The sequence below is a fragment of the Strigops habroptila genome, chromosome 4 (genome assembly GCF_004027225.2).
Source record: "Strigops habroptila isolate Jane chromosome 4, bStrHab1.2.pri, whole genome shotgun sequence".
NCBI lineage: Eukaryota > Metazoa > Chordata > Aves > Psittaciformes > Psittacidae > Strigops > Strigops habroptila.
In genome coordinates this window covers 69,160,698-69,230,107 of record NC_046358.1, presented here as the reverse complement: position 1 = coordinate 69,230,107, position 69,410 = coordinate 69,160,698, and the positions used below count along the sequence as shown (strand labels likewise).

The window sequence follows — 69,410 nt, the reverse complement described above, 5'->3', positions numbered from 1 at the left end:
GGGAGCAGTGGGGAGCAGTGGAGAGCAGGGAGGGTCCACAGCTGCCCTCCCCAGGGTGCAGAGGGGCTTTGGGGCTCCTCAGTCATCTCTGAGTTGATCCATGTGTGCAGAGCTGGGTCTGAGGTGATCCCAGGAAGCCAGTGGATCCATGGGCTTGTCCTGCCTGGCCCCCCAGGACTGAAGAGCTCAGATGATGGTTTGGTATTTCCTAGAATTAGGAGCAAAACTGCAGGGTTTGAGCAAAGGGCAATTTTCAGGATGAATCCTCTTTTTCTGTCTCTTGTCTGGGAGGGTTATTGCCTTTTTGCCCCCCGTTTTTTGGGGGCACTAGTAAGACTCAGGAGCATCCCATAGCCCGTGCTTTGCCAGTGTTCCTGTCACTGGAGCCAGCCCAGCCTGTGCAGGGATGCTGAGAGCCCCTGGCAGCCCCTGCATGTGTATGCTGAAGGACTGATCCCATGGCACTTCTCGGGGTCCCCTCATTCCCATGTTCCCCTATCACCCTACACCAGGCACGGACTGCTTCATCCCCATCACCTTGGGAGCACGTCTGTGCCTGTGACATCTGGAGCAAGACCCCTCTCTCGCAGAGGAGACTCCAGCAACATCACGCACACTGTCTGAATCCTAAAATTCCGATTATTTCCCGGCGCTGGGGCTGAAGGTGACAGCACTGATCTCTCATCACCCTGCAGCAGTTGTCCTGGTCCATAAGGATCCCGGCCAGCGTGGGCAGCTGGACAGCATCTCCCTGAAGCATTCCCACGCACAGCCGGGACCGAGGGTCAGGGATGCGGCTGCAGCGAGATGCTGTGTCCGGGTCCAGCTTCCCAGCTCTGATGGCGAAAGGGCACAGGCCAGGAATAGAAGTGGGGAGGAGGACACGGTGACCTTTCCAGTGACAAACAGAACTTTCTGGCTACCTGCAGGAAGGCTCAGGGCAGGCTTCCCGATTGAGCAGGGCAGCAACTGCTGCAGTGCCTGTGGGGATCCCTGGAATGAACCTGCCGGTGCCTGGCTCTAGCGGCTGTACAGCTCCAGCTCCAGACGCATGGTGGCTTCTGGCTGTAGCCGGGAGCTCTCCGGATGCTCCCGGAGCTGAGCAGGGAGGGAAGAGGGGATGGTGCTGCCACCAGCACGGCAGGTCAGAGCCACCTCCAGCCCCATCACCCCTTGGGACACGCCTCCAATACAAAGATGCTCCTCAGCTACGGGCCACCTTTGTCCAAGGGGACATCAGAGAAGCAGGGAGTGTGGCACTGCAGCTGTCCGGGGGGACTGGGGTGCACCCACCAAAGGGGACCCCAGGATTAACCAGTGTGGGAGCTGCCCCCATCCCCTCTTCTTCCTCCTGCTGAGTGCCAGCACCCTCAATGGAGCGAGGCAGCCATGCTCCTTCCCCCTCACTGTCCCCTGCTTGGTGGGCGGGTGGGGGACAGCAGCCACCTCCCCCTGGCAGATGGCATGGGCAGCCAGCACACGTGGCCCTGCGCCACGGCAGATTGGGCCCGGCTGCCTGCAAAGCGTCTGCGAAGGGAGGGATGTGTTCCCAACACAGCTTGAGGACAAGAGCAAAGCCAGGCCCCGCACCCCCCCCCCACCCCCCCGTGGTGCAGAGCCACCTAAGGGGGGACACCCCCCCCCGTGGTGCAGAACCACGTAAGGGGGGACACTGGGGACAGGTCCCTGCGCTGACGTGCCCAGGGCTGGATCCAGCTCTTCAGCACTGGCACCAGAACCCTGTGAAATACCAAACTCAGGATGCATCCAGGCAACAGGGACATGTCAGGAGTGAAGGGGGGTCACAGGGTCCCCTTGCTTGGCCCCAAAGGGATGAGCCAGGCCAGAGCATCAGGCAGTTGGGGAGGGTCTGATTTTAGGGGATTCCATGAAATGATGCCATGCAGGTCAGCCCAATGCGGGTGTCTGGAATGGATCCAGCATCTTGCAAGGCGTTTCTCAGGCTACAGCTGCCCCTGGTCTTTCCAGCCAGGGCCAACACTTAGGTAGGTACCAGACACCAAAACTGTGTGTCCTGGGGATCACTGTTGTAGGAGAAGGGGACCTGCAAGGGGAGAAAGGGGCACCCAAAGTCTGAATCACTCCCCTGGGATGGGCTTCTATCTCTCTCCATGGTGCTCAGTCCCACAAAGGGATCCCAGGGCACGAGCTCCACAGTGGGCACAGGGCAGGGATGATGGTGGAGCTGTCCCAGCTTGAGCGGCCCCATTACATCGTGCAAAGAGGGGGTGCACCTTGTGCTGGAGATGTGGTGCAGGAGCTGTCAGGGCAAGGGCTGGAGCAGGTAAATGATTAATGCTGGAGAAAACCAGGCTGGCATCCTGCCCGTCACCCGTCCAGAGCAAAAGCTGACAGTGGGAGCGGAGTTTTCACGTCCAACCTTCCCCTCCCTGCCAGGGGGCTGAGGGCTGGAGCAAGGAGCCAGCCCCGAGCCACGCACACACCCCCCCAGCCCCAAACCAGCCTCTTGCCAAGCACATTCTCCCCCAGCCCAGCTGGTTTCGCTCCCAGCCTGCTCTGTCTGTGCACATTAAAGCTTTTTCTAGGTCTGAACTGCTTTTGGCAAGCCGGGCTCGTGTTGGCCTGTCCCTCTCCCCACCACCCTCCCCATGGCTGGCTCCCCCCACCCGCTCCCGTCTGGCTCCCGCTCCCCCTCCCTGGTCGAAGCCCTGCCAGGGCCATGGCAAATCAGCGAGAAGCCTGCGGGGCAAATCGGTACAAATGAGACCAAGCAAGAGGGTGGGGAGGGACGGCGCGGGGGGGGATAGCTCCTGGGTTGGCGCTTCTGTTCCCGAGTTTGATGTTTCCTACAAACAACCCTGTAAATGCTCAAGAGCGGCTTCAGACGTCACCGGCCCCCAGCCTCGGCGGGGCTTGGGTCACAGCCTGGAGGAAACCCCTCGCCCCACAGTCCCCTGGCCCGGAGCAGGGATCCAACCGGGACAGGAAAGGGGGACAAGCTGTAAGTCCTGACATTTCAATGTGGTTTGGGGCTGGAATGGGGTGGGAACCGGGTGGAAGGTGCTGGCGGCTGCCGAAGGTCTCAACACAGGTCCAGGGGAATAGAAACCCACCAAGGACCTGGAGGGGGAACATTCCCCCTGCTCAAAGCTGCCTTCTGCCATTGGTTTTGCACTCTCACCATTCATTCCATGGTGCCGGGGGACACTGTACTGCAGACAGGGGGGCAGGAGCTGGTACCCGGTCATGGGATGTGCAGACTGTGGGAAAGGGCTGAGACATCACCCTGTGCAGTGGCATGATCATTTCCAAGGGATGCTTCTTACTCCAACTCAGGAGCCAGCCTGGGCAGGCACAGAGCATGGGTTAATTTTAGTGTATTTACCTCTCCATGTTGGTATAAGAATCATAGAATCATAGAATGGTTAGGGTCGGAAAGGATCTTAAGATCATAATCACGAAGAGCAATGGAGACGTTATAAGTATTTGCCATTGTGAAAAAGAATACAAAAGGAGGGGAAGGGTGAAACTTAGCAGTAAGACAATATTATCCATATTTTTTTTCCTCTAAACCCTTCTTAATGGAAGTGAAAAATAAACTGAGCTGCTGAATTAATTGTTGGAGGTTAGTTACTGAAATGCTTAATCCTGCCAACCAGGAATACAACTCCTCACACCAGAGAACGCGTGTTACAGTTATTTGGGTAATCAAATCAAGAGGTCATGTAATGAGGAGTAGCTCATAGCAGTCAGAGCCTTCTTAATAACAAAAAGGCAAGGAAATGGGGTCAGAAAGTCCCAGATATGCATCGTGGTGGTAGCAAATCCTTGGACAGAGATGGGGAGAGGTTTTGTGCATCTGTTGGGTGCTGCCTTCACCCCGCTCTCATCCCGTCCTGCTTTCCCACCTCCACGTGGAGGATTTGCTTCCCTTCTGTCAAATCTGGGATGGGAGGTTGTGAATGCATCACACCCCCCATCCCCTTGGGTCTTCTCACCCTTTCCTGGAGCTCCCCGGGCATTCCAGAGCCTCACCGGACCTGGAGGTAATGAGGGGACTCCGATTTGAAGGAGGAAGCAGACAGAAAGTCACCCCCTTCCTGCGCAGGCATCCCAGGGACTTCCACAGCAGCTGCCCCCAACATCCCTGGTCTGGCACATTCCAGCGCTGCCGACTGCGGTGCCAGGCAGCCAGGGACTTGCAGGACCCACAGCACAGCACAGGTTAATGAGCTGCATTCCCGCTTTATCCACCAGCTAATAGCATCCCTGCCTAAAGTCCCGGTGGCTTTGCCTCAGGCCATTCTTACTCCTCCTGGTCATTCCTTGGCCAGTACAGACCTCGCTGGGTGATTTTGTGTCCAAGTGTTCCCTGCTCTGCTCAGCCTCCGTGACATCCCTCGGCTCCCATCACCATCCTGCAGCCCAAATGCTGCCCATGGTGCAGGACCAGGGACTGAGATGCTCTCCCATTTTTGGGGGGGGTGAAGGAGCTGGAAATACAGGGAGCAAGACCAGTGGGCAGCATCACCCTGGGAGCCACCTTGATCTGCATTAAGAAAAAACAACCAAACACCCTCATCAAGCACCAGGCAGAAGGCAGAGAGGTATCTGCTCTCTGCAGGGGAGCCTGCAGCATCACAAATGTTCCTGCCTGAGACTAAATACATCTTTCAGGGGGGAAATCTGCCTGCAAAAGGGATGCAAAGAGGAGCACTGGTCCCTGTGGGCCAGCCGCCTCCCAGGGCCATGTCCCTCCTGCTTCCCTCCTCTGCTGGGAGCATGTTATCACAGAATCATAGAATCCCAGACTGGTTTGGGTTGGAAGGGACATTAAGGCTCATCCAGTTCCAACCCCCTGCCACGGGCAGGGACTCCTTCCACTAGACCAGGTTGGGTTGCTCCAAGCCCCTGTGTCCAACCTGACCTTGAACACTGCCAGGGATGGGGCATCCTTAATCCCCCAGGAATAACCAGCGTTTCTCTCCCTGCCTGCTGGCCAGAACCAGGGTGGTCCCATCCCTGCGAGAGGGCTTCTGGCTGGTTCAGCTCCTGCACCTTCACTGGAGTCAATCCCAACCACATCTTCTGCTCTGCAATTCTCCCGTTGTTCCCCAGCTATCCCAAGCAGCAGCAAACCATTTCCCCTTGAGGTTTTTATTTAGCAAGTGGAGTTGCTCGTGCCCACCTAAGGATGGGAAGGGAGAGATTCCTAATTGGGGCCATTTCGGAATGCATTTTACAATGGGCTGGATTTCCTGGATGTGGTCACCAAATGATGCTGGATTGGTGCACCAAGCTCCCCCCCAGTTTAGTTTATTGGCTTGTACCTTAAATATACCCCATCCTTTGCAGGTGGCAGTTCCTTGGTGGCTCGTGTTTGCCATGATTTAAACATCTCCCTCATGGCTGCATCCTAAAATCTCTGGCTGGAGCCAGTGCCTGGAGCTGGCAGGTGGGAGCAGGGATGAGCCTGCATCCTCCCGGGTATGGGCACAGCACTGCAACAGTCCCCCTTTTCCAGGGGTGGTTGAAATCCTGCTGTATCTCGGCCATGTTTTGGCTAAAGAGAGACTTATCCTTTAACTTATGGGAGGGGGATCTTTTGGTGATTGCCCTGGGAGAGCCAGGATCCCAGCCAAGAAGGAAGGGTGTGTTCTGTGTGTCCCCCACAACCTGCAATCCCTTTCTCTGCCCACCCCTGCCCACCCTTGTCCTTCTGGGCAGGCAGGAAGGAGGGAGTGATGAGGAGTGTGTCTGCTCGTGGGTCTGTGTCTTGAGGATGCACTGAGGAAGGCTCTTGGGCTGCACGGGGCAATCTCAAAGGAGGGCTGGGCAGCTGCCACTCTGCTTGGGAAGCCCCTGGGGACACTGATCCATTTCAGAAAGTCCCAAGAGGCTCAGCACTGGGATCAGCCAAGTCATCCCCCTGGCACTGCTTGCTGCATCCCACAATCTACTGGGATGCACAGAGGTCCCTGCAGGAATGCAACGGCTGCTGGCTTCATGTGCCCTGTGGCACAAGCAGCTCAGACCCATCAGGGAGCACCTGGGGTGGGCCAGGCCCATCGAAGTCTCTGGAAGACTGTGAAGCAAGTCCTCACAATCCTTTCCAGCCTCATGGATGATGAGAAGGTGCCAGGGTGAATTTACCAGGGGCAAATCGTGCTGGAGCAGCGTGACTGCCTTCTGTGAGGAGATGACTGACTGGCTGCCTGGATAAGGGGGAAGAAAGGGATGTTGTTTATGTGACGTTAGCAGGGCCCTTGACATGTTTTCCTGCAGTATCCTCATGGCCAATTTGGGTAAATAAGGACAAGGTGGGTCAAAAAGTGGCTGGACTGCCAGGCTCGATGGGTTGTGCAGGTCCTGGGGGGAGAAATGGGCTGACAGTGACCTGTAGGAGCTCAGCAATGGGAAGTGCAAAGTCTTGCATCTGGGATGGAGTCACCCCATGCAGCAGGAGACATCTGGGGCTAATGGAATAAAAATCAGCCTTGCAGGAAAGGAGCCACATCCACCACGCAAGCAGAGACAGAATGTAGTCTGCCAGGAGCTGGAGCAAGAGAGGAGAGGATGGGAAAGACCCTGAAGAAAGCAGGAAGGATTGAATGGGGATGTGAAGATGTGGACGGGGAAGGCATTTAAGGAGTGTGTGAAGTGTCCAAGGATAAATGGAAAGCGAAAAGGAGGAGAATGTTTCTAAGTATTGGTACTGTGGAATCTGGCTGCATTGGTTTAGGAAGGTCTTGGAGCCTTCTGGTGGGACAGGGGGTGACAAAATGCACCTTGTTGTGTGACAGACCAGGTTGCTTTGCAGGGGAGGTGGGAGGGTGCATTGTGTCCATAGCCAGCCTGGGGACTGGTGTTGTGACAGGGCAGAAGAGGTGACTAACGTCTGTGCCCTACTGAAGATCTTCCCATGGCTTAGTCTGTGGTGGGAGGAAGAGGTGGATGTTGGGAATCGTCACAGAGCTGAGCCCCATATTGCCCTGCTTGGCTGCTGCCTGTTGCCACAGCACATGGGAGGGGACAGGCTGGGGTGACCAGGAGGAAGGGAGATATGCCACCGTCCCCAAAGGTGTGCCAGGTGGAAGGCTGGGAGGGGATCATAGAATCATAGTTCCAGACTGGTTTGAGTGGGAAGGAACCTTAAAGCTCGCGCAGTTCCAACCCCCTGCCGTGGGGAACCTTCCACTAGACCAGGTTGCTCCAAGTGCCGTCCAGCCTGGCCTTGAACACTGCCAGGGGTGGGGCAGCCGCAGCTTCTCTGGGATGCCCCATCCCGATGTCCCAGGATCTCCCATCCCTGGATCTCCCAGGGCAGGTGGCCACAGACAGTGAGATGCCATTCTGGGCTGTCAGACCAGCAAGAGCAGGAGAAACCTCTGAAGGATGGGAAGAAACTTCAGAGGTCAAGGAAACTAGAAGAGGGTATGGAAACTTTTCATGTGCAGCATATCATGTCCAGCATGAAGGTGAAACCACCAAGCACCTTCCAGCTCCTGGAACAGGAAAGATGACACTTTGGACTTCCAGGAACCCTGCACATTATAGGCATGGCACAGACTTTATCATGTGGGAGAGCTGGGCCATGCCTTCCTATTCCAACTGCATGCACTTCTTAAGCCTCTCCAGTTGTGTCCAGAAGTTCCTTCTCTTCCCCTGCTCACCATGCCAGCCTTGGACACCATCTCCTCTGCATACCTTTGGGTGCCAGCCATGCTGCTGACCCTCCTGGCTTGCACACAGCCACTTTCTCCTCTATCCAGATGCACATTTCATTTGGAGATTGACGTTGTCTTCACAGATATAGAGGTCTGTTTGCCTGTGAGCCACCGATGCCAAGGCTGCGAGCCTCTGGTCTACTGGGGCTCCATTAGCAGGTAGAAATGGAGGTGGAGGAAGACATAGGAAATTCCTGTAGTGAAGCCTAGGCACGAGCTTGTGCGGGTGGTTGGTATAATGTGGAGAGACAGTCTTACATTTCCTCACCAGGACCTGCCTCTGCCCCTGAAGGGCTTGCGGCAGGAAAGGATGTGGGAGGAAAGTCTTCTGCAGTGGAAGACCCTGGTGTCTCTGGAGAGTAGCCTGGAGGCTGTGAAGGCCTGATCTCATCTCTCAAGGAGCCTGTGAGTTGTGCTGTGTGTGTCACAGGCAGAAGACAATGACTCCAACCCATTGACACTTGGTTGAATGCTTGCCACCATGCGTGCTCCTCATAGGATGCTGGAGTTGCCCCAGGGAGTCTTCAGGCTAACTGGGATTCAGGGACAGAGAGCTGCTTTCTGGGGGTGGAGGCTGGAGGCAGAGGAACTCAGAAGAGGTCAGAGACACCTCTTGAACAAGTGCACAAAAGGGTGAAGATTTTGACCCAAAATTAGGGAAGACTTGTACGCATGAAGGTGCTCTGGGTCCAGCACGAGTGAGTTCAGCATGTGGCCTGAAGGACACCCCAAGGCTGGGCAGGGATCCCAGGCAGCACTGCACTTCGAAAGGCAGCAGTGCTCATGAAGATGGAGCCACCTCACTTCTGGACTGGTGTTTGGAAAGGGCTACAGAGTGGCTTTGGGTCTGCAGGTGGCCCTCACCGAAAGCTCTCTGTGAAGGGAATGTAAGCTTTCCCAAACTGAAACACCATTCCAAATGCCGGAAAACTTAAGGATGGGAATCCAAATGCTATCAGATTTGTAGATCATGACTCTAACTTAGTCTTGCCCCCGGGATGTAAAGCACGTGGTTTGGTGACCCCACACATGGAGACATGCAACTTGTGATGAAGAACCCCCTGAGCAGCTGAGCCATGCTGAACTGTGGGTGCTGGGTGTGCAGAGGTGGAAGGATTGGCAGTGTGGGGCAGATGGGAAGCCCCAGGCCTTTCTGGAGATATTACGTGGCTCTGGGAGAACAGGTTTTGGTGCAACTATTGAGACTGAACCAGAGGAAGGCACATCTTGAGGTGGGAATAGCTTCAAAGCCACTGATGTAGAGACGCCCAGAGGCAGAGGGAGCTGGGTGGCCTCACACAGTCACTTTACAAGAGCGGTTCAGCACAGTGCTGTGCTGTGGGGTGAGGTTCAGGAGAGCTCCCAGATCCACCAGCCAGACCTCCCTCCCCTTGCCCAGTGCCTGCTGCTTTGCCGTGGCCAATTGCCCTCATCCCAGCCTCCCATAAACGCTTAAAAGCTCAAATCACAGCACTCCAGGCTATGAAATCAAAAAGGGACCCGATAGCTGCTAATAGCCGAGCGGCCCCTGCGGCAAAGCATGTAAAGTGGGAAAGTGGTTTGCATTGATCAGCGGCTCCCTGCGATGCCTCTCTGCCTGTTTCAGCAGGGATAAACGCCATGGGAAGCACCAGAATGGAAAAGTCCGGGTAATTGCAGGAAAGGGATGGCTTTGTGTGAGATCCCATGGAAAAGGCACCCTCCTCCTGCTCCCCACTGGACCATCCTGGCTAGCTGGGTCATGGGGGCAGTGCGCTCCCTGCGATGGCAAGGCCAGGACCACACAGCCTGGTGTGATGCGGAGCCCCAAAGCAACCTTGACAGTCCAGAAGGAAGTAGCTGGATGGACATAGGTACAGGGAAGAGTTGTCCCTGCAGTTGGTGCTGCGTGTGCAGGAGACTGAAAATGAATTCCCACCCATGCAGGGTAGGACCAGCTCATAAGAGACCAGAGGAGCTCTCTGTGGCAGGACAAGGTGTGAGGCAGGAGGTTCATCCCAGCACCACTGAGTGGAGAACTTCAGCGCCTTTCTTGAGCCCCTTCCTCCATGCCATGTCCTACAGCCATCTGGGAAAGGTTGAGGGCAGCCAATTTCCATGGGAGCATTGCAGCTTCCTGGCAGCCTACAGGCAGCACTGGAGGACTCAGAGGACAGCAGCAAAGAAAGGAAATCAGTTTGAGAGATGGGGTCTTTGTTGCAGACAGAAAAGCTCTTGGGGGTTTGCGAAAGCAGACCAGGGCAAGTTCACAGTGGCAGAGCTGCTCTGATGGACACACATGCTGCAGGAGACCTGTCTTTGAACCAGACTGCTGCACTTCAGAGTGTTTTTGTCTCTCCTCCCCTCAGCGGTGGGCACAGGCATGCCTACCTATGGGCTGCAGGGATGGTTGGTGTTGACACAGGAACCCACCAGACCAAGCCCCTTCCTGCAAACGGCTGCTGCAGACCAGGAAGAGGCTCAGGGAAGGGGAAGAGGTCTGTAAGTGTTTGGCCCTATGTCCAGCTCCAGCCTGGAAAGGAAAGGGTGAAGCAGGGGTGTGATGGTGAACCATGTGGTGGGAGGGTGGACATGGACTGTGGTTGCTGCTTCCTCCAAAGACTGGGGACCAGCAAGCTCGGGAAGCTGGAGGATGAAGCTCTGTGGTGTGGTGGGAGGATGCTTTGGGGGCTGAACATCTCCACAGCTTCAACTGACACGAGCTGTATGCAGCGGCACCCATCCTACTGTAGGGATGTGCTGTGATGGATATCATGTTAGGAAAACTGGAGCAGCACCATAGATGCTTGCCGTACATCCTGGGAATCTGCTTTTGACTATTATTAGAGATATGAGCTAGATTGTTCAGCCTGGAGAAGAGAAGGCTCTGGGAACACCTTAGAGCAGCTTCCAGTGCCTAAAGGGGCTACAAGAAAGCTGGAGAAGGGCTTTGGACAAGGGCCTGTAGGGACAGGCCAAGGGGGAATGGCTTTAACCTGCCAGAGGGGAGATTGAGATGAGCTCTGAGGCAGAAGTTCTTCCCTGTGAGGGTGCTGAGGTGCTGGCACAAGGTGCCCAGAGAAGCTGTGGCTGCCCCATCCCTGGAAGTGTTCAAGGCCAGGTTGGATGGGGCTTGGAGCAACCTGGTCCAGTGGAAGGTGTCCCTGCCCGTGGCCGGGGGTTGGGACTGGATGAGCCTTAAGGTCCCTTCCAGCCCAAACCAGTCTGAGATTCTGTGATTCTAAAACTGAAGCAGCACCATAGATGCTTTCCACACATCCTGGGAATCTGCTTTTGACTGTTATTAGAGACATGAATGGACATTTGATGCGTTGCAGTTCAGTTGCCTCACTGGTTGTGTGCACTTCCCTGCATCCCTGCGGCTGGAGCTGGGATTTAAGTACTGGAGCACTGGGGAGTGCAGATCTCTTTCCTGGGCATCTCTCCCTTCTTCCTTCCCTTTGTCTCTCTCTCTCTTTCTTCTCCTCTTGTCCGCTCTCTCCATCTGACCATGCCCTCTCCCTGCAGCATTCCCGGGTTGGAGAGCAGGGATGCTGCAATTCCCAGGCACAGGTGCTGTGTCCCTGGCACGCGCTGCCCGCGGGCACGGCCCCACCGCCGTGGCTGACAGCCCACTGGAAATAATGTGTTGTGGCAGAGAGAGACTCAGCAGACCACGAAGATCTGCTGGTGCGGGAACTGCTCAGCAACCAGGAGCCGCAGCGCCTGGCTCCCGGCTCTGGGGGTGCCTCCGCTCCGACACAGCTTGCCTGGCTCACGCTTCGCACTCGCTCCCTTTCCTTTTCTTTGCTTTTTCCTATTCTCCTTCCTTTCTGTTCCTTTCTGCAGCGTTAGGGATGTGGGGGTCGGTCTCTTCTCCCAAGTGCCAAGTGATAGGACAAGAGGAAACAGCCTCAAGCTGCACCAGGGGAGGTTTAGACTGGATATTAGGAACAGTTTCTTCCCCAGACGGTGGTCAGGCATTGGAACAGGCTGCCCAGGGCAGTGGTGGAGTCACCGTCCCTGGAAGTGTTCACAAACTGTGTAGAGAAGGCCCTTAGTGACATGGTTTAGTGGTGGCCTTGGCAGTGCTGGGGAATGGTTGGACTTGATGATCTTAGAGGTCTTTTCCAACCTGGTTGATCCTATGATTCTGTGAAGCAGCCAAGCTGCCTCTCCCCACGTGGGACATCTCAATGGTACCATTGGGCACAGGAGGGGAACAAACACCTTTCGCAGCGGCCCTGGAGGAGGAGGATCAGGTGTGCAGGAACGGAACAACCAGTTCCAGTCTCCCAGCAAAGATTTAATCTGCCTCTGGCATATAAACAGCAAATGATGTTTGTTCAACTGACCTGCAAACAGGTGCCATGCATCGCAGCGGGGCCAAGGCGCCCAGCTCCCGGCTCAGCCCCAATTTGTTTCTTGTCCTTTAGCAGGAAGGAGAGGTGGGGCAGGAGACCAGAGCACAGGGCAGGATGCTCGGGGCACCCCGGGCTCAGTGGCTGGAGCTAGGGAGCGATGCTCACAGGGATCCCATCCCACTGCATCCCTTCTGCTGCCCTGAGCACTGCAGCGTGTGTGCAGAGTGCTCCCGGCTCACAGGCCTGATGCATGCAGAAGTGTCTGAGGGCTCAAGGACAAGCATGTCCCTCCAGGCAGGCTGTCACTCACTGGGGAGAACCTGCAGGCAGGAGGCCCCAAGCCAAGGGAGAGATTAGCCCTGGCTGGTGCAGGTCAGGTCTGAATCCCTGGAGCTCCTGCAGCATCCCGGGGGGCACGGGTTCATTACAAGGGGATGTTTTTGACTATTTTCTGCAAGACCAGATCTTAGCAGCAGGGTCAGATTCCAGTTCAAGTGACATGTGGGCATGTAGGGGGCTGTCCCCAAACCCTGCCTGCAGCTCAGCCTGCCCTGCAGGCTCCTGTGCTGCACTGGGGAAGCCACAGCACAGCTTGTTCCCTGTCTCCATCGCAGGCAGGAGATGGTCTCTGCTGTTTGATGACAAACAAGACCTCAGGAAGAAAGTGAAAAAGGTCCTATACAGGTAATTCCCTCTCCCGCTGCACAAATGCTCTCACCACGCTCCCAGAGGAAGGTGATGCTCCTTGGCGCTAGTGGCGAGGAGGGTGGGTAGCAGAGCATGGAGCATCCTTCAGCCCAGCACAGCCACCTCCTGGGCATGGGGCTGGTGGGACTGTCTCCAGGGCTACTGCTCCTTCAGGGCACATGGTATTCCAGGCTGTGGCCAGAGCATCCATGTGTACCCAGAGTGGGATGCTCAGGGGAGAAAATCTGGGGCTATCGGGCTGTAGCCAGCCCCAAGGACATGGGGTCATGGCAGGGAGCTGCCTACAGCAGGCATGCACCCAGCCTTGGGAAGTGGGGAGCATCACGGGGCTGCATGGCAACAGTCCCTTCTCTGCCCGTCCCACTCTGATCCCAGCTTTTCAGCCCTGCTGTGCCTGTCCCTGCTGGGAGCTGCATGTGCCTCCCAGGTTACATGCGTCAGGATGCAGGCTATGGCTGGGCTGGGCACACTCCACTCTGGTGGGGAGCAATGACCATTGTCAGGTCCTTGAGCCACTGCCTGGAGCCATCCCTGGGCAGCTCCTGGTCCTGGTGCCCAAAGCCACAGAGTGTCCCAGTATGTGCCCTTCTCATCCTGCACGGTTTGTCTCCTTCTCCCCAAAAGCTGGGAAGTCAAATGGATCCACCTGGAGATGGAGATGTTACTGCTCTCTTCTACTTCCTGGCTGCAGCCTGGCTGCAGGGTCTCCTGCGGTAGAGCTCTGCCCTGGGACCTGCCACATGGGGGAAGGATTTAGTCTGTGAGAAATGAGCCCCATCACACAGAATGAGCCTTCAAATCCGCTGCCCTCCCCAGGAGGAATGCAGGTTTTGTTCTAATGGGGAAGAAGCCGGCAGGTCCCTCCAGGGCAGAGCGGCTTCTGGAGGGGTGACGCAGGCGTGTGCATCCGTGTCGGTGCTCTGTGACTCCAGGAGATGCTGCTTGGCTATCTGTGGAGAAGCCCAGTTCTATGAGTGTGGATCCTACACAGACTTGGCTGCTCTGGGAGGCGAGGAGCTGGGGTGCCGTGTTCCCCTGCCTGCTCCAGTGGGCTGCCAAGACCAGCACAACCCAGTGCCCCAGGGAGGCTGCAGCGGGAAGCATACAAGGACCAACACTGTCAGAGGGCCATACTCCAGACATTTCAGTCCTGGGGAAGACTGAAATTGGAATTGGGAACCTGGAATTGAGAGGGATGTTTTATCCCAGAATGGATTTCCAGGCTGGATTATCCCTGTCCTACCACAAGACAGGGCCAGCCCTGTGCTGCCAGGAAGGCAGGACTGCCCTTCCAGCATCAATACCAGGTTAAAGGCAGTCAGTCAGTCAGTCAGCAGCCTCTCCCCACCCAGTCTGTCCATCTGACTGTCCTCTTTGCACCACGACTGCACATTGAGGGTTTCAGGCATCCTCATTGAGCCCAGCTCTGCACCACCTTTGGTGGCTGAGCTGTGGAACATCTTTGTTGGTTCCAGCACTGCAGCACCCCAGCGGATGCCAAAGCTGCAGAGGTCGGTGCCCAACGCAGTGTCCAGGGCTGCTGGTGGGTTTCTCTGTAGTTCCCTATCCTCAGCAGGGAAGTGGTCTCTCGGCTGGGGCAGGTCCCTGGGTGCTTCAGTGTCAGCTCGAGGAGGTTTAGCTTCAACGCCTTTAATAGTGTTTGTTTTCCTTTCCCTTGGGGTGATTTGACAGAAGGGGGTAAATAATGGGCTCAGCAATGGGGTTTGGGCAAAAATTCCACCACTGGCCTGGGTTTAAATCCCAACCACAGAAGCTCCAGACCAAGGTGCCAGCAGCTCCACTCCGTGGGGCCAGGAGGTGCCCACGGAGCTCCAGGCACATCTCACAGCTCCACACTGTCCTTCTTCCAGAGCACACAGTGGTTCCCAGAGAGGTGTGGGAAGATCGACGTGCTGTGCCCCTCTGTTCCCACCAGGAGCCATCTCCAGGCACCCACCACCATGTCCAAGGACGACGTGGGCTGCAAGTTGACCTCGGTCTACAAGCACAAGGAGAGGAAGCCGAAAAAGCCTCACTACATCCCGAGGCCATGGGGCAAGCCGTACAACTACAAATGCTTCCAGTGCCCCTTCACCTGCATGGAGAAGTCCCACCTCTACAACCACATGAAGTACAGCCTGTGCAAGAACTCCCTCTCCCTCCTTATTGAGTCTGAATGGCCCTACAAGAAGGGCAACCTGCTGCACCCAGAGCTGCGGCTGCTGCACGCAACGGAGACCTCCTGCCTGCGCGGGCAGCGGGACGAGCAGGAGACCTGTGACTCCTCAGCCACGTCAGCAGGGTCGGTGAGGGCCAAGCAGAACATCAGAGACAGCCACAAGGACAAGCCGATGTCAGCGGTGGACATCCTGCCTGCTGGTGAGGGGGCTGGTGAAGAAGGTGGCCAGTTCCAAGAGGAGGAGGATGATGTTGCTGGCCTGTTGAGGGAGATGGGGGAAAAGAAGGAGAAAACTGAGGAGGCAGGTTGCCAAGGTGACCCAACTGAACCAGAAGTGAATGCTTTGGTCTTGGGTTTCAAGAACAAGAGGGATAAGCCTTGCAAGGAGGTGGAGCCCGACTTCATTATCACGGATGTCTTCTCCCTCAAGAACCATGTCATGAAAAGCAGGGAAATGACCTCCCCAGACCTAGATGCTAAGCCAAAGCATTGCAAAGCGCCAAAGAAATGCCTGGCCAGCAGCGGGATCCTTATGGAGCAGTGGAAGCTGGTGGCAAATGGGCAAAGGAGGAACACACCTGAGGTTTCTCCAACTTGTACTGACAGCAACATCATCCCATGCTACCCCCCTCCAGCCTACGGTGACTACCACGAACCTCAGGGCCTCAACCTCTCACTGCTGGGTATTAACTACCCATTAAACCCCAGCCTGTTCTCCTACCTGAGCCCCACCATGGCCAACAGTGCTACAACACACCAACACTTGGCTCAGCTGCCCTTCCTGGCCTCCACGGCCCAGCTGATGCACCCACATGCCTCCCACTTCCAGCCTCTGCAGAGCCCTGAGCGCTCAGCCTTCCTGCCCCGCTTCTACTACCCCTTGCTCTTCGAGCACACCTTCGTCTCCACGGAAAGCAAGATGCCCTCCAGCAAGCCAGAAGCCCAGCAGCTGGTGGGCTCTGTCATGCCCACACCGCCCCAAGCAAAACCTCCCAGTGAGCCAACCAAATCAGGGCTGCTGAAGGTCCCAGTTCTGAAGACAGGCTTTCCTTGGTCCAAAGGTGTCAGAGAGGAGCTGGCCTCTGAGCTCAGCCACCCTGCCATGCTGGGGCAGGAGGAAGAGGAGAAATGGTTGTCCCAGGAGAAGGAGAGCAGCCCTGCACTGGGCCTCAGCAACCTATGCAAAAAGCCATCTACTGACATCTACCAAAACACAGTGGGGATGAAGGATGGTGCTTTCGCCCCCAGCAGTGTCCGGAAGACAGAGCTACCGATGGTGACCTGTCTAGAGACCAACAGCCCTCCAGGCAACTCCCTGAAGAGGAAGTTCTCTGCCAATGGGCTGGATTTGATAGGACCCGAAAGGCTGATGCCTGGAAAACTCAGCTACCAGAGCAGGTAAGGTGCCTGTGATCTCTCTGACTCTTCCTCACATCATCTTCATACCCTATCATATTACTGATTGCGCCCCACTTGGCTCTAAACCATGAGAGGAGTCTCCAAGGGCCGAGCACACTCCAGGCTGGTGGGTCCATACCACACCTGAGCAAGGCTTTCCACCCTTCAGGACCAAGGGATCTGGGTGATGCCACCACTTGCTGTCCTTCGCTGTCCCCTGTTTCATATGGAGCCAGCAGTGGTGTGGTGCCAGTGTGGTGTGGACTTGTGCTCTCCAGGAACCAGGGAACCTCCTCTTGGATCTCCAGCTATCCTAGGGTTCCTGGAACAGTCATTGCCTATTTTTAAAAGCAGGCATTTGCATTCCTTTGATTTACCTTCTGGTTCGAAAGCCCAGAGGGAGGGTCACGTTTCCAAACATTTCCTTTTACCTGGGGCTAGAAACGTGCACAGCTCCTTTGAACAGTTTCAGTTCCTCCCCTGGTTGTGCACATCCAGCTGTGGCTCCAAGAAAATGTCACTGTAAAACCTTTTGGGTTTGGCTTCTGGCACCTGGAGGAGCTTTCTTAGGAGAAGCTCTCCATGGTTTTCTATCTCCACCTGCCTCTTCCCTGCTCTCAGGTTGGCTGGAGACATCCTCTCCAATTGGGCTTTCAGGACTGTAGGATGGTCATTTCCGTCACTGTTCTCCAGTGGTCCAAGAAGAAGGAGAACCCAGGATTGGCCAGCTGAGCTGGGGTCACTTATCAGCACCATCTCCCCACGCTGGTCTCTCCCTTTGTTGGGGGGTGTCATGAAATAGCCTGTGTCAGGGTCTGTGGGAGGTTCCTGGGAGAACAATGCCAGGAGCAGGTCCAGCCAGGGCTCTGAATGCTCAGACCAAAGCCCTTCCTGGAAGGGCCTCAGCAGGCAGTGGAGGAGCCCTGACTGAAGCTGGCAATGCTGGCCCTGCACATACACCGAAGGATTTTCCTATCTCTTTCCGTAGTGATTGTATCCATTTCTTCTCTGCAGTGGTTCAAGGGCCAACCCTGGCCACATCCCCAAAGCCCTGGACCACTGGCACATGGAGGTCCTTGCAGGCCAACCTGAGGAACTAGAGAGGGGCAACAACACTGAAGTTCTTCCCTCTGTGGGTGCTGGCCTGGACCAAGGCCCCTGCAAGCAGAGCAGACCCCAAGAGACTTCTGCCACCATGACAGACTCTGAGGCCACAAACGTGCTTATAGGGGACCTGTCCAAAACCTTAGAGGAGTACCAAGAGGTGGAGAAGAAGCTCTCTGATCTGGCAAAGGAGGACACCCCTGGGCAAAAGGAGCTGAGGGACCAGCTGGTCAAAATCCGAAGGGAGCTCTACCACATCCACCAGGCACTGGAGAAAGCCACCAAACCCCATGAGGGACCTCTGGACCTCTCAGTGAAGAGATCCTCGGAAGGTCTGGAGAAGGTCCAGCAGGCCAAGAAGGAGCCCTGCAACATGAGCTTGGGAAGTGAGAAGCTCCACGGCAAAGACCAAGGGGCCCTCAAATGTACAGCCCCCGGGGAGGCTGGAGACGGGGGGGAGCTGCCAAACTGCCTCCTCGAGGCTGAGAACAAAACCATCGACCTGCTGATCAAGATGAGCCACTCCGAGAGCCTGCGAGCATCCTCCTCGGAAGCCCACCTGGGGGCTGTCATCAAGGCTGAGGTCCTACCCCTCACCATGCCCCTGGAGCTCCGGAGTGTGATGGAGCCCTACTACAGCCGTACCACCAAGTGTGAGGCCGACTCCAGTGTCCTCCTGTGCTCTGATGGCAGGTCCAGCGCCAGCCAAGGCCCTCAGCTCCTGGTCCCCGCCGAGGACATGCCACTGGGCTGCCGGGCCATGCAGCGCTCCCTGTCCTGCAGCCTTCCCAGTGAGACAGACGCAGGCTGTGTCCACAGCCCTCTGCATGCCGACCCCTAAGTCCACCTCGCTCGAAAGCTCCTGGATCTCACTGACCACCTCATGTTCCACCTCTCTGCTCTCCCTCTCCCCCATGGATGAAAGCTTAACCACTGCCTGGCTGGGGACATGTTTTGTGGGGTCCCAGCCAGCTCCCCCCAGCTGACTTGCTCCCCCCAGTCTTGCTCCCAGCTGACTCCACAAGGTGTAAAAAGCCAGTCTCTGTCCTACCCCGGTGTCAAGGATGGTGCTGCTGGGCTCTGCATGCTCCACAGCCTCGGCTCCCTGGTCCCTGAGCTCCTTTGGAAAGGGAAGTCACTAGCAGGCAAAATAAGAAAGGTGCTGAAAGCACCGAGCTTTCAGCAGAAGGGTCATCCAGCCCTCTCATCAGAGACACTCAGGGACTTCTACAGCCCATCTCCCATGGGTAGATATCAGACAAGGTATTTGGAAGGCCAAGTCTTGGTCCAGCCATGGTTGTGCTGAAGCAGACTGTGGCTGTCACCTTGTACAGAGCAAAGACACGGTGGCTTCACCCCATGGTGGCTTGAGGGTCACAGCAGAGAACCAGATGTGCAGCTGGACTGACCCAGAGGCCACATGCTTCTCACACTGTGGAGACAAGAACATCCCCCCAGCCACAGTGACAAGATGACACAGGAGCCACTTTGCCACAGCTCCACACCTGGGTCTGAGCTCTCCTGCCATGTGTCAGGGGCCACTGGGCTGTAGGGACTTGTTCCTGCCCATCAGCCCCCCAGTGTCTGGCTCCTTCTTTTGCCTTTCCACAGAAGGGACCTTCCCTCCCTCTGCCCCGATGGCCTCTCCCTCTCCCATGCAGACATGATACATGTTCCTCACAAAGGTCCTGATCCTGCAGAGCTCCCATGAGCTCCTGCCCACTAGTGCTAATCGCCCAAATGATGACACATGGGACAGCAAAATGGGTGAGATGATGCTGCCATGAACCTCTCTGCTCAAGGGGCAAAGACCCTAAAGTCAGCTGTGGAAGGACAAAGCTAGACCAATGCTGAGTGGCCACCTCTCAGCCAGCGCACTGGAGAGCAACCACCCGGGGCAGATGCCTGCTGCTTGTGGGACCCATTGCTGTCCCAAAAGGCCCCCTTCTCCCTGTGCTCGCTGCGGGCTCTTGCCTCTGATGGGCAGACTGGTACCCACAGCAGGGCAGTGACACTTCCTGTCCCCTGCCACCCTGCTGAACAGCATCTGCTCTGGCTCAGGATGTCCCCGTGCTTGGGCCAGCATTTCTTGGGCTCCCTCCCACTGTGGCAAATATAATGTGCCCTCCTTAGCTTGGAAAAGCTGGGCACCCTCTCTTCTCCCATCCACTCTCCTGTTCAGGAGGTGGTGGGGTCTCCTGTTAGCACCAAGGGCCTTCACTGACTTGACCTGGTGGCAATGAGAAGAGCCAGGATGGGGGCAGGAGGGCAGGACAAAGAGGACAGCAAGCAAAGCTACAAATAAGGGACCTACACAGCACAGCAAGGGAGCTTTAGACACTGGCTTTTCTCTGGATATAAAGTGGACAATCCTACTTAGAGTGGCTGAAGAAGGCAAATCCACATGTCAGACCTGGGACTCCCAAGTACTTTGATGGACTCAGACACAGAAGAGCCAGCTCTTCTCATGTGACTGCTCTCTGGACAAAGCTTCTGCCTCTTCAGAAGGGTTTATTTCTCATTCAAGGACTTTGCTTAGGGCACACAGGGAGATGGTGCTGGGCCTTTCCTTCTGGGTTTGAACAGTGCTGTCATCTTTGGATGGTGTAAGACCATCAGCAGAGCAGCCCCCTCCACATCAAGCACCTTGCTCACATCACCTACTCCCAACAGCCTGCCAGTCTCTGCAGCCTCTTCTGCGACCCTGTGCCCCCTATCACCCTGTACTCTCCTGTCACCCTGTGCCCCCCTGTCACCCACCCCTCGGCAGCTCCCTTGCTCACACAGCTGCTGTCCCCACACCAACACATCCCTTTTCCCGTATCTCAGGGCTCCCTACTCTCCCCACACCACCTTGTTTGTGCATCTTTCGTGCCAGGACCATCATCCAGCACACAGCAAAGCACCCACAGGCACAGCCAAGAAGCTGGAGCCTCATTTTCCCATGACATCCTTCCTTGCCCACCCAGCCTTTACCTCTTCTGAGGAACAACCAGATGTGTAGGTCCCTCACGCACCCGGGAGCCCCATCTCCTCCCAGCCCCAAGCATCACACTGTTTTTCTTAGCAGATCCCCATCTGAACATGGGCACCTCAAAGGTCCAAGGCACCAGAGGGGTAGCTGAACTCTCTGACCAGCAGCCCTGGGCTTCAGCAGTGCCCAAACCGCCAGGCAGTGCCGCCTTTCACCTCTCTTTAGCTGAGATGTTGCCTGCACATGAATCACCTCTCCCTCCCCAGCCCTTGACTCCATCCTGCCACCCCAAGCTGGGATGCTGGGATGCTGCCCTGCTCCGTGGTGCCCACACTGAGAGCTGGGCACCTCTCCCATGAGCGGAGCCAGAACCAGCATCCCGCATCCCTCTCTACGTCACTCCTGGGGATGAGCAGAAGGTGGGGGCTGATCACACAGTATTTATTGTTCACAGTTTTACGAATGTACAAAACAAAAACCAAACCATTAAAGAGAGAAACCTCCGAGCGGGAGTTGCTGCTTTCTGCTCTGTTCTGCTATCCGGGAAACTCTGCCTGCTCTGGTGGGTCCTGCAGCAGTCCCATAGAGCCAAGATGGTCCCATAGAGCCAAGATGGTCCTAATCCCTGCACACACAGACAGCCTTTTCCTTTGGAACGAGGCATCCAACTCCATGAGGCTGCAGCACCTGGATCCTGGTGCAGGGAAAAGCAGAGAGGAGGGTGCGGGGTTAAGTCCCACATTCCGCGTGCCACCCTGCCACCTGCCTCTGCACCTTGTCCCCAGGGTGCTGGTGGCACCCCGCAGAGGGGATGGCTCCTCTCTGCCCTGCCATGGGCTGCCCAGGGCAGTCCCCTGCCCAGGGGGGATGCCTATGGGCCACCAGGATGGCACCTTCAGGAGGTGGCTGAGCTGGAGGCACCATTCCAGTTGTAAAGATGGAAGCATTTACCTTTGCATTTAAATAATGGATGGGAGTTGAAATACCAGGGTGGCTTATCCAGCCTGCAATCTGCACCCCCAGGGCCCTCAGCCCACTCCAGCACTGGGCCCATTACACGGCTATTTGGTCACCCTAAAGGCATCTGATAGCGAGCCATTACCTGCCCTTTATTGTAGGCCCACTCGATAGCCATCTTTCTCGGTCATGGTTGACCAAAGTCATGCTACTTGCATGTCCCCCCCACTTCCCTGCCAAGCCAAGCCCCTTCCCATCGCCAGCTGGAGTATCCAGGCAAGTCCCTGCCCTGCTGGGGCCAGCAGTCCCCCTTCTCCCAGGCTGGGGGGACATGGGGTCACAGCAGGTCCCCGGCACAGCTCCTGGCCAATGGAGCTGCACAACTTTTATGGGTTTCTAACCCCAGGTGGGTACAGCTGCTCCTGCTCAAGTATTCCTTCTCCTCTGGGTTCAGGAGCGAAGGAACACTCAGGGATTGGGAGTGGGGAAAAGTTTCCTACTAAACAAACCCTCAGGGAAGGCTTATCTTGGGTAAGGCAGTGGAAGGAACAATTTCAAGTTTCCTTGTTGCTCTCCCTGTCCCCTTGGCACAAGGACGTGGCCCCAGGGAAGCTGAGAGCAGAGGACACTGAGGGTGGGTTTGCTGTTTTCCAGCTGCCTTGGTGTGGCTGTGAGCTCAGCTCCATGCACTGCTGGGGGTCAAGAGCAAGGGGAGACAGCACAGGGACAACCCAGGCACCCTGGGACATAGGGATGGGGCCACAGGTTGCGGTCAATGACGTTATGTCAGGCTGCTTCTCATGAGCAGGGCAGCCCCAAGCATGACGTAGGAGCATCCCAGAAACCCCATGAAAATGCTGAGACCCCCAGTTTCCCTGGCTTGGTTGCAAAAGGCTAGCAGCAAGTTTTGGGAATGGATCCTGTACTGGAACAGGACAGTTGCTGCAGAGCCACAGCCCCTGGGCTGCAGAGAGGCATCACCTCCTCCACTGCACCCCAGCCAGGCAGGGGAAACCATGGTCCCATGCAGCTGCAAACATCCTTGATTTGCCCACATGTAAAAGATGGGGTAGACTTAATCCTATGTTCAGGGGAAGAGGGTGCTGCCATGCACTGGCAGGGTGCTCACTATGGCACCAAGAAATGGGGACACATTTGATGCCAGGGCAAGTTAACCCCTTGCACCCACCAATCTGGGTGGGGAACATCCAAGTGATTTGGGACCACACGAATTTGGAGGCCATAGCTGAAATCACAGAATCATAGGATCAACCAGGTTAGAAAAGACCTTTAAGATCATCAAGTCCAACCGTCCCCAGCACTGCCAAGGCCACCACTAAACCATGTCACTAAGGGTCTCATCTACACAGTTTGTGAACACTTCCAGGGATGGTGACTCCACCACTGCCCTGGGCAGCCTGTTCCAATGCCTGACCACCCTTTGGGGAAGGAATTGCTCCTAATATCCAGTCTAAACCTCCCCTGGCACAGCTTGAGGCCATTTCCTCTTGTCCTAAATGACTTGGGGAAGGCAAGTGCTGAGGTGCCCTGTCTGTATGTCTTGCCTGTCCGCCTGTGTTGGTACATCCCCAAGCCACCTGCAGCAGGGCCAGGGAGCCAGGCACTCGCTTGTAATGAGGAGCTACCATGTGGAACCAGCTGGAGACCAGAAGTGGTTCCTGCCCAGCACAACCAGTTTTCTCTTACCCCAACGTGGGCAGGCCAGAGCTGGGAGCAATGGAAAGTTACCAAACCTGGACTAAAGAAGGGCCAAGGTCGGCCAGGAGATTCCTGAGCAGACGTGTGAAGCTGCAAAGAGAACCTGGAGCAGAGTCACTCTGTCTCGGGCAGGAGAGGGGCAATGAACCGGCTTTGCAGCGTGCTCTTTAACTGCAAGCCCAGGGTAGGTGGAAGTACCAGGCTGGAGCTGGGAAGACAAACTGGGAAATGCCCCCAGAGGATCCCCATCATCCCAGGGAGTCCGTGGGATGGCAGCTCCAGAGCTGCTCGGGCAGTGTTGTGTTCTCAATGTATCCTCCATCCCCTCATGGCATGCAGCGAGAGTGGGTGAGCATGGAGGAGCAGCGATCCCATCTCCTTAGCTTTGAGTGAGGAAAACAGAGTACAAAACCCCTACAGAATTTCTCTGCCGCGTTTTCCCCCCTCTCTATCTATTATTGCAATTGGAGGTTTCCTTTCCCTGCTCTTGGATGCATCCAAATGGATTGTTTCCCTGGGTATTTGCCCAGGGCAGAACTATTCTGGCTTTGGAATTGGATGAAAGGCCCATGGAGGGAAGCACTGAGGGTTTAAGTACTTAAAAGAGCTGGGGCTGGTGAGAAAAGAGCTCTGGCTCTTACCTGGGCTGATGCTCCCTGAAGGCAGACAAGCGGAGCAGGGAGAATGTTTCCCTTGGGCACCACAGGCTGAGGCAGGTGAGATCCCAGCTGAGGTTGGTGTTTGCTGAGCTCCTGCCTGAAGGGTGAGTGCAAGGGGGCTATGCTTGCTGGTGCCGAGGCAATGCAGGAGGTGCTGAGCAGTGCTGAGGCACCAGGGCTGAGTGCTCCCCACTGCTGCACCCTGGGGTGAAGGGGAATATGCTGAGGGACAAAGGGTTGGGAGGGAAGGAAGAGATGTTCCTGCAATGCAGAAGCTTCATGAAGAGCCAGGAGTGCTGCACACCCAGGTATGGTGCCTGGGCAGCCCTGGCTCCCCCACCCCAGGCAGTGGCCACTGCAAAGCCAAAACACCCACATCACTGTCCTGGGTCTAGAGCTGCAGAGGCTTAAACCCCCACAGCCACTGTTATTTCCTCCTTAATTTCAGGTGTGGGGTACCCAAGGACGTCAACAGTTTGTGGTTTGGGTGGGAAGGGGAAGCAGAAAGGGCAGCTGCTTCCTTGCTAGTTCCCACCAGCATGTGGCACAGCAGCCTGCACAATTCCTCACCAGGAGCTGGAGCAACCCTTCCTGGAAGACCAAATGGCCCAGTAAGGTCCATAAGAGGATGCTGTCCACAAGAGGATGTTTCTGGCACAAAGATTTTCTCCATTAATACCCATTATTTGGTATTCGGGCAGGTGGGGAGAGGGGTGGCGATGGGGACACTGCCACTAGGGCTGGCTGGGGGTCACCCATGGGGCTGCTCCAGGCAGCTCTGTGCCAGTGCCCTGCTGTGCTTCATAGCTTTTAGCCCTTTCAGTCCTGCTCAACAGGGAGCTTGATGTCTCAAAGAGGATTAACTTCGTAATCCTTTTGTGAGTCTTGTGGGAGTGGGAGGCTGCGGAGGAGGAACAGAGGAAGAAGCCAAGGTATCAGCTCAGCCCTTATCAGACCCTAGAGAACCTTCTGCATAGAATCAGAGAATCATGGAATGTTTTGGGTTGGAAGGACTTCAAAGCTCATCCAGTTCCAACCCCCTGCCACGGGCAGGGACACCTTTCACTAGACCAGGTTGTTCCAAGCCCCATCCAGCTTGGCCTTGGGGTTAGCTCCATGGGCTAGCTAACTGGCAGCAGGAGTTCTGGGGTGCCCATGACCCCCCACAGGACAGTGCCAGGGCAGTTATAGGGACAAGAGTAGTTACAACTTTCCTTCCTGGAGGGATTTCTGTGTTGCCTGAAGAGCAGCTGAATTCCTGCTCTCATTGTCATGTAACTGGGCTTAGGAAGCCCCAGCCCCAGTCCCTGCCCGCACTGGGGGATCAGGCTCCAAGAGCACTGTCCCCTAGTGTCTCCCCCAAGCCCCTGTGTGTTCCCAGCTGGGAACTCTGGGCACTCTGGGGACAGTGGGGGAGCGCAGCAGGGATAAGGGATCAGCTTGGCCTGGAGATCATGTTTTCTCTGGATGGCCGAGCAGTGGATCCTCTGGCTTCTCACTGACAGCTCTCACACTCCTGGGATACTGCTTCCTGTCACAATCACACACAGACACAGACACACACATACATACACATACATACACACACATACATACACACACACATACATACACAAACATACATACACAGAGTTCGTTGTGATTTGCTAATTGGTGACAATCACCCCCCGTTGTTCAGAAGACGGAGCCGCCTAGTGTCTGCGCAAAGACATGACAAGCCTGTGGCCAGCCGGTCACATGCCGGACAGTCAGACACCCGACAGCTGGACACCCCACAGTTGGGCACCCAAGAGCTGGACACCCAACAGTCGGACACCCAACAGCTGGACACCCGCCTGCTTCAATCCCATGGCTACCCACTTCTGCTCCCAGCAAACAATCAGAGCCCTCGGCAAAATCTCCCCACGCTCATGGCAATCCGGAGCCCTGGAGTGCTCCGGCGTCCAGTGTGGACCTGAGCTACAGAAGGGTTTCACACTATCACCGTTAACACTCCACTGACCACTGTGGCCATCTGTGTCCCCCTGACCTACTCCCCAGCCACAGAGGTGTGCTTTAGACAGGGAAATATTCCCCATGGACGGGTTTGGTTGTTTCCCACAAGTCTGTGACTCGGTAGCAATGGCATCAGTTTGTCCCATGGGATGTCCTGCTGGCTCCCTGCACACGTGCACAGTGCCAGGCAGGTGCTGTGTCTGTCTCAGCAAAGAAACAAGGCCCTGTGGACTCTCAAGCAAGAGCTGCTGTCCCTGAGCCAGGGGAGGAAAAGCCATGAGGGGAGAAGTTCACCACTAATGCCTGCATGTAACATGCTTCAGGAAAGCCTGAACTGGACTCAAACACTCTTCCCCTTGGTCCATCTCTATGCTCTCATCCTTGAACCCTGCAGCTCCCGGTGCTGGCGTGGGCATGGGCTGTGCCTGGGCCATCCATGACACAGGCTTTTCCTGAGGACCGGGGATGGCTTTCAAACAGGTTGTGACAGAGCCACGGTCCTGGAAAGGTGAACGGGAGCCGCAGGGCCAGGCTGTGTTTGTTTATCCTGGTGATGGAGCACACAACAGCGAAACAAAAGGTCAGAGCCTGTTGCTCTGGGAGATGGTTTTTGAAGCTGCCGCCGTCCTGCTGCGGCTGGGGTGGAGCGGCCCCACGCTTGTCACGTCAAAGTAATTTTGTCATTTTGGCTGGTAATGGGTCTGGAGCAGCCTCCCAATGCTGTGAGCATTGGGGATACACTGATCTAGGACCAGGAGGGCCTTAAACACACTGAGAGAGGAGCACCCAGCCCTGGGGCTTCAGAGGCAGATCCCATCCCTGCAGCCAGCCAGACCCCAACTCGCTTCCTTCATCCAAAGGGCCAGGCACACACAGCCCCTCCAAGCAGCCCAAGAGGTGGGGGGTGTCTGATCCAAACTTCATTTACCTTTGGCCCATCTGAGTAATGAACAGACACAAACTTCTTTATGCCTTGGCCAGGTTTAAGGTGTTGCCTTGAGCTCGCCGTGAGCAAGGGTGGATTGAGCATTGTCAGCAGGCACTGCCAGGGAGGGAGAGCAGGATCTGACCAGCCCCATGCAGGCTGGTCCTGGATGACTTTGCTTTTACTCCTGATCCTCTTTCTTTGAGCTGAACTGATAAACGCCACCATCAACTCCAAACACGGCCTTGCCCAGCTTGGGAGCCAGGGTTGAGCAGTGTGAAGATGAAGAGGAGGCTGTGCCCAGGAGACTCAGCTGATCTGCCTCTTTGAGAGCTTCTCCATCACTGGCCCTCAAAGTCTCACATGGCAAGAAGCACCAGTGTCCTTTTTGCAAGTGGGGAGGCTGAGGCACACAACCAGTCTGGGAGGACATGGGGAGGCAGCCAAGAAACAGTGAGACAAGTCAGGAGCCCTGAATCGAGGTGTGAGTGTCCCCGTCCCCTCCCAGGAGCGTCTCACACTAAGGGTGAGGTGCAACAAATCAGCCCCTTTGCCTCTACATAAAAGCCCCAACTCTCCCTGCAGTTGGGCGCCTGGGTGCTTCTCCTCCCTCTGGCAGGAGCAGGTAGGTGGGAGATGGGCAGATCCTGGGGGAAAGGCACCTTCTTTCTGGGCATGAGACCAGCAGGGAATAAAACCCGCACAGATCAGCCCTTGTCTCGCTGCTTCTGGTTGTCAGCACAAGGAGCTTTTGTGTTTACCCAGACTCAAGGGCAATCGTCCGTCACTAACAACACAATATCCCTCGGCCCTGAGCCCAGTGGGGAGCAGGACGGCGCTGGTGGGAGGACGGGCAGCAGGACAGAGGTACAGACCCAGGACGTCAGGACAGAGGTACAGACCTGTTGAGCTGGGCTTGTGGTCACGCATGTGGTCATTGGCCTGAGCTGTGCTGGGGACAGCATCAGGAACCTCTTTCTGGGCTTAGACCCATGAATTTGGAGTCAGGTTTGGCTCAGGACACACCACCACGGGGCTGAGGGCAGCTTTGGGTGCCCAGCACCCAGGAAGCAGGAGGTAGACACTCCTGGTGGCTGGCACATTAGCTCCCTTGTGCTGACTCAGTTTCCCTACCTGTAAAATTCAGTGTCTTGCATTTTGAACTCTGTACAGCTCTGAAGGAGGACCCTGACCAGCAGTCATGGGGCTGGCAGAGGTTTCCAATGCTGGCGAAAGAAAGCACAACCATTTAGAGAAGAAGGGGGAAAAGCTGTTCCCAGGCCCCGAAAGCAGCAGAAATTGGATTTCCTCCCCAGTCGCACTCATCCCCATCATCACGTATTTGTGTTTGATAGCTCTGCAAGTATTCAGGGGATGGTTTTTAGCAATGGTGACAATTTGCACCCAGTATGCCTCAACCCAGCTTCTTTTGGCTGTGGTTTGGGAAGCGTTACTTTTGCAGGCAGTGCAGAGCACATGATACCAGGCAATCGTGGGACACAGAGTGATAAAGGTGGAGCTGTGGCAAACAGCTCAGAACAGCCAAGTGTGTCCGTTGTGATATTAATTATAATCACATTTAAAGCAAAGTTAACTTCTGCCTCTCCAGGAACTTTAATGAGGCCACATTTCTGTTAACATTTCTCTTACCAGCTCCAGCCAGCCCTGGAGAGCACACAGCAGAGCCAGGCTGTCATCTCTGCCTTCTGGAGGACATTCCTTATGGCTTTAAAACAGAGGGAGAGTGGGCAAAAAAACAATTGTGGTTCTCATGGTGGCTCATAAGAGAAATTGTGGTTCTCATGGTGGCTCTCACATCTGAAAACACTGTGTGAAAACTTCTTCTTTCTGTCAGGTTATAAACTTAAACTTATTCAGGAATAAGTTTATTTGGATGGGGAGGGACTGCCCTTACAAAGACACATGCTAGCCAAGTGTCACATCTGACCCACGTGAGGTGGAGGCATAGTCATCCTCATGGTCTGAAGTGTCAGCATGGACAGAGCATGGTTGGAGAGATAAGGCTTACAGGGTTAAGAAGTGTTAAAAACGTGAGAGAAGCCACTAATCACAGGAACTGGAGAGGTGGGGATCCCATTCAGTGTGCTCACACAGGGCTCTCCTTTACACATAAATTCTCAGGCCAGATCTAGCACCAGCCAAGCTGTCATTGAAGCCAATGGACCTTTTTGGCTGGTTCCTCCAGCTGCAGATCCAGTTTGCTGGCTCTTTGTCAGTTTTGTGCCATGGTCTCTGTTTGTCTTTATATCCTGAGCATGTCATTAGCTGTCAGGGCTATGATCTGGTCTCTGTCGCATTGGAGTGAATCCAGCCTAGCACCAGCATCTTGACCTTGAGTAGACAGCACGCACCTGAGCTCAGAGCATGTCCCCAGAGATGGCAGCAGGCAGGACAGTAATGGTCCTACTGCTTCCCCCAAACAGGGACAAGGGATTTGTCATGGACAACACTCTGGAGACCAGCCAGCAAAAGGACAAGCTTCGGAAAACCATCTACACCCTGCAGCTGAAGTCAAGTGCCACGCTGCAGGCAGCCAGCCCGCTGCTGAGCAGCCAGCGTGGCATGGGCATGGTGACACAGCACCACGTCCACCAGCTGGTGGATAAGGCCAAAAGCCTGTGTGGAGATCTGGACAACATTAAGAACCTCCTCCACTATTGCCAGGATAACCTGGTCCGGAAGATCCCCAACCCCACTGGCAGCCGCTATGGGGGAGTATGTGGAATCCACTGCTCCCTGGATGGCTCCATCTACGTGACAGCCGAAAGTGCTCCCTGGGTCCATGTCCTCAGCAGCACAGGCCAAACACTGCAGTCCCTGCCCTGCCAACAAACGGGGATGGAAAGTGGCACTTTCTTGCCAGAAGATGTGACCGTGACTCGGACAGGAAGGGTGGCTGTGGCTGACATGATGAATAGAGCCATCTGGGTTTTCAACTCTCACACCAGCCTCTCCAAGAGGGAATGGATAAAGATCAGAAAGGTTGGTTCCCCCAGGGGTATTGCAGTAGACTCCATGGGCAGGATCTTGGTAGCAGACTATGCACAAAGCCAAGTCCACAGCTTTGCTCTGGACCACGCCTTCAAGACGCTCAACATCCACTCAGTGTCCAACCTGCAGGGACCTCGCTACGTCAGTCCAGCGCCCAATGGAGGCTTCGTGGTCAGTGAGGAGTGTGGAGACGTCAAGGTCTTCACCAGCAGCTATAAGCTCCTCTACTCCCTCAGCAGCAAATACGGACACCGGTTTGGTAACCCAGCTGGGGTCTGCGTTGATGTGGCTGGCAGCATCCTGGTGGCAGATGAGCAGCTCCGGACAGTCCATTTGTTCCCAGAGCACGGAGCTCCTGTCTGCCTGGTGTCCACGAGGCTGCGGAGGCCGGCTGGTGTGGCTTGCTCCTCCTTTGGCCACCTCTTTGTGGCAGACACAGGGGAGAACTGTGTCAAAGTCTTTAAGTACTGTGTGAGGCCCCCGTACAGGCCCACCAACCCTGGGGCACCATGTGGTGATCCCATCCTGACACCCAGATGCTGAGCTTTGGGTCTGCTGGTGGGCAGTGAGCTCCACTGCTCCCACAGCTGGGCATCATCTCCATTCTTACAGAATCATGGAATGGTTTGGGTTGGAAGGGACCTTCAAAGCTCATCTAGTCCAACCCTCTGCAATGAGCAAGGACATACTCAACTAGACCACGTTGCTCAGAACCACATCCAGCCTGGTTTTCAATGTCTCCAGGGATAGTGCATCTACTTGACTGCCTTATTGCCCTCCAGCTTCTCCAGATGACAGAAGCAAGGACTAGATCAGCTCTGAGTTTCTTGGATCCACCAGCATAGCTCAAGGAGGACTCGAGTGGGACTCAGAATTGGCCAGGTGTTTTGGTGTCTTGGCAAACTCATTAGCACCATGCCTTTGTGTGGTTTTGCAAAGCTAATATAACTATTTCTCTTCCTTGCACACTGGTTTTATATGGCCACTGGTTTCACCTTCCTGATGCCAGAGTATGAGTGGAGGGGTAAGGTCAGCCTGGAGCTGGCAACCATGGTCTATCGGGCACGCCAGGTTTTCAGCAGACTTCAGAAGGGTAAGATGAAGGTAACTCATACTGTGCTACGTTCCTGACCTCTACAGGGAAGCAACCACTACTACGTGGAGTAAATTGGATTTGGGCATGAAGAATTGCTCACATGAACCCAGGTCCTGGGGCTAAGCCTGCCCTGGGGTCCTGTTCTGCCCCTGGAGGAGGGCTCAGGAAGCCTTTATCAGCAGGGGCCAGGGGCACTCGGGCAGGGTGTGGTGATGGAGGGAAGGGCGTTTCCTCTTCCCTTCTCCAGCCCTTGACACGTGCATGGTGCTGCACAACTCCATGGCCTCTACCTCTCTGTGTCTGAGACCAGGGTCCATCACCACCATGAACCCCACAAAGGACCCTTTCTCCCCCCTGGTCCTGGAACAAAAGAAGACATCATCTGGTGCTAAACACAACTGACACCCTGTGGTGCCCTCCCAGACCCTCTCTCTGCAGAGTGAGGTCAGCAGCAGGGAGGGTGTCTCTGGTTTGCAGAACAGGGATAAGCCTGTCCCATTGGGTGGTGAGGCGCTGGCACAGGTTGCCCAGAGAAGCTGTGGCTGCCCCATCCCTGGCAGTGTTCAAGGCCAGGTTGGACACAGGGGCTTTGGAGCAACCTGCTCTAGTGGAAGGTGTCCCTGGCCGTGGCAGGGGGTTGGAACTGGATGAACTTTAGTGTCCCCACCAACCCAAACCAGTCTGGGGTTCAATAATCCCCTCCCTTCACGTGGGCTCCCAGAAAACCCATCTTCCCCTGCCTTATTTCCAGTAATGTGGCATCCAACAAGAAAAACCCCAAAACCTTTTCTCTAGCCTGTCCCATAGGGTCTGCACCCCCCACCTCCACACCCGCTCCCTCTTTCCATGCTGGATCCCCTCAAATGGCCCCGAGCTCCTGCCACCCTCCTGGTCCCCTCCCACTGCAGGTGACAGGAGGGAATCTCCTGGGCACCAGCATCCACGGGTGAGTCCCCAGCCTTCGGGGATGGGGGACAACGGGGTCCTGTGAAGAAAGGCGAGCCCCTGGCCTTTGGGAATGAGGGATGAGGTTCCACAAGGGAAGGCAAGTCCCCAGCCTTTGGTGACAAGGGATGACGGGGTCCCATGAGGAAGGCGAGATCCCAGGCTTTGGGGATGGAAGACAACGGGGTCCCATGAGGGACGGCAAGTCCCCAGGCTTGGGGAATGGGATACAATGGGGTCCCGTGAGGGAAGGCGAGCCCACGCCGCGCCCAGGCCCCGGTGACGGCAGGTCTGACGGAGGGCCGGGCGCTCCTTATCGGCCGGCTCAGCCGCGGCCTCGTCGCCTCTCTCGGTACCGCGGGAAGGCGTGGGGCGAGTTACGGTGATCGGCGCTGCAGGGTGAGCCGGGGCAGGGCCGCGCCGCGGTGCCTGCAAACGCGGGGGAACGCGGAGCGAGGGCCGAGACCGAGGCACCGGCACCGGGCGGAACGCGGCAGCCCGGGCCCCGGCGCCGGCCGGCCCCGCCGCGGTGCACAGGCCGGCCCCGGAAGCGGTGGGCGCGGCGGAGCGGGCGGTAGGCGCGGGGCCGGTGCGGGGAGCGGGGGTCTGCCGGCCCGGGACTCCCTCCCAGCCGAGGCCTGCGGCGTCCGCTCTTACCGGCTGCTCCGGCCCAGGGCCGGGGGGCGGCAGCGCGGGGTCCCGCAGGCGTCGGGGGCAGCCCAGGGCCGGGGAGTGGTGGTTCAGTCTGCCCTAGGCTGGGAGGAGGGTGTCGGGGGGAGGCATGGCGGTGCTGTTGTCTGTCAGCCCACCCCTGCATTGAGCGCGCATGTGAAACCCACAGAAAGATGGATGAGCAGGAAATTGGGTTTGTGGGGATGCAGCTGTGCTCCTGCGCCCCTGGGGCAGCTGAGACCATCTTGTTGCTGTCTTCGGTATCTCCTGGCCTGATGGCCCTGAACCCTGTGCAAAGACCTCGGGGTGCTTGGTAATCTTAAAGGTCTTTTCCAACCTAGTTGATTCTATGATTCTGTGCTCACGTGTGGGTCAGCCAAGGGACTGGCCCCTGGGCATGGTGATGGTTACAGAGCAGCCCGTGTGGGGAGAGCAGGGCACATCCCGCTGTTTGTCTTTGCTTCTGTGTCTAAAGTTCTGAAGTGAATCAGTTCTGGGTCCTTTCTTCACTTGTTTGTTCATAAACCAACAAATGAAATACCCTATCCCTGGCAGTGTTCAGGACCAGGTTGGACACAGGGGCTTGGAGCAACCTGCTCTAGTGGAAGGTGTCCCTGCCCGTGGCAGGGGGTTGGAACTGGATGAGCTTTAAGGTCCCTTCCAACCCAAACCAGTCTGGGATTCTATTTGATAAATGCGTTTTAGATGGTAACCATTGTTGATTTTCCTGCACCCATGACTGTTGCATTGATGCTCTGCGGCATCTCAGGAAAAGCTTGGGGTTTCCAGCAGAAATGAGCAGATCTGGAAGACTTTAGGCACCTTATGAGCAGGGGCTAAGCATATTGGTGTAGGATATAGTGTTTCTGCCCTTGGCAGGGGGTTGGAACTAGATGATCTTCAAGATCCAACCTAAACCAGTCTGTGATTCTATGATATTTCTTTTAAAAGCAGCAGTGTAACAGTTGACTGTGGTGACATTTAAAATGTCAACTTTAGATTTCAAACAGTCTATTGAAATGGATAAGGTAGGCTGCACGACCAGCTGTGGATTTGGGAATACTAGCCCTGCCACCTGAGCTCCCTGGTTACTGTTGTATGCCACATTAACATATGAATAGTTGATCAGCTGGTTTGCAACTATCGAGGTGTTTTGTACAGCCTGCAAATTGTATCAAGATTCTTCTCTTCTGCCCATAATATCTACAGCAGCCAAAGGAAAGATGTGCTTGGGTATTATTTGACCTGAGCCATAGCCAAAGTAGTTGGCTGAATAAAACTAAGGTAATTTAAGAGGTTGGGGAAAGTGAAAGAGGAAAAACACACACCAGACAAGATAAGGATGAGAAGTGTTTGTCGTTAGTGAGAAGTTTTCCCAGATGTCTGTGGTTATCTATAAAACAAAAACCTCAGTGAAAAATAAATGTTTGAATAAAGAGTCAGTTGATAATTCTTCTCTGGTGTGTCCTATGGATGGACAAACCTTCAAGAAGGTCAGCCGTGCAGAGACACTGGAAGTCTCTTGTAGTAATATTCTCAAACTGTGACATCTCTTGAGGAAAAAGAAGCATAAAAAATCAACTGTCCAATATTACTGGTTGTAGCTTTGGTAATTAAAATACTGAAAAACTCATTCAAGAACTTATTTTCCTAATTTTTCTCTAGGTTCTTTAAAATACTGAGCTCAATTTCAGGCTTTGGAGTATTTAGTTATTGGTAAACTCCACTTGCAAGGTTTTGGTGCTGCGATATAGCTAGAATGTTATCACTCTAGCTGAACATGCTGTTTTAAATAATTTCTGAGCATATGTGTGTATGAACATGTCACATTTCTCCTTTCAGAGCCCCTGTATTCATATGATTTATTTCCTTTTTCCTGAGAGTATGTCTGTGGGTCTTAGGGGAGAAGAATGAAAATCCTTCACTATGGGGTTGGTGAGACACTGGCACAGGTTGCACAGAGAGGCTGTGGCTGCCCCATCCCTGGCAGTGTTCAAGGCCAGGTTGGACAGAGGGGCTTGGAGCAACCTGCTCTAGTGGAAGGTGTCCCTGCCTGCGGCAGGGGGTTGGAACTGGATGAGCTTTAGTGTACCTTCCAACCCAAACCAGTCTGAGATTCTATGAAAAGGGAAAAGTCAATCCCAGGAAAAATAAATCCAAACTACTGCTACTTGCAAACACAGCAACCGTGGTGCTTTTCCCCTGGGAGGAGCAACCTGTGCATGAAGGAAGCTTCACCTTGCTGCCTGGAGGGGCTGACAACCCATCCATGAGCAGGCATTTCCTACTGCTATGCTTGGCAGGGCTGTGGGGCTGGGAGCAGGTTCATCACTCTCCTTTGCTGCTTCCCCATCACCTCCTCCACACGGAGCAAATTGGCGGGTGCTGAGATTTACTGGATCAGTTGTCCTGTATTAAAAAGAGAAACCCAAACCCACCAGGGACCTTCACATTGTGCATCCTGTCTGTGTGCATCCTGTCTGTGTGGTGTAAATACCCTCTGTGCTGCTCTTTCCGATTGACTGGTCCCTCGCAGAGGAGCCAGCCCGGGGGCTTGTAGAGTTTTCACAGCTCTAACAAAGCTCTGAAGGACAGGAAAGGACAACAGGCATTGGAATCCGACTGTTCTGCGCCAGCGCCCTCCTTACTGCAATTATATTCCTGTTAGAAACCTCCACCTTATTTAAAGAGACATTGTCAACTGCCTCAAAGCTCCTTTTCCTAAATCTTGCAAAGCCATTGAGATGTGTTTTAATGACACAAAGGGAAACATTGTAGATAAAGAACACTGATAAACTAGAGATGCTTCTCTTTTTTTAGGGTCTTGTATCTAATGAATTAAAAGAGCTACATAAACTTCAATCAGTTAATCACTATAGTCCCTTTTGACAAAATTATCTCTGTTTCCAGATGAGGCGAGTGAGATGAGATGAGTGATCTGCCCAAGGTTGATCAGTGAGCTTGTGGCAGAGCACACAGGATGCTCTGAAATTATCTGGCTTTACAGCACAACCCAGTATTTGATTGTCAGTCATAGGAGGAAATATTCCCCAGAGGCATCACGGTGCACTACGATGTAGTCCCTGCTCTAGGAAGAGCTCAAGCACATGCAGTGTCAGATCCAAGGTCCGAGCCTGGATGGGTTCCTCATCTTGGCTGCTCTGATGGGCTGTGCTTACCAGTGTACAGTGATGAAAGACTGCTCCAGGACTCAGGGAAGGGAGTTTGCTGCGAAACTCCAGGCTCACCACCCCTCACTTCAAAGACTGCAGATTATCAGGAACCTCCTAAATGCTTCTCTGACACGTGTCTATCTGTTGGCTGTCACCAGTGTCATTGTGCAGGTGGTTAGGCTTAGTGTTTTAGAACTTGGTTGCTCCCCTGAGTCCTCTGGTCAGCTCCCATTTTTCCTTGCATTTAATCACCATTCTCAAGCTTTATGTCTGCATTTCTTGGCAGGTGTCCTGTTCTTCCAGCATCACTGCCATGGTACTTAAGGTCTTCTTCCCGTCATGCTGCTCCTCGGCAGAAAGTGGCATCTTGGTCGGCCGCTGGCTCTCGGAGCAGAACTCTGCTGTCATCCTTGCCGTGGTGCATTTCCCTTTCATTCCTGTCCAGGTGAAGCAGTACCTCAGTGAAGTCCAACGGGTGACTAAAGTCAATGTTTCTGTGCTCGGCTCCTGGAGCAACAGCAAACAGGAGAAAGAAGAGAATCTCAGTAAGTTCTTGGAAGACCTTGGGACAATATTCTCCCATGAGCCATGGATTCAGATAAGCAAAGAGGGAGACAGCAAATTCTGGAGCTGTTCTACTCTTCAGAAACTTGCTAACAACCCTAAGGAGGAAGAAGTCATCTTAATATACTATGACCAGCGCAAAGTCATGCTTTCCCATCTGCATCCTCCTTTGGACACAGCTACCTCCACTGACCATGAGGCAGATGATGCTTCAAAGCTCTCTGCCATCTTCCACACAGTTGCAAAGAGTAAGATACTCTTCATGACAGACAGGTATGATGACGGGCCCATCAAGCTGACCCACTGGCAGTCAGATGGCGTTGAAGCCAGTATCATTGTGGAGCTGATGAAGCAGGCCTCTGTGCCTGCATGCATGCTGCTGACATTCCTGCTTTCACTTGTCTCTGGGATCTGCAGGAGCAGGTAAGTGGTGCAGCATCTGCCAGCTTACGTTTTGCATGGAAATGTGATTCGTGTTTAGGCATTTGCAGGGTTCCTGTTCAACTCTAGTGAGAAATACAGTTGGTACAAAATTGTTCTGTTGGACACAGGCTGCTACAGAGCTGCTATTAAATGTTGAATGATAGACTGGTTTGGATTGGAAAGGACCTTAAAGCTCATCCAGTTCCAACCCCCTGCCATGCGCAGGGACACCTTCCACTAGACCAGGTTGCTCCAAGCCCCGTCCAACCTGGCCTTGAACACTGCCAGGGATAGGGCAGCCACAGCTTCTCTGGGCACCCTGTGCCAGCGCCTCAGCACCCTCACAGGGAAGAACTTCTGCCTAAGATCTCATCTCAGCCTCCCCTCTTGCAGTGAGTAGTCCTTCTCCTCAGGGCTGCTCTCAATCCAGTTTCCCCCAGCCTGTATTTGTGCTTGGATTGCCCCGACTCAGGGGCAGCACCTTGCACTTGGCCTTGTCTGGGGAGGCTCCCTCAAATATGGTAGAGCTCTTCAAGGAGCTGTGAGGCTTTCTGGGGAGGCACTGATCTCCTCCCCATTTGCAGCAGGGGTAGCTCAGCCCCACGTCAGTTTCATTGCAGCTAAAACCTTGGGTTTCCAGCTATTCCATAGCTGACAGAATGACATGGGGATCTCCTCAATGGCTTGATAGCAAACAGGGAGTAGGGAGTCAACAGCTGTGAACTCCTCTGCTGCTGTGAAACATCAGCAAATAGTGTGTCTAAATCCATCATCTCTCTGACAGACAGCGGTGCTGCAACCTCAACACCTTAGAGCAGGTTACAGGGAACGCTGGTCTTCAAGAATCCTTGGTGAAATCCCATTGTCACAGCCATGAAACTGAATAGGAAGCTTCAGATGTAATGTGTGGAAAGTGCTTGCACTGAAGAGGAATTCTGAGCAGATTTTAAGGGGAGAAGCCCCTCATTGTAAAGGTCAGCCTGCCTAGAGAGGTTGTGCCAGAAAGTGGAGTTGAGGTTCCAAGCTGCAAGGGGACACTTTGGGTATGAAATTTGCATAACAGCTACTACTGTATTCATGGATAAATCTTCTCAAGTACAGCCTAAGGGTATGGGAGTGGAATCTTTTAACAGATTTCCAGTTCTATGGTACTGTCATAAAAAAATTACAGTGAAACTCTTCATAGGCAAAGATTTTCTGACCAGTTGGGTCAGAAATTAGGGACACATTAGGGACGCATTTAGGGACACAAAGGGAAAACTGCCCATTTTTGGTCTACTACATTGGAAGAGATCTGGGGTCAAACCCAAACCTGATGTAATAATCAGGGACCACTGGATCCTGGGACTGCTCTGTAGACACTGACTGTGCTTTAATGGTTGTTAGTGGTAACTAAGTCAGAACTTTCTGGGGAGCTCTGAAGGTTCTTTTTCTGGCTGGCTGTGGCCTGTGTGTGACTACCAACAAACAGCATGATCCTTTTGTGCATAGGCACTTAGTCTCGAGGTCAGACTTGCGCACCTCAATCAGTGCCAGGACTCAGACCAGGCTTCGAGTCAGTTTAAGCCCAAGCCTCACAGGTCTCCAGAAGGCCATAGTCTGAGCATAACTTGGAAGCCCGAGCTCAGTCTGGCAGGTTGGGCACAAATAGCTGCTACCTGGTTTATTGGGAGCTATTCTGACTTCAGAATATGCTGACATTTACTTACCTTACAGGTGTTTTAAAACGTCTCTCTTGGAGAACAGAGATTAGCACCTGGCCTTATGCCTCCTGCTTGACCTTCTCAAGTCATTTAATGTAATTTGGTTCAATTTAGCATGTGATGTGAGGTACAACCCCCTTTGTGCCAACAAACACAAGGCAGAGAGGATTTGAGATGTTACGTTCAAGAGTCTTTCCAATCCCTTTCTCCCTGTGCTGGAATAGGACGTCCTGTAAAATAAGTTCTACCAGGTTTTTGCTCCTTTTGGTCCCAGATCTTCTTTCTCTCCCAGGTTTTTGTGATATTAAGGGATACTCATTTTTGAAAAGCTAAAGAAAGAGATGAGTGAGTGTCCTCTCACGCTGCAGAGGCTTAGGACTTTTTGGATATGCCACTGTTGAGTATTTGCGCTGTGGAAGCAGGGCAGCAGCGTTAGGAATCTCCAGAAGCACGCGCTGATATCCATCCAAGCTGACCGAATGCCCTGAAGTCCCGTACATCTCAAAGTAAGGCATTTCTCCAGCACCACCTTGTGTTAAGGGGTGGCCACTGCAAGGCTCTCCTCAGAGGGACTCCTGTGCAGGATTTCCATGAGCACTGCAGGTCTCTAGTGTGCTGTTGGGGGCGTCATGATGATTTAGTATTGAGACAATAAACTCTGTGTGCTCCTTGGGGAAAAATTCCATTTACAAGCACCCTGATCTCCAGTTCCTCATCCGGAAAGCAGGCACTGCTCCTACAAGGAGCAGAAAGACAGCCAGGAGTTTTGATCAATGGAGGTTTTATGTGTGCATGTGATCCAAATTTGGAAATATTGCTTTTCATCTGATAGCTGAAAAATCCACTCTTACTCTTGGAACACAAAGTGAATTGGAAAATCAAGATTTACTCCTGCAGGCTATGTTAATTTACTGCTAAAATTCTTTATATTTGGAAATATTGCAAAGATCTGCTGCTGCCTAAATAATACAGTGACACAGTGTCACTGTTTTGGGGTTGTTTGTTTGTTTGTTTGGGTTTGTATGTGGTTGGTTTTCCATTGTAATTCTGAAACTCATTCTATATCCTGCATGGTAAACAAGTGCGAGCATTTCTGGCAGCACATTATCAGTGTGCACAGGGGGAAGAGACCACGAAAGAAGTGTTTTTGGCTTTCTTCCTCAGTACTCCTAGAGATGAGAGCTACCGTAGCACATCTTGCAACTGTTATGCTGAGCTTTTTGCAGTATGTTTGTATATTTGGGTTATTACTATATATATATATAGGGATTGTTCAGCCTGGAGAAGAGAAGGCTCCTTAAGGGGAGACCTTAGAGCAGCTCCCAGTGCCCGCAGGGGCTACAAGAAAGCTGGAGAGGGGCTTTGGACAAGGGCCTGTAGGGACAGGCCAAGGGGGAATGGCTTTAACCTGACAGAGGGGAGACTGAGATGAGCTCTTAGGCAGAAGTTCTTCCCTGTGAGGGTGCTGAGGCGCTGGCACAGGGTGCCCAGAGCAGCTGTGGCTGCCCCATCCCTGGCAGTGTTCAAGGCCAGGTTGGACAGAGGGGCTTGGAGCAACCTGCTCTAGTGGAAGGTGTCCCTGCCCATGGCAGGGGGTTGGAACTGGATGAGCTTTAAGGTCCCTTCCAAACCAAACCAGTCTGGGATTCTGTGATTCTGTATTTATTTAAATAAGTACATGTATGTGTTTACTTTCCAAAGAAAGTATGAAAGTGGAATAGAGGTTGTCCTGTTGATGTTAAGTGAGAAGAAAAGAGTCAGTCACAGTACAGACAAGCACAGACCCCTGCTGTGTCTGTGGGCCTGTCCTGTTCCATCCAGGAGCTGTGTTCACCTGTGGCAGGCTGCAATGTGTGTACATGTCATGGGGTGCTCCTGAGGACGAGGCTGCTTTGGAAATCATTCTTGCTTGCACAAGACATTCCTCGGGCAGAAGAGAGCAGCAGCCTGCCCTTTCCTTTGAGCAGGGTGTCTGCTCGGTGGGTGACCCACATCTGGCTTGGGGAGTTGTGGAGCAGCAATGGATGGTGAGACACACCTTGCTGGGAGAGGATGGGGAGGCTCACACCTAGTGAGTGTTTAGCACAGGGCCCCAGAGCTGTCGCTTTCTACTTGAACTGAGGTGGTCTGGCAGCTGCTACACCCAGGTAGACCATTTCTCCTTCCCCCTTCTTTGCATTTCAAGTGCAATTCTCTGCTCTAGCAAAGATTTGCCACACCAGAATCTGTAACCACTGGGCTAGGACATAATAGGAAGAGAAAACTCATCTGCACTCATGTCTCGGTGGATCTGCGACCACAGGTCTGTGAGATCAGTGGCCAGTGCCATCCCCCTGTGCCTCCCTCCCCTGCTCCACACTCCTTCCTCCACCACTTTAGATATCACCTCCTGACAGGCAGCTGAAGAACAGTGCATTCATTTGTCTCTAAGGTGGGAGGCTGTAACGAAGGGCTGAGTAACTCGGAGGCCTCAAATTAAGCAGAATGATTCAGAGCACACTGTGTGTATTTCAGAACCAATATGTCTGGAACCTGAATGGGGAGGGCAAAGGGGGCACTTCAGCACTCTGGTTGGTTTTTAAGCTGACAAACCTTGCACGAAGGATGGTTGAAAGGGCTCAGGAGGATGTGGGGAGGAAGGGGATAGCAGCTCCAGTTTAGAATGAGCCAAACGCTTGTGATTTGTGTATAAATGTATAAAGAGCAGCTGGAGCCCCAGTCTTCCCATCTTACTTCTTGCCCTGGCCAGTCCTGAAGGCACTGTGCTGCTGGCCATCAGGCTGGTCCTCCAGGTGAAATCTGGGGAAGGCATGCACCCTTTGCTGGGGCATCACTCATGATCCAAGCAGCTGTACAATTCCAAAAGCAAAGCAGGATACGAGGAATAATTTTAGCATTTGGAAAGAATGTAAACTGAAGGAACATGCCAAAGCAGTAAGAGAGGTGAAGGAAGTGACTAAAAGTGAGCAGAGATTCCTGGATCTTTAACAAGAAACAGTGAGACAATGTGAAAATAGTGAAACAACCACTGGGTGCAGGAAAGAAGTGATCCAAATTACATCCACATCCAAATTTCTTCCCCACAATCAACATGGTGGTTTGTGTTGCCGTACCACTGCTGTGCCTTCTTAACCAGTCTGATCCAGAGGTGTCATTATACAAATCACCATCATTCCTTTCTTTACAGGTTGTGTGGTAATAAAAGTAACTCCCCAACATAATTGAGCATCATTTAGTACTTTTCTTCTGAGTCATAAAAAGAGAGCCACGTGAATGTTTCCTCCCTTACAAGCCTAATGTGGATGTTAACTTTGAAACCTAATTGAATGCTAAATGTTGTGTTAGCTACATAATGGTGGTCACCCCTGGCAAGGTAATGGAGAGAAGGTAGAAGTGAAGACCCTGACAAAGGAATTTGGAAGTAATAAAGAAAAAAAAGGATCAAGTGGAAGAAAAAGAAAAGAAGGGGAAAAGGGACAGAAACTGCAGAAGGAACACAGCTTTTGTTACACCAAGCTCACACCAGATTGGGGTTTGTGCAGCAGTTACACTGTGTTGGGTGGTTGTGCTGTACACACAACTGCCTTGACTCCAGTCTCCTGGAGACTCGGAGCAGTGTGTGATCCCAGGGATGTATCCCAAAGCAGAGAGTGGAATCAGGATTGCCTTTTGGCTTCCGTGCAAGAGTGAGGCCTGTGGGTTTACAGAATGGAAATGAGAGGTTGGGTTGTCTGCTAGATGTTAGATGCCTTGGTCTGGAAAGAATTAACTGCCCTAATTCTGTTAACCTTTAAGAGAGCAGTTAACATCTGATACTCTGTAATGGTAATATGTTGACACTGTCTCTGGTTACACAACCTTAACTTCACACTGCATGTATTGCATGGAGTTTGCGCGCTGGCCAGCCTGCTGTATGGCAAGAGCAAGCACATTCCCATGGTGTTTCTGCAGGGTACTCAAGTTTTGGCCTTTGTCTTTCTTATGGAGCAAACTCTCAACTTGTGAGCAGCTGGGACATCGCCTCCAGCACCTCCAGGTCATCAGCAGCAGCAAGAAGGCTCAAACCCAGACTCAACTCATGAGGTATGGAGTACGCAGAAAGTCATGCACATCTTTGCTCTAGCACTGTCCCCTCTGGGGAACCCAAACCATGGATCCTGTGCCCACACAGCACTGCAGAGTCCTCACTGCACCAGGTCATTTCACCTTCCTTGCTCTACTCCCTGCTAGTTTCAGATCTTTACTCTGCACTCTGTTTACATTAATTATACCAGATATATGCCTTTTTCCCTAGCATGGGAAAGGCAACTAGGATATTGCCCACAGAAAGCTTATTCTGCACCCATATGTGTAGTGCTTTGCTATGGGTACCCCCACAGGCTCAGTGCTTTCACATGTGCTGCTGTTAACCAAAAACTGCAATCAGTATTCAGTGGCACTTCCCATAAGATCAGGAAGGTTTAAATGCTGCCCTCTTCCACCCACTCTTTTGGGGAATCTTTCTTGCAGTAACTGCAGAGCAGAAGTAGCAAAGTCAGTGTAACAGAAAAAGCAAACAGACAGCACAGCGAGGAACAGGCAGAGGCAGAGATCTGAGGCAGATACTGAATGCCCTACAGCCATTACACAGCGAGGCTTGTTCTGTGGGGTTCTCTGATCCTGCAGTAATAGACTCCCAGGGAACACTTAAAATAGATCAGCATATTAGAAGGCCAAAAGTAACTGTGATTGTTTAAGCTGATTTCCCAAATAACTCACATCATGGAATTCATTCAGAACCTTTTAGCAGCAAAGGGGCAGTTCAGGAACCCTCCTGGATACATGCATGTACCCAGAAACACTATTTATTACATGAACTAGTGGTTCCACTAAAGCATACCTCTTGGAAGGCCATCGGATCTCCATGTGGATACTCCAAGTGCTGGTGGCCTTAGTATTGGTAAATCCCCCGCCATGTGTATGTATATACACGCTTTCTGTGACATTCTTCTTTGTAGCTTCAATCGCACTCTTTGCTCCCCTTACTAAGAAGGGGTTTGTGGCAGGCTCTGACTGGCTGCATGCTTGGCCACTGAAGTGAAGCAGCACACCACTGAAAGTCAGAAGATCTCTACACTGTGCCCCTTCAGTGAATTGTCCTGGTGTCCCTGGGATGTTAAAGATGCTGTGTAAGTGAAGCCAACGATTGTCATTGAAACATGAAACACACTCCTTCGTTTTTCTCTAACACCATTTCTCTTTATCCTGCATGCAGGAAAGCCAACATCTTTGTCTCTCTGCTGATTGATGTGGCTCTGGGGATACTACTGATGTCCTGGCTGTACAGAAAGAACCGAATTGGTCACCTTGCTGACACTCTCATCCCTGCAGCTGATGTAAGTCTGGCCAAAGCCATTTCTCTTTGACCTGCTGTGGGTACTGACCAGCTCTTGCTGCCTGGGGTAGTGGTCAGGAGGCAGTGCCTTACCCCCAAGGGTTTCAGAGAGAGTCCTGTCTGAAGTCATGCAAATTATGTCTCCGCAAGAACAGTAAAATCTTCAAATCAAGCCTGCTGGGGCTGCTTAGAAGGAACACAGCCCTGCTTTGCATGTGCAATGAATAGTAATTAGATGTTTAATCAGGGCTGCTCCAGCTCCTAAAGTAACAATTAGGGCTTGGCCAGAGCTCTGCAGCTGCAGGTTGGGTGCTTATCGAGCCAGAACACTTTTATTCTGGAGTCGACAGGAAGTGTCCTCAAGTTGTTGCTATGTGGAGTGTTGGGGGGTGGAATAAAGCTGAAACCTGGGTTGAATCTGATAAACTGCTGAAAAGTCAAACTTGATAAGCAGTGCGGCTGTGCTCGTGGAAAGGAATTTTATGGGGAAATCCAAAGGCATGAGCTAGTTGGGGTATGAACACCTGAAATCCTGTCTCAGAGCTCTGGCATGCAGATGGTAAAGTAGGAAAACTTGCTGTGTCCTGTGATTTTCTCAACCATAACTCCTCTTGCCCACTAAGATCCCTCCACATCAGCATAAATTCATGAAGAACAAATCTGACTCACATTAGCCTCCTTTTCTGGTGGTTCTTTTTAGGTGCAGTACTCCAATGTATCTGTTTAGTGGATGTAAGGAACATATAATGTACTTTCAGAGGCTGGGCACTAGACCACTAATCTGAAGTCAGCTCCATTGTAAGAGCTTCTGTGTCTTGGGAATACATGTGCAGCCCAGTGTTGAGCGCTGTCATGTGGCTGCACAACCTAATCCTTTCTCTGCCCACTTTCCTTTCATTTCTGGGAGAGAAGGTGGATCTTTCCATCCGTTCATTCCTAGCAGCTGGAGAACGTTCTCTCTTTGCTCTTTCTCCAGCTTCTTGGTTGGGAGAGATTTTATTCTGATTAGAGAATTCCAGCAGCAATTTATTTTTCCTACTTATGCTTTTTTTGGGGGGGGGGGAGGAAGAGCTCACATTTCCCTTGATGATGAGCTACTTGTCTTAACCTTTTAATTGTACAAGCCATAGGTCTGGTCTTTCTCATGCATGCTGTGCTTTCACAAAGTGTGTATGGAGTGTCCAGCACAGCTGTAGGTCACAACTACTGCTCCTTTTGTTATCTTTCCTGGTCAAGCTTCTAAGGATTGCATGTTTCAAGGATTGCTGCTATTCAGCAGCAGTGGTGGGGTAGAAAGGACCACAATTCTTGCAATACACTTACTCTTGTGTTTGAGCTATACACTAAAATTATTTTTCTAAGGCATATTCCGAAGTCTGTTCCCCTACAGATATTTCAACAGGAGAAGTCTGAGTTCTCTAGAGCTCTCCCTGTGGGATTACTCTGTAATCTTACTTACTCTGTAAGTGTAAGTAAACTTACTCTGTAAGTGCCCAGCTCTCAGAAATCTGATTTCTTAACAAGTCTGTGAGGAAGTGGCTTTTGGCCACATTCCTGTTTGCACAGGTGGCTCCAGGAGGGGTTCCATCTGCCCACTGTCTCTGGCAGATGGATGCTCTCCATGCTCAAGGTGTGTCCAATCCCAGCACCTCTTCTGGACAGGCTTTCTTGTGGGAGCTGCTTTTTCAGGAATTTAGCTCATCTGTCACTCAACTCACACATTATAGTGTCAGTTATTTTCACCATGTCTCCTGCACATGCAGACTTCAGTCCCTTGCTATCTCCAGGAGCTGTTTACTTGCTTTCCTGGAAGTGCTAACTCCTCCCTGGTTGTCAGTCGGTGCCTTTCTGCTTCTCCAAGCTTATCAGTTCAGGCCACTTACAACTCTTCTAATTTTCCAGCCTTAATTTTTTCTTTCAAGATTGTGGACATAAAATCGTTTGGAGTCTTTTTACTGCCTTTAGTGGGCATTGATTTATATGCATTATGTGCAGACCTTAAAAAAATGCAGATCTGAGTGATCCCAAAATATCCCAGTGACTTCAGCATGTGGTGTGCAAGCCAGCACCACTTCTTTTCCAGGATGACAGCAAAATCTCCCCTTAGCCATTCAGCAGTAGGTTTCCTCTTTGCTGCTGAGTGTCCATCTGTTACGCATTATTCCCGTCACTTGGGCTCTCTCAAGTGCTTATGTGTTGCCAAGTTCAGTAACACAAACGTTCCCGTGTGTGGAATGAGTTACTTTTCCATTCCTAACGCTCCTTCGTATTCTGCTTTTGATACGTGCCCCAGATCTGATGGTGGCATTGACCTTACAGCTCTGTATCTGTTAGTAAATAGAACATTATGTATATTATAAGAAGATTATTATATATGATAAAGTTATGGCACATAACCTTATTTTAACCTTATTGGCTTGATTGATTTTAGTATTGACAAACTAAGCTTTTATAATGTATAACCTCACTGGTTTGATTGATTTTAACATGGGCAGAATGGAATGGTAGCTGTGTGGGGACTGGATGCAGTGCTTATTCTTTTTCCTAGCAGACATCTCTCTGGAAGGAAGCAGATGCAGGTAGGCTATTTTGGCTCTCAACAACTGCCAGGGTCACAAGCTGAGCCTGCTGACGTGAGGATCAAGCCGTGTTCCCTACCCAGCGTTCGTCATCCCCTGGTACAATGGTTCTCAAATCAGCACTTAGCAATTGTCCTGATGCACAAGGCACTGTTGAGTGCAGCTCCCACTTTCACAGCTTGATGAGCTGTGCTGGGCTGACTGTAATAACAAGTTGCCTTTGTCAGTAAATGAGGCAGATGTGATTCAGAGCCACCTAGGGACTCACTGGCGAGGGGCTGTGTGCAGTAGGAAGGACTGATTTTTGGAGCAGGCTTTCAAATCCAAGAATGGAAAATGTGAATAATCTTCTCTCTGTACGTACCCTCACAACTCCTACCCTCCTCCTTCCTCTCAATCCCACCAGGCTTTCCAATGGTTGTCCTTGGTTTTGCCTTCCACAAGACAGTCTTCCTTCAAACATACCTGATTCATAATGCTGCATTTGTCTGTTTTCAGAAGAACTGCTTATTAAAAAAATATCGCTCTGGAGAGGGGCTTTGGACAAGGGCCTGCAGGGACACGCCAAGGGGGAATGGCTTTAACCTGCCAGAGGGGAGATTGAGATGAGCTCTTAGGCAGAAGTTCTTCCCTGTGAGGGAGGTGAGGTGCTGGCACAGGTTGCCCAGAGAAGCTGTGGCTGCCCCATCCCTGGCAGTGTTCAAGGCCAGGTTGGACACAGGGGCTTGGAGCAACCTGCTCTAGTGGAAGGTGTCCCTGCCCGTGGCAGGGGGTTGGAACTGGATGAGCTTTAATGTCCCTTCCAACCCAAACCAGTCTGGGATTCTATGATTCTATGATCTTCTTCACCTCTTTTATCCTTGCTGATGTCTCTTTCTCTTAAGCTGAATCTCTTTGAAACAGTTAAATATTTATCACAGATCCTGTCTCCAAGAATGTTGCTGGGGCTTAGAGGTAATTTAATGTAGTAAGTTCCTATTCCCACCTATATCCCATTTACAATGCACTGTGTCCTTCTCCGTCCATGTCCCATCAGCATTAGACCCCCTGCGTATGGAGACTAGACAGAAGAGGATGACAGTCATCTCATCTGTTAGCTTTAGTCTCCAGTTTGGTAATGTCCCTACACCCCTTTATGAAACGCTTCCAGTTCACTGCATCTTATTTATTAATACTGGCTCCATGGTCATGACTGCAACAGGAGAACTAGGCTCCCAGTCACCTTTCCTGATTCTGCTTGCTATTGATCAGTTCTAAAATATCTGGCAGGAAAACAGCCTGCAAAGTTATGCCTTTGGACTCTGTTTTGAAGTGCCTTGCTCTAAACAAGAGCAAGCCAGGGCGCCTTCCCGAGCTGTGTCCCTGTCAGGATTCAGTAGCACCTCTGGGACTGGCAGCTCCAGAAGCACTCAGTGCTGAAGCCCAGCCTTGCTGCTTTAAAGCATTTAAATATTTCATTAAAATCCCCAAATGCTTTTTCTAAGTTACCAGTCCAACATGTTAAATATTAAAACCAGTCTATTTATAAAGCAGCTCACACTTCTCAGCCACAGAGGTGAGATACAGGGGTTCAGATCAGTTCTGGCTTGCAGTGAGACAATGGGATAATGAATGGAGTCAAAAGGCAATCCTGTTGGAAACATTGAAGTGGAGCCCTTGATTTTCCCAATTCACTAAAAGTAAATACTTACAAACTCATTTTGTAAGGATCTTGTTGGTTAATACATAAAATGGATTCATTCCTTGGAACTGATTTCCCCTTAAGGAAATTATCCATGTGAATGATGGGGAAAGTAGGCTACAGTGCATCAGCTTTAGGTAGCATGCCATGATTCTCCTACACGTGCATGATGTGCATGCAATTCATATGCATGGGCTTGAGCACAAGTGGGATTTTCAGAGGTTGAAGCTTTTACTCACAATCTCTGTTAATGTGGGACAGTAGGAGAGGGCACTTCTCCCAGGAATGTTCCCCAACTGTTTGCTGGAGGTTCCCACTCTCAGCTACCTCAGTGGTCAATGGACTTTGCCACTGGTTTCAGCTTAGGTGAGTAGGTCAGGTGCAAACTACCAAGGAGCAGAGCTACCACATCTTCTGCCCTGTCCACTGCAAGGGGGACCTCCAGCATAGGAGTGGGATGGAAAGAGAAAATCAGCAAATACATCAGCCTGGATTGAATCACCAGAAATTGTGAGTCTAAGCCCACAGTGATTTGGAGATGAGCTATTTTCACCCCCAAATGAGAGATGGAGGTTTATAAGGAAAATAAGGCCTTTTTCTCAGTGATTCAGAGGGGCTTTTCCTTACTGGAATGCCATGGGTATCTCTCCATAAAGAGACAGGGCAGTGGTAGGCAAGAGGAGTGCTATACAGCATGGTTAATCTTGCTCAGGACAAAACAGGGTGTTGAGAAAGTTTGTTTACGTATTAAATACATTTGTGTAGTGTTTTCTACACTGCTGTAAACACAGAATTATAATAGGACAAGGGGAAGTGGCTTTAACGTGCCAGAGGGGAGATTGAGATGAGCTCTTAGGCAGAAGCTCTTCCCTGTGAGGGTGCTGAGGCGCTGGCACAGGTTGCCCAGAGAAGCTGTGGCTGCCCCATCCCTGGCAGTGTTCAAGGCCAGGTTGGACAGAGGGGCTTGGAGCAACCTTCTCTAGTGGAAGGTGTCCCTGTGCATGGCAGGGGATTGGAACTGGGTGAGCTTTAAGGTCCCTTCCAACCCAAACCAGTCTGGGATTCTATTTGTAAAAAATCACTTTTTTTTTGCCCACGAGTGCATTGCCATCTTCCCACTTTTAAAATCCTGACAGCCTGCCCCATAGGTTACTTGCTCAGTTCTGACTTTTCAGTTGACTCTCCAAAGAACTCAATTTGTGCACCAGCTTTTGCCATCTACTTCAAGAACTCTCATTAGACCAAGAAATCCTACTGGCCACCTACCAGAGATGGCCATAAACTAACACTAGGTTCATATTCGCAGCACTGAGACCATTTAAGCAGTTCAGCTTCCTCTCTGCTGTTACTTTGGATTCAGTAAACAAGCAATAAAAGTGCATTCCTGATTTAACTAGTTGTCTGTAAAGTAGTTGTTTGGCCTTTTATTCCCATTGGCTTGAAGGGTGTAGTAAGAACGCTTTGGGGGGGTAGCATGTGCAGTGCATTGGACATGTTCAGTGCAGCAGCAGTCTTTTATCTCAGTGCCTTCCTTTTATGTGTTTGTAGCACGTAGCTGAAGAGCTCCAGGACCTGCTTCAGTGGCTAATGGGAGCTCCAGCTGGACTGAAAATGAACCGAGCTTTGGATCAGGTTTTGGGACGCTTCTTCCTTTACCACATCCATCTTTGGATAAGTAAGTGCAGTTGTTTAACTTTTCAGCCTCTCTTTTCATCTCTTCCCTCCCGAGTGTTTAATGTTTGTCTAGAGGTGAATAATGAATCAAAATGCACTGCTGCAAGTACAGACTTGTCTGTGAGTCTTCCTGCTGTGGAAACTCAAGCCAAGGTTGGATTCCCACACAAGGAAGTCATGCATATTAAGTAAAGTATTGTATTGATGATTTACAACGTAAAGCTTGTATTGATGCTTTGCAAGAAGTGCACCTCACAATGGAGCTTGCTTCTCTGTGCCATCAGTGGTGAGTGTCCAGGGAAGGCTTTCAGTTTTATGTAGGCTTTTGTGGTCTCTGCCATGTAAGAGGCAGCCAATAGGGCTAGGATGAGAAGTGTGCTCCCAGGATGCACACACCAACGTTTGTGCTGCCTTCAGCTTAGTGCAGTTTTCTTATTTCAAGTCTCTCCTTGAAATAACACACCCCGTTCTCCTTGATAAATCTCTTGATGAAGGAGTACATCATGATGGGCATGTACGCCTCAGTTATTTTACTGATTTACATTGCTCACCAATCAGGTATGGTCTTGTTTCTATGACTTTGCTCCACTTCAGTGATGAAAGAGGCTGTGCCTCTGCGCTGGTTTACTTGACAAAAGCCATAGTGGGTGGCTTGTGTGGGAATAGCAAAAGGAGGGGGATGGTTGCAGGAAATGTTGATGTGTGCAGTTAAAAATGTAATTAGGAACCTGGACACAAATCTAGTAAAGTAAATCACATGTGGAGCAAGGTGGCTGCTCTGTTCAAGCTAAGTGTGTCCTCCCCTTCCTCACAGAGCTGCCCCCTGGACACAAACCTGGGGTGAAAGAGAGGTTTTGTTGGCCCTCCTAAACAGAAGATGGACCTACAAGAAATATGGGGATGGGCTTTTTAGAAGGGCCTGTAGTGACAGGACAAGGGGGAATGGCTTTAACCTGCCAGAGGGGAGACTGAGATGAGCTCTTAGGCAGAAGTTCTTCCCTGTGAGGGTGCTGAGGCGCTGGCACAGGTTGCTCAGAGAAGCTGTGGCTATGATCTAAAGAAGTTCGCCAGTTTTACTTCCACATTTTCATGGCTATGATTTGTGAAGCAATGTTCTAGGGCTGGGAAAGAGTCTTTTGAGAGTGTTAACAGGAAGTTGTCTCAGTCCAACACTGACACTCTGCAATGTCCACTAGGCTACATACACCTGATGTCCCCATTCATTGAGATGATCCTCTGGTATGTGGGTCTGTCGGCTTGTCTGGGCCTGACCGTGGCTCTCTGCATCCTCTCTGACATCATTGCACTTCTGACCTTCCACATCTACTGCTTCTATGTCTATGGAGCCAGGTGAGGTGATCTCTCTGCTGTATCTTGGGCTTGTTTGGAGAGAAGGGCTGCTGAAGGACCTGTTTGAGTGAGTCCAGAGGAGGCCTGGAGATGCTTCCAACCCAAACCAGTCTGTGGTTCTATGAATACTCAGGCCATGTCTTTAATTTGTGGAGCATTCACTCCTAGTGCAGTTCTCTTGAATTCAGAGTTTAGCCAGCAATTAATTTATTGCATTCTTTTATGCATGTAGAAACGTGGCCACAGCAGTACAAGCAACCTTTCAGTTCTTCTGTGTTTAAATATTTATTTAGTGTGGTAGTGACCTGGAAAAATAAAACTACATGCCAGGCAGAGGACATGAAAACAGTTCACCCATTCCTTTGAGTCAACCTTGTAGCAGTTGCACCCTGTTCAGTAGTTTTTAGGGGAGCTGGAGGAGAGGAGGAGCAGAGGGGAAGCCTTGTACTTCTGGAGAAGCCCCAAAGTCCCTGCCCCTGCCTTGCTTCAGAGGCTCTTGTCTGCATCATGGAGCAGAGATGGCAGGTTAGGTGTCATTGTCTGCTCCTTCTAATTGTACAAAGAGTGGAAATAGGAAAAGCATTTTCTTAGCTGATTGCTTTTCTCTTGTGAGCAGCAGGGAGCTGGTCCACTCGCCTCGGCTGGTGGCTAAAGTACAGAGCAGCTATCTGTTATCTTGCACCAACCTGCCCATGCTGTGCCTGGTGCCCGCTATGGGGAGCCAGGAGGGGACAGCAGTCACCCACAGCAACGCAGCCACCACAGCACCTTGTGTTCCTGCAGTTGCCAGAAGAATTTGCTGGTTCAGGTGCTGGTGAAGCCTGAAATCCCCTTCTGAAACACAGCACACGGTGAAAGGAGAGCGGGCATGTGCGTGCAGGCAGCCAGGGGAGGTGGGGCAGAAGCTAAGGCAGGAACACTGCTTTTTGTCATGTCAGGGTGATCGGGGAGTGTGTGGTCTTAGAACCATGGGACAGGTGTGTACCAGCAACCTGGAGATGTCCTGTGCACTCTCCTGTCTGAGGATTAGTGCACAGAGCAGTACTTGCCAGGCTGAGGGCACCCTGCCAGTTCCTTGAAGCAGCTGTTCCTCAAACCAGATTCTTCTCTTGGATAAGACTCCTTGCCTCTGCTTTCACAATGCTGCCTTGAAATCTGAGCAGCCTCTGTGCCTTAACTAGCCAGGCTAACCAGTCTGGCTTTAATAGCTCAGGCTTTCTCAGGCTCTGTTCTGCCACACAGATTCATAGAATCAAACAGGTTGGAAAAGACCTTTAAGATCATCAATCTTCCCGCTGTCAGGTTAAAGCCATTCCCCCTTGGCCTGTCCCTACAGGCCCTTGTCCAAAGCCCCTCTCCAGCTTTCTTGTAGCCCCTTTAGGCCCTGGAAGCTGCTCTAAGGTCTCCCCTTAAGGAGCCTTCTCTTCTCCAGGCTGAACAAGCCCAGCTCTCTCAACCTCGCTCCAGAGCAGAGCTGCTGCAGCCCTTGGAGCATCATTTAGCTCATCTTTTCCCACCCTTAAGGATGTTTGAAGCTGTAGTTTACTAAATAACGTGCAGGGGCTCCAGTCCTCAGTGCTGAGGATGCAAAATTGAATTGGGTTGACTCAAGTGTGGAGTAAGACCTTGGCCACTCCTGCCGTGGCAGGGTTGTGAAGCAAAAGGAACAGGGCAGATCTAAACTGCAGAGACAGAGGTGAGCTCGGGGGAATAAGCAGCTGCTTCCTTTGCTGCGGGGAGGTGGTGGCACGGGGCTGGTGATTGCTGCTGCTTGTAGGGCCGTGCTGGGGAGAGCCTTGCTGCAGCCTGGGGCATGGCATGGCCATTGCCCTCCACTGGTCCAGAGCTGTCTGCAGTAGCCTGCTCTGCCCGTGCCGGGGGCAGCAAAACAGAGTTGACCGAGTCATTAGTATTTGATGTGCATCATTCTTGGCATGATTTCTTTTACTGCTCCAAGTTCTGCAGCACTAGTAAGCGGGTGGGCATTGGGTGCAGTGATGAGAGCTGGTTTGTGTGGAAGCTCAGGAGCTCTCAGCTCTGACGCTTACCATCTTCTCTTTGCTCAGGCTCTACTGCCTGAAGATTTACGGCCTGTCGTCGCTCTGGCGCTTGTTCCGTGGGAAGAAGTGGAACGTCCTTCGGCAGCGGGTGGATTCCTGCTCCTACGACTTGGACCAGGTAGTGCTGCAGCACCAGGGGCTTGCGGCAGGATGCTGCCCACGGGTAGTACAATCCTATCCTACCTCGGGTAATGGTGAGACAGGAGCCACAGGAGGCTTCGTGATGCCCAGAACAAGCACATCCCCCAGCATTCTGCATCTCTGGATCTTCATAGAATCCCAGACTGGTTTGGGTTGGAAGGGACCTTAAAGCTCATCCGGTTCCAACCCCCTGCCACAGGCAGGGACACCTTCCACTAGAGCAGGTTGCTCCAAGTCCCGTCCAGCCTGGCCTTGAACACTGCCAGGGATGGGGCAGCCACAGCTTCTCTGGGCACCCTGTGCCAGCGCCTCAGCACCCTCACAGGGAAGAACTTCTGCCTCAGATCTCATCTCAATCTCCCCTCTGGCAGGTTAAAGCCATTCCCCCTTGGCCTGTCCCTACAGGCCCTTGTCCAAAGCCCCTCTCCAGCTTTCTTGTAGCCCCTTCAGGCACTGGGACCTGCTCTAAGGTCTCCCCTTAAGGAACCTTCTCTTCTCCAGGCTGAACAAGCCCAGCTCTCTCAGCCTAGCTCCAGAGCAGAGCTGCTCCAGCCCTCGAAGCATCTCTGTGGCCTCCTCTGGACTCACTCCAGCAGCTCTATGTCCCTCTTGTGTTGTTGCCCCCAGAGCTGAACACAGAGCTTCAACCAAATGCTTGTGTTCTGCAGCTCTGCAGCAAGCCCTGCATTGCTCTGCCTGTTCAGGGGGCCTAGTTCGAGCAAGTGCTGAGCACCTCCAGGCACCCTGGTGCTGCAGATGCTCGCAGCTTGGGAACAGGGGATAGTTTCTTGGGAGGGAGCAGTGTACAAGTGGAGCCCAGCAGTGTTGCCACAGTAACAAACGTGCCAGCGTGTCTGTTCAAAGGCCCCGTTCCATTCACGTTGTGCTGGAGCTGGTCCCACACATTCTCACTTGAGCAGCAGAGGCAGGATTTTGCCAAATGCTGTGAGCTCTGTTTAATTTCTGAAATGCCAAGTAAGAGTTCAGCAGAGCCTCAATTGCTCCATGCCAGCAGTTGCAAACATCACTAAAATAATACTATAATATTTGGTAACTTCCAGGGCCAGAGCCTCTTGCTCCATTCAGCCTTCTTAGACCACAGTGGAGGAGCTGATTTTCTGTCTCTTTGGTTATGAAAAGCCAAACTGTGCCAGGAACACAGTTTGCATCAGGGCTTGGTCCCTGTGTAGTTTGAGGAGAATTGGTTTGGCACTTCAGGCTTCATCCTGCTGCTCTGGAGGCCAGTGGGAATGATGTCGTTGGCCTGGGTGGGAAGAGACATTCAAAGCAGACCTTAAAAGACTTTTGGAAATGTTAAGCAACCGTAGTGGAGTGACAGAGGAAGGAGGAACGACTGCTGGGACGAGAATGGATTGGGTTGTGATCTGTTTCTGGTTATGTGTGTGAAGCTGGGATGTTGATCCACCTCTGTGACATGGCTCTCTGGGTTATTTTCTTTCCTAATATACCATGAGCGTGATCTGTTTGTTGCAGTGCCCTGTGGTCCTGTGGTCTCTGTTCGGGAAGCGGTGACTGAAAACTGAAGAGTCAGATACCTATTTGTCATAAATCTGCATTTATCCCAGTTGGAATTAGACTTCTGCCAACTGGGCTGTCCCAGAGTAAAAATAACTCTTTCTGTGGGCAGTGGAGCTCATGACACCTGCTTTCCTAGGGATTTTTCTCCTTCATCTTCAAAATACTGCTTCCCCCATCCCAGCTTTTTTCTCTCTCCCAGCTTTTTTCTCTCTCCCAGTATCCCACATTGCAAGAGGCAGAACTCCTGCTGCTGACAACATTTATCAACCAAATTTTGTCAGCTTTTCACCAGGTGCCTGTTGTGCTAAAACAAGGAGGAACAAAAATACGTCTCAGTTCCCCACAAAATTCCCTACCAAATTTCTACTTCTTTGTACCCTTCCACACTTTTCTGGAAAAAACCAAGCAATGGGTCTAAAGCTCACGGGATAGGGAGTGAACAAATGTAAGTCTTGTTTCCTAAGGAAGCTGGCCTGAAATAGGAAACCTTGAGTATTGTCTGTAAAGGAAAAAATCAGGATCCAGTTTATTTATCTTTCCAAACATACTCCTATAATAGGGAGCCTTCTAAAAAGGCCCAGTGAGAGAAGGAGTACTGAAAATATTCAAGGTAACAGCATTGTTCACATAGGGAGTCAAAAACCACATGAAGGAGCCTTGCAAACTTTCCTTGCCTCACAGTTACCTATTCTTCTCTTTTATATTCTTTTGCCATTGCTCTCTAATAATTGTGTTTCTTTTTTCCCCTAGTTATTTATTGGCACTTTGCTGTTCACAATCCTGCTGTTCCTCCTGCCTACAACTGCACTTTATTATTTGGTGTTTACCCTGGTAAGATTTAACCCTTGAAGCTAATCATATGCTGTCTTCTGAGATCTTAAAATAAAGGTTTCCTTGTCATTTACTGTCATCCACAAAGAGGATATAAATTAGTCTGGGTGTCCCAGGACGGCTTCTCGCACAGCCCATGTAGGCCATGCATGTGGAATTCAGGATACATGTTTATGTTTCTCCAAAGGGAATTCCCAGCAAATCCTGGTCAGTGGGACAAGCTGTTCTTTCACTTGGAAGTCATTAATCCATCCCACGTCTGGTGTGATGGCCCCTCTAGTTTGATCCATAACTTTCTTTTTTCAGGGAATTAACTGCCTCTGTTAAATGCTTTCAGCCAGGCTGTGCTCAGAGGGTTTGGCTTCTTTAGTTTTCTCTTCTTCCCCCAGTATGACCAGTCCTCTCTGAGGCCTGCCTGGAGCAAAATTTTCCACAGACAGTGGCCATCACATGGTTTCAAAGGCCTTTTTTGAGCCCTCTCTTTTCAGATGAGCTTGGCAGCAAAAGTAAGCGCAGTCTGACAAAAGGAGGTGCTTTACTCGGGAGACAGAAAACACTGAGCAGGAAGCTAATTTCTGGCTGCTCTGCTCTTGCTTAGGTGCTCTACATGGGGTTTCTTCAGGCAGAAATAAGCTGCTCCAGTTCACTGTTGGAGAGAGAATTTACATTCACTGGCACACAGTGATGGAGGTGACTAGTAATGGAAACCTGAATTCTCCCTTTCAGACTATGACCTTTGGAAGCGGATTAGCTCTCATGTCCTTGCAAGTCACAGCCTCTGCAGCCATAAGAGCTTCATTCCAGTTACACCCTTCAGCTAAGGTTGTCAAAGAACCTTGTGCAGGGCCTGGCTGCCCTTCCAGACATCAGACCCACTTAGGGAGGCTTTTGCTTAGCACAGAACATTTAGCTTAGCACTCAACAATGTCAGATTGCCCATCAGCTTGTGAATTTCATAAAATCATAGAATGGTTTGGGTGGGAAGGGAACTTAAAGCTCCTCCAGTTCCAACCCTCTGCCATGGGCAGGGACACCTTTCACTAGAGCAGGTTGCTCCAAGACCCTGTGTCCAACCTGGCCTTGAACACTGCCAGGGATGGGGCAGCCACAGCTTCTCTGGGCAACCTGTGCCAGCGCCTCAGCACCCTCACAGGGAAGAGCTTCTTCCTTATCTCTAACCTGAACTTCCCCTGTTTAAGTTCAAACCCATCACCCCTTGTCCTATCGCTATAGTCCCTGATGAAGAGTCCCTCTCCAGCATCCAATTTGCAACTGCTTCATCTCCTGTTTCTCCCAGAGTTTCTTACTAAACTGTTTCTCTGTAGCTCCGTTTGCTCGTGGTGATTGTGCAAGGCCTCATACACTTGCTGATGGACCTGATTGACTCTCTGCCTCTTTATTCAATCCTCCTTCGGCTCTGCAGATCCTACAGACTCGCCGGTAAGTCCTTCAGTACTGCACGTGCAGAACTTCAAGGGTTTTGCATTATGCACTTAATTTTGATGCAGTGGGTAGCTTCTGATTAGAAAGATGCAGGAGGGGCAGGAAAGAACCCAAGGATCAAGTCAGAATCACAGACTGGTTTGAGTTGGAATGGACCTTAAAGCTCATCCAGTTCCAACCCCATGCCATGGCCAGGGACTCCTTCCACTAGACCAGTCAGGCAGTTGTCCATACTGTTAACAATTCCTGCAAGGAGCAGGATGAGGGTGTCAGTGGCAAGAAATGTGATGCTGAAGCAGAATCTGGAGCATCTTTACAAAGCCCGTGGCAGCCAAAAGTGACATCAAACAAGCACTGTATAAATGTGTTCATCTTTTGATTCAGTTCTAGAGTAGCAGGTCAGGTAAAAGTTCTGAGGTTAAACATGCTGTTCATCTTGGGGTTTGGGCTCTGAAACAAGCCAAATTACAAAATCTGTTTCAAAGGGCTGTATCTACAGTGGCTGTGAATCAGTGGAATAGCTTCAGCTCTGTGCTGACTTGACTAACAGAAGTCCTGAGCTGGGGGGTTGGATTAACTTCAGAACTCTGCACAGATTTTAGATAATTGTTCTCTTTTTGATTCTAATCTGTCACCATTTTGAAACTAGTAATTTTTTTGCCACTTTGTAACCATCAACCATGGTTGGCACCAGAGTAAAGGGTCCTTTTTGAATGGGTTTAACTGGTTAATCTAGTGAAAATCAAGCACTATATTATTATCTCATATCCATTTAAAGAGCATGAAGCAAGAATTTAAAATGTGAGAGCTTGATCTTCACTAAATCCAGACTAGTCAGAGAGGTGCCAGGCTTGATTTTGGGAAGGAATAGCTGAGCCATGTTACCAGCTCTGTTGCTTTTCCATGTGTGCCTTCAGCAGGTTCCTATGAATTTACTGGCAGAAACTTCTTAACCCTTCAGGGCTATCTTTGGAGAACAGGAGATGCTGCTGAAGACAACTGTCTCATTAAACAGCAGGTTTTAGTGTAGAAGGAAGTCTTGTTGCCACTGAGAGATGTAAGGCCATATATTCCCATCGGTCTTAGATCAGCCAGCTACCTACTGCAGGGTAGTAAGCCTCCACCCAGACAAAGGATTCTCTTCTCAGTTGAGTTTGTTGCCTGACTTACTTTCTTTGTTAGCTATTTGTTGGCTCCTCTCAAACATTTGAAGGGAGAACACTGCAGGATGAAGAGGCATCTCTGAGAATGTCTGCAGCCTGTGTTCCTGCCCCAGAAACATGGCATTGCAGTGGTAACAGATGGAGCAGTTGAATCACGTTCAGAGGACTTTAGAGAGTGCACATCACTTGATGTCCTCACTGCCTAGGTTTTGCCTTGCTGTTCAAACTCAGAACTTGGATCAGTCATGCTCTGACATATGTTACGGCAGCTGATTTTACAGGCATCGTCAAGATGGTTCTGCTGACATGAATGGATAGCTTTTCCAAGCAGCAAGGGGTTACTGCAGTGTTTAAGTTCAGCTCAGTTCAGTCATGGCATGTGGCCTCCAAGTTCTTTGGCTCAGTTTCTGAACTGACAAAATTACATTGCTGAAGCCTGGGCCAGGATAGGTGAATGATCCATCCACACGCCAGAAACAAAATCCACACTTTCTTTCCACACATGTGAAGTGAAATACTTTGGACTTTAAAAAGCCTTTTGCACATATATCAAAGCTGATGTCCTCTCTGCAAGAGTTCTGTCTGCCCAGTGTCAGCTCAAGGGATGCCACCTTGGCTGGGATGGGTACACGGTGATGTTGATTCATAGTGTGAAGTAAGGTGTAGCAGTAAGGTTCAGGGGTCTCAAACTCTGCCCACACACAAGTTACCAACATGCTGTTTGATCACAAAGAGGTCAGTTCATTTTCTCTGTACTTCTCTTTCCCAATATCCACATCACAGATTTTGGGGCAAGTTTTGTCATGGTTCTGTAGGACCTGTCCTGGTGGTGTCTCCATGATTACTGGAGTTCAAACAAGCAGTGAGCTTGCTTTAGTGCACTGACATATGAAACAAAGCAGATGGGTTCATGTCCTGACCTCTCCTGTGTACAGAAGAAACAGAACGCTGAGCTCTGGAGCTGGATGGCAATCATGGAGTAGTTTAGGGCTCTTCTCTCCTAGAGTGATCTGCAGCAGATTGAGCTTTCCTGCTTTTTCTGTGCAGACTCCTGAGCATTGTGGTAATCCACAGGTCATTCTAAACTAAATTGTAGCCTTTTTGTGCATGTATTTTCTTAGAAGTTTAAGACTCTTGAACAATTAAATAATCTAAGAGATTGTTGGCTTGCAGCTCTAGAAGGGAAGTGTGTGGCCATGACAGAAGCAAGGTTTTCTGCTCTGATGGACCTGAAACTTCAGTGCCCACTTGTTTCTGTCTCTCTGTGACGCATTGCCTGCCTGAAGAGTAGTTGCTGGAATGGATTAGACACTTCCTCTTAGCCAAAACTCAATGAATCATCTTCAACACTTTTCATCATCCAGCACATTGCTTATTGAGACCCAGGGTGCTCAAACATCTTTCTGAAGCCACTGTGGAAGGCCGTGTTTCAATATGGTGCAGCAGAATGCAGATAAATTCTTCTTGTATTATACAGAAAAGGCTTTATGATCTGGGGAGAGGGTTTAAACCAGATCTCTCTGCTAGACAAGAGCATTCTCTCCCAGGAGTAAACTATATGGGTTTAATTAATTCAAAGCTTGCAGAAAATTATGAGAAGTTTGGGGTTTGAATATGGAAGAGTTACACAGATACTATAGCAATGGGGCTCACACAGATAGAGTTTTGTTCTATGTGTGCTCCTGAGCCACTGTTTGATCTGCTGCACGTCACTTCATTACTCTTGCCTCATCATCTTACCTGTAGAAAGGAATAATGGGGGCACATTGGCTGGTTCAGATTTGCAGAAGATGGATTGGTTTTACTTGTGTGAAGGGATTTGAGACCTTGCAGAGCAAAATGCCTCTCTAGTCCTAGTTGTTACCTTTGAAACACTGCATTAAATGTTCATGTGTTCTATGTCACTGCTGGAATCCAAAGCTTTCCTATTTATCTTTACAGTGTTGGGAATGTAGCAAATCCAAGAGGAAATATAAATGTGATGTTGATGGAGTTGTTAGCATGTTAAAAACATCTGAATGCTGGGATTAATAGTGATTACTTTGAGCTGTTTTTAATGCCTCTAGGCCATTCCTTTCCTCTCTCAGTCTGAAAGAGGGAGAGATTTGCACATGTGCTGTATCCACATAAGCACAAGTTCAAGGTGAGTTCTCTGCCTCCTGTTTACATGGAGTCCCCATTCATATGGAAGTTTGGGAAAAGAGAAAGGTTTTTCTAGTCCCTTCGTCATCACTAGGCCTGGCTGTCTGATTTCTAGGCTTTGTTCTAGCTTTAGGACTGTGTTTTCAAGCTGCTTTTAATGGAGCTAAGAGAAACACATCATTTGTCTTGCTTAAAACCACTGTAGAGAGGATCTGTGCTTCCTGCTGAAAATGTGTAAGGGTTCACAAATCAAGAGAGGCTGAAGGCTCCATTTCTAGGAAATCAGTGCTCAGCCAGCAAAGCTGAGCAGCAAATGGTATGGTCTTTTCTCCAAGCATGGATTGGTTTCCTTGTTTTGTTTCATTTCAGCTGGTGTGAAGTTCAGAGTCCTTGAGCAGCAGGATGGAAAACCTCTTCGCCTCCTTATGCAGGTAAGCCACATGTGCCCTTGTGCCATTCCCTGCTGCAGACTTCCCTCAGACCATCCCCAAGGTCCTTCTCCCTTCTGTAGTAGTTCTGAAACTGGCCCCAGTGAAAGGCCCCACTTAAATATTTCAGCTGTGAAATGCTGAAACAATGGAAATACATCTCACATTGCAATGACTGGCTGCTGCTTTCTATTCTTTTTAATATCCTGCTTGAGTCCTCAGTTTAGAGAGTCCTGCATGGTGTGAAAGGAAATGTGAAAGATATGAGCGACATGGAGCTCTGTTACTGCTGGAATTAAGACTTCATGTTGTTATCACCTTTCTTCCTGGCTCTATGCAGCTTCATCTTAATAATTGCTGAACACTGAGAGGAGCAAAAGGCAGTAGCTAAGCCATGCAGAATGAAGGACCAGTAAAAGGTCTTCCCCTCCAGATGTGCTGAAAGGCCTTAGCTGCTCTGTGATGCTGGCAGGATGAGTGCCTGGGTGAGACAAGAGAGGGGAGGGCCTCCTGTTGTTCTCCTGAGCTGCTCTGGCAAGGAGTATAGGAAAAGCTTACCTGTGCTTTTGTAACCTCCCATTTCCATGCTCTGTCATCAGACATGCTAAAGGAAAGAAATGATGTGATGGCAGCAGTGAAGCTTTCATTGCGAGGTTCCATTTCCTGACTTTGCACAGTACCACAGGGTCACTGTTCTTGCTCTTTGCATCCCAGGAGGAGAGCCTGCAAGGGGTGTATAGAATTTATAACAAACTCTTGGATGCTGGGGAGCGTGTGGGAAGGAATTAACTGTTCCCAGTTCTTTTGCTTTTTCCATCCCTGGTCCAGCCCTGTTTCAGCAGAGGTCAGGTTAGCATGGAAGCAGCACACCAGCTAGCAGCAATTCAAAAGGGAATCCCTTCAACAGATGTCTTCTAGGGCAAAAGGAGCATTTCCCAAGCATGCTGTCTTCCCAGTTCCTGTTTTCAGGTAGGGTAGGGGTGTAAGAACCAAAATCTGCCATCCTCCATGGCCAAAAGACTCCAGAAAAAGGAAACCAGACACCAAAAATGAGGCACAGGAGCTGCTGAGCAGAGAATTTGGCATCGGTGTGTTTGTGAGATGAGGTGGATAGCTTCTCCAGAGGAAAAAGATCACAGCTTAGAGAGCAGAACCAGTGAGTCATAGGAACATGATGAATTTTCTTTGGACCACTGCAGAAAGATCCATTTGTTATCTAGAATATAGCATAAGTCATCATCTCAAGAGGTGAAGTGCTTTAGTTGATGTCTGTCTAGGCCTTCTGTTCAAATAATAATGAGAAGAGAGTCAGTAAAGGCACTATTTTCTCTCTTTGTGCTGGTGAAAATGAAAAATGGGTTTGTGTCAGAAATCCTGCTGAACTTTCTCATGGGTCTTGTGAGAGGACAATCTAAAGAGCCTATTTTTAAGTGATAGGCTAAAATTCTTATTTCTGGTACATGATGATGTTCCTCTCTAGAAGTTTTGCAGTGGCTTTGTCCCCTGCCCATATGGTGGCTCTCTGGAGCCATGCTTGATGGCAGGAAAGCTGTATGCATGGAACTATGCCCCAAATAATTCAAGCTATAGGTGACTGATACATTCATAACTGTCCTTTGGGTGCTGGTAATGGATTAGAAATTAGAAATGCTGGTTTTGAGGCAGAGGATGATATTTCCATTCCAAGTGCTCCTTCGTTTTCTCCAGGAAGTCTTCCATAGCTCAGTATTCTCAGTAGTGTTTAAAATCATTTATTTTGGTGCACAAGAAGAAGAATGTCTGACAGTGTGGCTCAAGTGAACTGATAGGCCAGTGAGAAGACATGATGAGTTTGATTCATCTGTAACACCTTCTGATAGGTTCTTGTGCAATTGCTTTGGAAGTGAAAGAGGAAGGGAAAAGGGAACAGCTCCATTATAGAACAAAGGATGTCTATTATATCAGGGTTATATTATAGCTTTGGACTACAGAAATGGCATAAAAGGAATTGATATTGCCATTTGGCTAATAAATGGTTGCTTTTTGTGGTGCTTGTTTGTTTGCATTTATAATGGAGGATACAGACATACATTGTGCTGGGTATAAAACTGTCTCTTGTTACTGTTCCGTCGGCAAGAGTATCATCCCTCTGCCTTGGGATGGTTTTCAACGAGAAATAGTGTGTCCAAACCTTCCAGCCCACGTAGCTGATAGTCAAAGGAACACACACTGTGTATCTCCCTCGTAGAGCAGCAGTTCCTATCCTCCCCCAGCATGTTTGCACTTCAAACATCCTGGTTTGCCTACAGCTGAGGAAACAGGCAGAAATAGTTACTCAGATTTTACCGTTGTTTGTTTTGGGTACGAGTTTCTTTGGTCTTTTTCTATTTTTTCTGGTTTTGTAGCCTTCTATGACCACAGTGCGTGAGGTCAGTTAGAATGATGCAGAATGTCCCATAATGGCATCCATAATGTTCTAATGACATCTTTACTTAATCACCCTTTCCCAGAGCTCTGCCTCTGCGGGCTCTCTGAGTTCACTCCCCTGTTCCATGAGCACCAGAGAGCTGGAGCAAGCTGGTGGCACAGGCAAACTCCCAGGAAACTGGTTGTTCTTCAGTGGAAAGAAGAAATATTCAGCTATTGCCAAAGTAGTGACTGTCTCCCTGGGTTTTGCTGTCTCTCTTTCCTTCTTGTGGCTGGATTTTCTACTATGAATTATAGACTCCTTTCATACAGCTGCTTGGTTGGGTCCAGCATAGCTGGGCCCTTTCACTATAGGAGGATGTCCTTCCATTTCTCCTCCCTGTCCAAACTTCTTCTAGCTCTGCAAGTCTCACTTTGGCATCTCTCATGGGCTGTTTTCTGCAACCCACCATTTCTATGTAATCTCTTTACTCTTTTGGAGACAACCTATTGCTGTGCATCCTTTTCATGCATCAGAGGTTGGCCAGACTGGATCAATCCTCTGGACTACCCTGAAGTGCTTCACTGGAGTGTTTTCCCACGTCTGATGTGCTTCTGTCTCCCCTTGTCCAGCTAACACGTCTGCCTGGCTCCCGCAGCTTCAGAAGGTCAATACAGCAACTTTGTGACTGTAATCAGAGGTCACAGGGGTCATTCTTGGGGTGGTGGTTGACATCAAATTTAAGATGAACTCAGCCAAGGAGCCTTAAAGTGGCATTCTGTGGTATGGATCCTGTCTGCTTAGACTCCATTCCATGGGGAGGATATATGGTGATACCAGGGGTAGCTTAAAGCATAGCTGTGGGCCAAGGGCACATTGAAGCAGTAGGTTCATAAGAGCTATGGCTTAACTGGCATGTTCTAGAGGAGTTCCTAAGAGTCGTGGTGCACCCCAATGGAGTGTTGATGGTGGTGGTGTGAGGTCTTCATCCCTCCATGCCCTGCAACGTCCTCACTCAAAAAGTGACAGTTCTGCTCCCTCCTGTAGTGAGCGTCACTCCCAAATCCTGCTGCTGCTCATGCCTGCTTCTCTGCTGGAAAATGATTCTAACAATACTCCTTTGCCAAGCTCGATTTGTTCATGTTTCAGGACGCTGTACAAGGCTAAACAGCTTTAGCTAGCCAGAGAGGGATTCTTATACTTTGTGAGTAGCAGTATTGATGTTTTAAGAGGCCAGTGCTACACAAAAGTCGCACTTGCCCTCCTCAGCTGCCTGCGTATCTTACTACAGCACATTCTCACTGCTGCTACCCCTCTTTCTTCTCCATGTAGATCAACCCTCTGTCATATGGCAGTGTGGTACAGATGTACAGGCTGCCAACCTACAGCTGTTACCCCAAGGACTCCTGGACATCTCTCTGCAAGAAGCTGTTCCTTGGAGAGCTCATCTACCCTTGGAAACACAAAGGAGAGAAGCAGGACTAAAGACAGCAAGAGAGCTTGAGAGACGTGGTCAAACGAACAAATTGCTTTTGGACCAAAGGCATCTCAGAGCCAGCAACTGTGACATCCCTTTAATTAGACTTTGGTAACCTGGAGGGGCTGAATTTCTAAAGGCAGGTATTTTTAGACGTTATTTTTCAACTTTCCTCTTCCCCTACACTATGTTCATGTCATATGGTAATGATTATTTTTAAAGCAAAAGGTTAAACCCGTCATGGAACCAGCATTCAGTGTCATTGAGGATGTACCTCCCAAGCGGGGTGATGATGTGTGTATCCTTCCATTGTAAGCTCACGGGGCCAAATTAAAACAGCCCTTTGGGTGGTTCAGAGCCACAACTCTGAGGTGCATTCTGCCAAAAGGAATTTTGGACCGTTTTATTCTCCAGCCTTCAAGCCAGCTGGTCAAACCCAAGATGGAGGATCAGCTTCTAGAGTCACACACTGAAAACTGCACAGCAGCATTACCTGGGTTCACAGATATTTATTCTTTTCCTTTTGGGTGGGCTTAGATTCACCCCCTCTGCAGCACCAGGGGAGTTGTCAAGCATAGAAACAGCAGGGCTGGAGGGTCAGAAACACAGACTCCGGTACATTTGTGCATGTATGGTCTCATGTACATTTATTCAAAAGCAAATGGTGGCTTGTGGTGAGCTGAGCCCTGAGCTGTCACCAGAAGTGCAGAGCACACAGCCTCAGCCCCCAGGCTGCGCAGGCTTTATGTGGCAGTGAGCTGTGGTACCTGGGAGCTCTGGGCTCTGCCAGGTTGCAGTGTAAGGCAAACACAGATTTGCTGGGCCCAGGTCTGGCTGGTGGGTCTGCTGGAGCAGCAGCACGACCAGCTCAGGGAAGCGTGTGCTGCGCATCCTTACAGGATCAGAACATCCCCTGCTTCTCAGGTGAGAGCCTCGCCCTGTGGTGCCTCATCTTTTGCACTTTCAAGTCAAGGAGCTTTTAAAGTTATCTCAGATATGAGGCATTTAAAGATACTTCCTTCCCTGAAACTACAGACACGTTTCTCTTAGGAGAGTTTTCCTGCTTTGGATACTATCTCCACAGTCCAGCTGGGCTTGGCTTTCCCATGTCCTGGTCTTGTTGTGTGCTCATTTTGAAGGGAGTCTTCTATTCCCTGTCCTGGGAGAGTGTGATATCTCTGAGTACACTGTTGTGTAGACATTTACATACAATCATTACCCAAAAGTAGACTTTCTGCAGGAGGAGGTCTGCAGCTCCTGGTATTGCCATACCTGCTGTTGCTTTGCACACCGACATGACTGCATTAACTGGCAGGTGAGAGGGGTGCTGGATCCTGCCCCCTTTCCTCTATCTGCCCGAGGAACCAAGGATGGAGGAGGAAGAGGAGGATATGCTGTGGCTGCAGTGCTCAGCCCCACAAGGCTACCTGTACATTCCTGTGTGAGTAGGTGGAGGAGGGCAAAGAGCCACAGCAAGGTGCCCTGGGCTTTAGGAGCCTCCACTTAGCACTTCTACTGGTGGGATGAGAGTTTCCTACCCCAACCCCATGCCTCATCCATGTGCTTGAAGCTGTCACAGAGGGGAAAGGGTTATGGCCTCGCTGATTTTAGACATCCCTGGGCACATATATTTGGTTTGTGTGTAGCTGCTAAAAGCCTGTCATGGTATCGGCACTGTCTCTTCAGTCTAGCTTGATCAGGAGAGAATGAAGCTCTGTAGGCAGGTGCTTGGTCCAGACATTCCTTAGCAGGCAAACACAGGAGCTGCCAAGGTCTTACAGTTTTCTTAAGGACATCATGAAGGGAGCAGTATTACCTGGGCACTGCTAAAGAGGATCCTAGAATCCCAGGCTGGTTTGGGTTGGAAGGGACCTTAAAGCTCCTCCAGTTCCAACCCCCTGCCACGGGCAAGGACACCTTCCACTAGAGCAGATTGCTCCAAGCCCCTGTGTCCAACCTGGCCTTGAACATTGCCAGGGATGGGGCAGCCACAGCTTCTCTGTGCAACCTGTGCCAGCGCCTCAGCACCCTCACAGGGAAGAGCTTCTGCCTAAGAGCTCAATCTCCCCTCCTATTATCCTGATCCAGGAAAGAAGGGCACACCATTGAAAACAGCCAGGGTGGCAGAAGCTCCCCCCCCCTCCTCATCTGCCACTGCAGGCTCTGGTGGGACATCCCTGGCTGCAGAAACTGGAGAGATCTTTGTTCTTAATGATCAGCGCTTAAAACTCCTGTACAAATACAGTATCTTCTTCTCTTGGAATATCAATATCCAAGTTTTTCTCTCCACTCCAGGTGTGAATAACTCCAGGTTGTGATCCATTTACTGGAGAAATGGGCTGAATAAATGTTTTTCACTGCAGCTTAAGTCACAGCCATGGAAACCCATCCTTACCTGGCCCTCAGCAGAGCAGATTTACACTCTACCTCCCTCTCATGTTTCCTCTGGAGCTACTAAATGACATTCCCACTACTTCCTCCCACGCCTGCATAGTTGGGTGTGTGAACTGCTGTGAGAAACTATTATTTTTGGTCTTGGTAAAATAATGTTTCTAATATCCTGGCTTCGAAAATCTTTCTGTGAGACCAGACCCCTCATGATGGTCCTAATCGTGGCTGTCCTTTGGGATCAAGTGACCTGAAAGCCTTGGAGACAGCACAGAGACATGAAAACCAGCAAATGTGACCTTCCTAATGGGAACTTGCCAAATGTAGTAGACATTCTGGTGTTTGGTCTGTTTACTAAGGACTTACTCTGGGGATGGTGAAATATCAAACTGAGGAAAAGCTCCTCCTCAAACCCGAGAGCCTGAACCTTCTGCCACTTCTTGAGTAGCCCAGGTGGGACGTGACAGCCCCTGTGTCATGCAGAACTGTCCGAGTTGTCTCATTGCTGCTCATACTTGGCGTTCTCCTTGCCCGTGATGGTATCTGAGCCTCTGAGTTTCTTCTGCTGGACATTTGCCATGTCTCTCCTCTTCCTTTCCAGTCCCTGCTATGGAATAGTCTTCCCCCACCCTTTTCCGATTGTGCACAGAGACATTACAACGACTTAGCAGACATCCTGCTCAGGAACATTTGACCTTATGTCATTCCCCTAATTGGAAGTTGGGATCAGCATCATCTTCCACAGCAGCACAGACTGGCCTTTCCTCAGGGAAGAGGCTGCTGATAAAGTGATGGCTCTAATTTATCCTCAGATCCATATTATCCATATCAGTCCTTGGATGAGAAGTAGCTAAAGCTTTCAGCTCTTTTCTGATGCCTACCATGCACTCTGTGTAGCAGACAAGCAGCCTTTGCCAACCGTCATTCAGAGACTGTGATCTTGCAGACCCTTTTTAATACTGCATTTCCTTGTTATTATTCCTTCCATTTGCTGGTTCCCAGTGCTGGCACAGCCTGAAATGCCTCTTCACACAGGCACAGGGTTTGAGAAGGAAAATGTGATTCACTGCATACAAAACTCCATCCTAGAGAGAAATTCTGCCTTGAGAAGCACTTTTCTTTCCTAAGCAGAACAGCATGTGACAACGTTGGAGGGAAATCCCAGTAATTACACTGCACTGGAGGCTCTGGTTGTGGTCTGGGGAGTTTTCCCTGATCCTGCAGCTGGATTGTGCCTTGTTCTGCTGGCACATATGAGTGCACCATCAGGCCCCCAGGAGCTTTGCATGTGTGTATAGTCCATCCATATGTGGACTTTTACACTCTCAGGAGTGTAAGGCCCGAAAGTCTCTTGCTTTGTCATCGTGCAGATGAATGAGTTGCTGTCCTTCTGCCCTGATCCTGGTGCACTATCTTCTTGCTTAACTCAAGCTCTTAGAAATTTACTCCTTGTACTTAGACCTGCTGATTACACCATCACAAAATCACAGACTGATGGAGGTTGGAAGGGCCCTCTCAAGATCATCTGGTCCAGCCCCCCCCCCACTCAAGCAGGGCCACTCAAAGCACCACGTCCAGACAGCTTTTGGAGACTCCACCCTGGACAACCCGTGCCAGTGCTTCGACACCCTCACAGTGACCAAGTGTTCCCTGCTCTTCAAACAGAATTGAGAATTACATCAAGTAGATGGACCAAGCTGAGCTCCAGACTCATCCCATCTGGATTTGCAGCCCCTGCGGAGCCTCAGAGCACCACACAAAGGCAGACATGCATGCTGCTAGCTCAGGGGTTTCTGCTCCATATCCCCCAGAGTGTCCCCCCATGCTCAGTGCAGGCAGGATCTGTGCTACCAGCTCCAGAAAAGCTCTCAAAGAGCAGGTCAGGTATGACTCAATGAGCAGGCAGCCCTTGTCAACTGCAGAGGGCTTGGATACCCCCAAAAAGCAAAGGGACACCTGAACAGCCCCTGGATAGGGTTTCTCAGGAGCAGAGACAACCAGAACTGCAAGTCTTCAAATCAGAGATCTGAGTTACAGCATCTCCTCGCTCACCATAACACAGGGACAGGAAAGAGGCAATGGGCATGAACTGAAACACATCAAACCACAGCTGGAGCAGCTCTGCTCTGGAGCCAGGCTGAGAGAGCTGGGCTGGTTCAGCCTGGAGAAGAGAAGGCTCCTTAAGGGGAGACCTTAGAGCAGCTCCCAGGGCCCGAAGGGGCTACAAGAAAGCTGGAGAGGGGCTTTGGACAAGGGCCTGTAGGGACAGGCCAAGGGGGAATGGCTTTAACCTGCCAGAGGGGAGGCTGAGATGAGCTCTTAGGCAGAAGTTCTTCCCTGTGAGGGTGCTGAGGCGCTGGCACAGGGTGCCCAGAGGAGCTGCTCCCTCCTGCAGTGCGCTACCATCAGCTCCTGGAACAACCCCACTGCCTTCTCTGCGCTGCTCCTCTCTCGTGATGCTTCCTGTCAATGTGGGCTCTAGTTTGGTTTCCACCA

The 69,410-nt window shown here is 51.3% G+C and overlaps 3 protein-coding genes across 10 annotated transcripts; all 3 read left to right on the top strand.

Moving 5' to 3' along the window:
- The first annotated feature begins 14,721 nt into the window (after nt 1-14,721).
- Nucleotides 14,722-18,480, top strand: PRR35 (proline rich 35). The gene is made up of 2 exons (XM_030482251.1): nt 14,722-16,337; nt 17,352-18,480. Exons 1-2 carry the CDS (start codon nt 14,722-14,724, stop codon nt 18,280-18,282), a joined length of 2,547 nt encoding a protein of 848 aa, XP_030338111.1. The 3' UTR covers nt 18,283-18,480.
- Nucleotides 18,481-28,282: 9,802 nt separating this feature from the next.
- Nucleotides 28,283-30,642, top strand: NHLRC4 (NHL repeat containing 4). The gene has a single exon (XM_030482958.1). It carries the CDS (start codon nt 29,056-29,058, stop codon nt 30,223-30,225), a length of 1,170 nt encoding a protein of 389 aa, XP_030338818.1. The 5' UTR covers nt 28,283-29,055; the 3' UTR covers nt 30,226-30,642.
- A 1,063-nt stretch (nt 30,643-31,705) lies between these two features.
- PIGQ (phosphatidylinositol glycan anchor biosynthesis class Q) lies at nt 31,706-65,556 on the top strand. Of its 8 annotated transcripts, none has more exons than XM_030482956.1 (12): nt 32,050-32,297; nt 35,855-35,884; nt 36,014-36,555; nt 42,210-42,341; nt 43,513-43,633; nt 49,441-49,567; nt 50,763-50,916; nt 52,983-53,094; nt 55,407-55,487; nt 56,813-56,927; nt 60,605-60,666; nt 64,382-64,890. In XM_030482956.1, exons 2-12 carry the CDS (start codon nt 35,882-35,884, stop codon nt 64,532-64,534), a joined length of 1,602 nt encoding a protein of 533 aa, XP_030338816.1. In that variant the 5' UTR covers nt 32,050-32,297; nt 35,855-35,881; the 3' UTR covers nt 64,535-64,890. The 8 variants fall into 8 exon arrangements, 7 of the variants coding, with proteins under 7 accessions (XP_030338815.1, XP_030338814.1, XP_030338812.1 ...); XM_030482957.2 differs by having other exon boundaries at nt 32,098-32,122; XM_030482951.1 differs by lacking the exon at nt 32,050-32,297 and adding an exon at nt 34,570-35,739.
- Nucleotides 65,557-69,410: the final 3,854 nt, after the last annotated feature.

Excerpts from the sequence above, each read along its gene's own strand:
- PRR35 (XM_030482251.1), top strand. The coding sequence starts at position 14,722 with ATGTCCAAGGACGACGTGGGCTGCAAGTTGACCTCGGTCTACAAGCAC. Across the intron at positions 16,338-17,351 it reads AAACTCAGCTACCAGAGCAG|TGGTTCAAGGGCCAACCCTG; the intron begins GTAAGGTGCCTG and ends TCTTCTCTGCAG.
- NHLRC4 (XM_030482958.1), top strand. The coding sequence starts at position 29,056 with ATGTCCCCAGAGATGGCAGCAGGCAGGACAGTAATGGTCCTACTGCTT.
- PIGQ (XM_030482950.1), top strand. The coding sequence starts at position 35,503 with ATGCAGTGTCAGATCCAAGGTCCGAGCCTGGATGGGTTCCTCATCTTG. Across the intron at positions 55,488-56,812 it reads ATTATTTGGTGTTTACCCTG|CTCCGTTTGCTCGTGGTGAT; the intron begins GTAAGATTTAAC and ends GTTTCTCTGTAG. Across the intron at positions 60,667-64,381 it reads CTCTTCGCCTCCTTATGCAG|ATCAACCCTCTGTCATATGG; the intron begins GTAAGCCACATG and ends TTCTCCATGTAG.